General features: G+C 47.1%; 3 protein-coding genes, 1 long non-coding RNA gene and 1 other non-coding gene across 9 annotated transcripts; 3 read left to right on the plus strand and 2 right to left on the minus strand.

The window, feature by feature from the left end:
* Nucleotides 1-673: 673 nt before the first annotated feature.
* Nucleotides 674-16,921, minus strand: LOC4338949 (mediator of RNA polymerase II transcription subunit 13). 4 transcript variants are annotated; one of them, XM_015784197.3, is made up of 23 exons: nt 16,783-16,921; nt 15,550-15,608; nt 14,150-14,223; nt 13,910-14,049; nt 13,728-13,814; nt 13,552-13,639; nt 13,382-13,465; nt 12,760-12,837; nt 12,596-12,675; nt 11,687-11,765; nt 11,235-11,543; nt 11,075-11,161; nt 10,096-10,327; nt 8,995-9,201; nt 6,528-7,835; nt 6,172-6,433; nt 5,997-6,081; nt 5,821-5,908; nt 5,504-5,582; nt 4,279-4,574; nt 2,669-3,725; nt 2,208-2,585; nt 674-1,679 (listed from the first exon to the last, which is right to left on the minus strand). In XM_015784197.3, exons 2-23 carry the CDS (start codon nt 15,571-15,573, stop codon nt 1,063-1,065), a joined length of 5,739 nt encoding a protein of 1,912 aa, XP_015639683.1. In that variant the 5' UTR covers nt 15,574-15,608; nt 16,783-16,921; the 3' UTR covers nt 674-1,062. The 4 variants fall into 4 exon arrangements, with proteins under 4 accessions (XP_015639683.1, XP_015639681.1, XP_015639682.1 ...); XM_015784195.3 differs by having other exon boundaries at nt 15,550-15,656; XM_015784196.3 differs by having other exon boundaries at nt 16,577-16,921.
* Nucleotides 16,922-21,500: 4,579 nt separating this feature from the next.
* LOC4338950 (uncharacterized) lies at nt 21,501-23,670 on the minus strand. Of its 2 annotated transcripts, none has more exons than XM_015785092.3 (3): nt 22,339-23,670; nt 22,030-22,226; nt 21,501-21,901 (listed from the first exon to the last, which is right to left on the minus strand). In XM_015785092.3, the coding sequence occupies exons 1-3, from the start codon at nt 23,565-23,567 to the stop codon at nt 21,867-21,869; spliced, it is 1,461 nt and encodes a 486-aa protein (XP_015640578.1). In that variant the 5' UTR covers nt 23,568-23,670; the 3' UTR covers nt 21,501-21,866. The 2 variants fall into 2 exon arrangements, with proteins under 2 accessions (XP_015640578.1, XP_066166622.1); XM_066310525.1 differs by having other exon boundaries at nt 21,501-21,910.
* Nucleotides 23,671-34,877: 11,207 nt separating this feature from the next.
* LOC112939064 (uncharacterized) lies at nt 34,878-36,213 on the plus strand. Its single transcript, XR_010741230.1, has 3 exons — nt 34,878-35,312; nt 35,427-35,884; nt 35,963-36,213. It is a non-coding gene; the product is annotated as an uncharacterized protein (transcript).
* A 23,094-nt stretch (nt 36,214-59,307) lies between these two features.
* Nucleotides 59,308-60,852, plus strand: LOC136356460 (uncharacterized). Its single transcript, XR_010741285.1, has 2 exons — nt 59,308-59,916; nt 60,123-60,852. It is a non-coding gene; the product is annotated as an uncharacterized lncRNA (long non-coding RNA).
* Nucleotides 60,853-63,056: 2,204 nt separating this feature from the next.
* Nucleotides 63,057-66,911, plus strand: LOC4338951 (glycerol-3-phosphate 2-O-acyltransferase 6). The gene is made up of 2 exons (XM_015783466.3): nt 63,057-63,859; nt 65,724-66,911. Exons 1-2 carry the CDS (start codon nt 63,251-63,253, stop codon nt 66,573-66,575), a joined length of 1,461 nt encoding a protein of 486 aa, XP_015638952.1. The 5' UTR covers nt 63,057-63,250; the 3' UTR covers nt 66,576-66,911.
* Nucleotides 66,912-69,543: the final 2,632 nt, after the last annotated feature.

Consider the following 69,543-nt stretch of genomic DNA (forward strand, 5'->3'; position numbering starts at 1 on the left):
TCCCTTCTTGGTGCATTAGCCGGGATCATGGTGTCACATGGGGGATTAATACTCGACGGGTTCTTAATTGCTCCCTCAGGTTATTTTAAACGGCGCAGGCTCCAATTCCAAAGTGAAGGTACTTTCCCCGGGATTTTACATTGGAAGAGCCATACATGATTTTACATTTTGTACCCAGCTTGAGACCATCTTCCAGGTATGAAAACCCTCGCGATGATCTCTTCAGCCTCGCATGGGACATTGCCATACCATGTGGAGCAATACTGCTGTCGGTTCTTCTGTTCTTTCAGCAGCGGCTTGGAGGCGATTTCTTCCTTTGTTCGAAGAAATTATAGTAGGTTCAGCCAGAGGTGTCCTGTTTTTCTTTGCATTTGTATGTATACGTGGCATCGTGTCCGTGTGTATGCTGCTTCCATTAAATCGGGGGGAAAAAAGGTTGGTCCAAACTAAGCCCTATCCCAGCTCTAGCGTAAGCGTAAGCTTCTTGCTTACTCCCTCTGATTCTAAAATCTAAATAGCCACTTTAAATTTATGCATGAGGACTAATAAAGTAATATTGCAAACAATTTTGTTATCTTTCATTTATACTATACTGCAAAAGATGGTTCACAATCACAAATAGCATTCATTTGAGAAAAATAAGTGCTCTAATAACTTACATTTTAGAAAAAGGTTGAGAAGCATAAGACAACTTACAATTAGATATGGAGGGTTTAAATACAGCGTCATCGATCTGTACCAATTGATTTTCTTGGAACCAATGGTTAAGCCAACCCATCAATAACAAATACCACCAAATTATAAACCAGTTAGCTCTACAATATTACAACTTGGTCCTGGCCCTGGGAGAGGTGTCGATGCGCACGTAATTACATCCTCAGCCCAAGAAATTAGCATTCTCTTCAATCCACTAACAAGGCAAAATCGGGCTAGAGAGCTCGTCAATGTGACCCTCATCTACCTGCCTAATATACATACAGACAACGGTTTCAGCATCATCTAAGCCCTTATTTTTCCTGTGGTGAAAGCTACATGAGAATTAGTTGTCCTCTCTAGTAGTCTCTAAGCTACATCTCCTTTCTCTGTCGATTGGGAGAGATGCCGATCAGCGTAATGCAGAAGTCTCCTCAAGCGAAGGACCATATCACAGTGGGACGGCAGGGCGCTTCGTCTCTCCATGTACACCGGGCTCACTGTCATCCATGAAAGGGAGTGGAGCTCGGCAGCCACTGCTTCCAACACGTTGTGCATCTCCGTCTCATGATCACGACCTGCTGCTTCCTGAGTAAAGTTCCTCGTCTGCTTGCCAGAACCTCGGCTCATCTTCTCTTGAACAGCAGCAATGCTGCCTCCATAGTGATCAATGATGCTAACCGAGAGGACGGAGGGTCTGTCCTCATTGGCAAGGCGTGCGGAGTCCTTTCTTACCGGTGGGACGGCTTTGGAGACTACATAGCCCATTGCTAGGGGAATCGCTGTCCCTTTGCTGTGCAGTAAGTGTGCAAGAGGTGGAGACTCTGATGTAAGGCATGTTGGAAGCTGTAATGTTGCTGGCGAAAGGTATCGCATGCTTGGTGAGGGAACTAGGAGATATGATGCTGACATTGACCCAATAGACTTCACTGGAGTAAACCCTTCCAAGTAACTAGAAGGACCACTGCTTGTTTGATTCCCTTCACCTGTAAAAAAGAGCATTTTAACCGAACATGAAAGGGATTGATAGGAAACAAAACTCAAAAAATAGCTGCTAATTTGATTCAGGTTGTTTTTGCTCATATATGTGTTTTTAGTAGGATGAACCAAAAGAAAAGGTACTACCCCAGTTTCTCTTTTGTTTCATGTTTTGGACATCGACACAGTCTCCAATTTACATATGTTATCATTGCTTTCTAATATATATTTATATAACTTATAAAAAATATAACCATATGAAAGTTTTTCATGAGAAATCTACTAATATCATTTTCACATATCAATTCTTAACATTTTTAATCTATTGATGATTTAAGAGTTCAAGGTTTCACGGTATGCATTCTAGGACGTCATTCTCTTGAGAACGGAGGTAGCACTATGATCATAAGTCATAGATGATAAGGTCATGACGTAAGTAACTACTACTGTTGTAAGAAGCAGCATTAAATAAGCACTACATTAAACAGCCACAAACTTGTAGATGAATATATAAGGATGTTACAAGCACTACTTACCAGGAGTAGGTCTGGTCAACAGATCCGCTTGGCATGTGAGATGCAGCGAATGATCTTGGGAAATTGCAACCAAACTGATGCTGCGAACCAAATGCAATGAACCCTTTGAACTGTCCATTCCAGCTTGTTCCACTAGGATCTGCTTTTTGTTGCCTGATTGCCCAAGTGCACCTTTCATGAAGCTAGATTTTGCATGAGGGCTGTACAAAGGGCTAGGTGAGGATGGCATATTTCTGTCTTGCATTAAGCCCATATCTTGTTGCTGGAGTGCTGGCCCATTAGAATTAGATGGAATACCCTCAGGTATAGATCGGCGTAATTGCACAGGCCACTTCTTGACTTCATTACCACCAAATGAGTAAATTGCTTTTTGCCATTCTGCATAAAAAAATATATACCATAATGACACGATATAGTCAAGAAATAAAAACTACAGAATTTATGGTAGAAGTGTTAAGTACCCTGGATTTCAAGTTCAAGGAAACCTCCAATACGGGTTATTATTACATCTCTCGGTCTTGTATTGCTAGACTCAGGTGCAGATGACATTATTTGGCAACCGTGCTGCAGAATTTGGATGAAAAGGCTTTGGAGAACTTTCGTGTCTTGGCGACTACTAATACCACCAAAAGGAAATATTAAACTGTCCAACAACTCTCCCTTAGAATCTGTCCAGATACATACTAACCATCGCCAGTCCTCAGTCCAGCCATAACAGCAATGAAGACTTGCAGCATTGTCGTTATCAGATCCTTCCAGTAAAGCACTTGCACTTGCTCCACTATCAGAGCCACCACCTGAAATTGAGCTGTAAATTCCACTGCCACTAGCATCAACACCAGATTTTGAAGATTCCATTCCACTACTGTAATCGACAGATCCAGGCTCTGCTAGTATGAAAAGTGGCTCAAAGGCATACTTCCTGTCATCTTGAACACATACATCTGGGATCTTATTTGGGTCCATGAATCCTCCAGCACGACCAGGCCATGAGTTGTCCCATGTTACTGATGACCTCATGGATGCATCAAACTCTGTTTCTCTAGAGAGAGTTGATCCAGACATTCGAGGAACTAAACATTCTTTCCAAAGGGTAGGACCAGGAGATGTAGCATGCATCATGGTGGACTGAGACCTGCCCATGTACGCAGGTGACTGAAACATGTCACTTGTGCTAATGGCCTTTGGAATTCGGCGAGCCTTGTTGTACACAGTGAATGCCATGTCCTTCAAAACAGCAAGCTCATTGTTTGGCTTATGGAGTCTCAATAAAGTTTCAACAGTAACAATCTGCAAGACAAGCTTAGGTATACTGAAACCAGAGAGCATCACAACATTAGATGCTGATGATTCATCAACAGAAGCATTGCAGTTTAGGGCTTTGGCAACCTGAGAATATAGGAATGATTTCCTTTCTCTCTCTGGGGATAACATTACCGACCCAAGAGCAACAGAACATTCTACCAGTGTCTCTAGGACAGCAGAAGGTTCGGGAAATGGACAGACTACATAAATTACCTGCATGGATAATAAGTGTTATCATATTGCTACTGTTGGCCTGTTTTCCAGCACAATTTACAAAGAACAAACAATTTGTGTTAAAATAATGTGTTCTATATAATGGTGTGTTGAAACAGTGTTTTCCAGCACAATTTGAAAAGAACAAAGAATGAAAATAGTACAAGTACAATGTCTAGAAAATAGCCTAGAAGAACAAATTATATACGAAATAAAGGTGGTACTAAATTGTTATATTACAATTGAATAACTACATGTCAAACAGTTATCTATGCTTTTCATTTGAAAATTCTTCTGTACAGTTTTAATGTTGGGGCTTTCTACGTATCCCCTACTGTTCTCATGAAAAAAATTGAAGGAAAGGAAGCAAGTGAATCTTCTGAAATTCAATGCTTAGGGCAGATGGACTAAAGAGAAAACAAATAAGAATAAACAGTGAGGTTATCTGTGCAAAGTGCAAAGACATTACAGGAGAGAGATGCTGCTTTTGTTTTGTTAAATTATTTCAATCGAACAGATGTGAAAGGGACAAAATGCAAAAAAAAGGCCTTACAGTGCAAGGTCCACTAGTGCTTTCTTTCTGATTTGCCAAGATGCTTGAATTTAGTTTTATGTCCTTTATCACCCTTGTCAGAGATGTCACAAAGCTTTTCACAGTCCAGTTTCTTGAAAGAGCTTGAAGATATTCGCTTGTTGAACTGATGGAACTTGAGTGGCCGTTTCCAATCTTCACTTGATCAGGACACTCGGTGAGAACGAGCCCTGAAGACAAATATTTTCCAGGGGATAGTTCCATTTGCCCTCCACTGTTTTGTGGAGAGTGAGTTCCCAGTTTGCAAACTTCATAAACTGTAGGAAAGAACAATCAATAAGTGCAATAAACAATAACGAAAACACTTCCAGCACAATGGATTGATTACAAGATTAACAAAATATGGCAAGCAACTTCAGTACCAAAAGATCATGGTAACATTAAACCTATATACTGTCACCAACAATGACTAGATTAAAATGTTCAAAGTCACAGACATGATTTTGATGTCAAATATGTCATCTTAGAAGCACAGAAAAGATCAACTGTAAAAATGTCATGTTAAATTTACGTATCATCTAAGCTTATGGTTAATTAGCAATTTTGTCTCTTAATTTCATATGAAGCACCCAGGATATTATTTGGCACTCGGTAGTCAATATTGAGGAAGAAATATACTGTTCTTCGGTCAAAGAAAATATTGAGGGAGAAATGGTAAATTAGAAACAGTTAACAGCATTACAGCAGTTAGCATTACTGCCGAAAGGTGTCAATTTGGTTAGCTTCTCCCTCCGTTCTTCATCTGTTATCACAGAATACGTACCATCCCATTAGTTGAATATGTTGAATGGTAATTCAACCTAAAGTGTTGAGTTTTCATTCCCTAACCAAGCAATGTCAGACTGCCTCCCACCATTATTACTATGACAAGCTCAATCACATTTGGACTGTGTGTCACACTTGTTCAAGAGCTTCACGAAATTGGGAATCCCATTTGCCAAAATTAGCTGGTTTTCTTTCGTTCTTCTTTTGGTTTGTAAATATACAAGTATATTCTAAGCATTCGGCACAACCAAATGTGTAACTATATTATATCAAACTGTCCAAAATAAATAGATTTTCATTTTTCAGAAGCCAGTGGAAACTGCAATTAGCTGACCATGGTCCGTAATCCTGAATGTGTGTTCCAATAACAGTTGTACATTCATAGGTGGTAACAAAAGCAAGAGGAAGAGGAAGAACTTACTTGTTCCAAGCTGCAGGAAAAAATCAGTGGCCGCAGAAGTAAGCATTTCAATATCAGGGCACAGAGCATAATAAGTAACCTAAAAGAGCACACACATAAGAGATATATAAGTCGATAATGATTAATTAATTAAATATAATGAAACCTTTATCGATTCTAGCAACATTTCGCTGTTATGGCTACAAAAACTATATGGATTATAGTTACTATGCACTGATGTAAAGTAATTATGGATGAGAGGCGATACTTTAAACAATTAATAGATCCAAAAGTATCAAACTTATGGATTATAAGCCACAAAATCCAATAATACTTACAGGCTTTGGTGAAGCATAAGGTTCCAGAGGAGCCTTCTCCCACAAGCTAAGACAATTAGCAGAGGTCTTTAACCAATCATCCTGGTAACTGCGGTTACAATACTTGAATCAGTAACTCACACAGACAATATGTTTAGTTAAGGCCAACAATAATCCAGGGAAAGAAATTAGGCTACCCGACAAGCAGAGAAGGCAAAGGGAGGACAGCAACGGTTGGTCTAACACGGTGATATCCCCTATGGTGCTCCAGCTCCGAAGTGCCTGCATAGACATTTGATCTCTCGGATGAATCATAATTTCTTGCTTGCTCTGAAATATTACTTTTGTGAAAGAAGTATCAAGTGGGAATACCTCGGTCATTAGATATAACATGACTTGATTGGGGTGGGCTCATTGAATCTCCACCTATGGATATACTGCTTGAGGACTCCCGGATATCACCAGTTGGGTGCTGAAAAGAGTATGCATCTCCCATAGATGCATACTCAGCTGCATTACTTCGACCCCTGCACCAATCAGTCACTAATAATGGACCGTCCATGTTGGCAAAGGCAGTTTTAAGAGCCGCTTTTATATCAGACTGTAACAAGCTAATCACAGATGAGTCTGAAACCTGTATCCAAAAGAAGAGATTGGGCATAAACTTTGGCATTAGGAGAAAATGTGAACGATATAATGATAGGAACATGAACAGAACCATGTTTTACCTCTGCAGAAAGTGGGTCAACTAAATCAACACCAGCACAATCCTTTGAATGGCACGTTCCTAATATTCCGCCGCAGCCAGCATGAACCATTGAAGGATCACAAGAGAATCCACGTCTCTTTTGTTCATCCAAGGAAAGCCAGAAAAAAGAGCCATCTCCATCATCCATATCAAGTGCGATATCAACAAACGAAGTAGATTGTTGAACTATCAGAGCCATGGCGCTGAGAAGATCCACAATAGGCTGTCTTTTTACAGGCAGACCTTGGCTTGTACCAGTATACGTTTTAGCAGAAAAAGACTCTAGATGTGTTGGCCCTTTAGGTGTCCCCACAGGCTTCCAAACTCCAACATTTTCTAATGATCTGTCATATACTTCATGATCAACATCAATAGATAGCCTAGCTGGTATATTTTCTTTCCTTTTTATGTCATATTTGGGGACAAGATCTAACTTGTTGCTGACATCTGTATGCACAAGACTGGATAATGCACTTTTTAGCTCAGCAGATGCTTTGCTACTCAAAGACAATAGTGTATGCCTTATTCTACACATGGCAGCCTGGAACTTGATACATTCCATTTCAGTTGCAAGAGCAGTCTTCATAGATAGTAGGAAGTATCCAGCATTAAACATGCTGTCACTCTTCCTTTGAGAAACCACAGAAGAATCAAGTGAAGTCTCACCAGAAATAGGTCTTGATGCTTCCTCCTTGCCTGATTGTATGTCAGTGTTTTTTAATCCTTTGTCACTTTCTTTTTTCCCAACTTGGACAACTGTGTATAAGTTTGATGAACCAATATCACGTGAAAGATTACCAGATGCTAGTCTAACAGACTTCTCAGGCTTGTCTTCTCCAGACTCCATTTGAGAACTTTGTGCAGCATCATATGAATAAACTCTTGAGTTAAAACTAGAACTCCCTGGTTTTATGGATCTGGGCTGGTAAGGATTTGTAAACAACGATGTTGGTGTCTCACCGGTGGAAATTTCAATAGCTGCATACTCGGGTGCATAAGTGAGCAATGCTTCAGCTCTGGTCAGATGACTAGATCTACCAGACGATAACACAACTGATTGGGAGCTTGTAGGCGACGCAATATCTTTCTGAGGCTCTTGAACCTTAGAAACAACATCATGAATAGGTGCTACAGTTTGGTGGTTAAATACCTCCAAAGATGAGAGACCAACTGGAGAAAATCTTTGTTCAGGTATATCCATAGCTGTCGACGGACTATCTGTGAATGTGGCATCCCCACAGTCAGGACCGGGGATCACCAGAGAATGTGATTCAGCAGTACCTGGAGGCTATATAAATTGTAGGTAGGTTAGAACATTGCAATTCTGAGCCACAATGGATGCAACAATCATGTTCTATTTCTGTTCAAGGAAAATGCAATTATTGTGCTCGAAATTGTTTAGATCTGCCGAGCAGAATTTCCTAATATTTTCTGTTCATGAATAGTTTGACAACTGTCTAAATTAGAAGGCAAACAACATGAGGTTGTGCAGTAGAAGAAAATTCCTCCACAGGCTTTAGGCGAAATCGCAAGCAACATGTTTCAAGGCATGTAAGCTGTGAGGAATTCTATAAATGGTCGTTCTTTGCAATTTATACACTTAAAAGGGCAGTAATGAAGCCACCTGTTATAATCTAGACTCTTAAAACAAGCAGTAGAGGCAGTTATAATCTAGACTCTTAAAACAAGCAGTAGTGGTTTTTTGAGTAAATTTCACAAAATCCCGGGTTTGGGAGCATGTGTAACGGAAAACCCCTTATATTGCGATTTGTTTCAAGGAACCCCATGTTTGGAGGCAAAATGTTTCAAGAAACACTACATTTAAACTTATATTGTCTATTTGGCTAATAGATTTATGCATAATAATTGCAAAAAATAGTATGTGATATTTTGTTAATTAAGTATATATGTATTATCCGCATTTTCAACATGTGTTAATTATCAAAAGTATAAACCATTTTGTGTTTATGTAACCGGTTAATCTGTCATCAACAGTGAGGACTGTGTTGAGTATGTGCAATCATTGAGTGCGAGAGTGATGAAGATAAATTAGACATGAGGAAGTGCATTTTGAGCCTACTTATATGTGAATATATATTAAAAATACCATATATAATCATGAAAATGAGTATTTTATATAAATCTGAGTTCCTCAAAACATTTTGCCCCAAAACATGGGTTCCTTGAAACAAATTATAATACTTCGTTATGCATGGTTTTGTGAAAATTGCCCATTTTTGTAAAAAAAAAAAAAAAAAAAGGTTACGCAGCAGCACAAAATGCAACAGTAGGAATTACAAAATATAATCTTAGTTAACAGAATTTGACTACTTCTATACTTGACAGAATATCTCAAAGTAGCATAGATTCACAGTATTATCATTAGTCCGAGTAAATCCTTGGTTGATTGGTAAACTACAGAAAGATCATGGGACATGACAGCATACCTCACCAAAGTCTAACTCCTCTTCTTGAAAGAAGTCACTAAAATCTCCAAACTCTGATATTAGTAAATTGATGTCCATCGCAACCCCCTCCTCATCCCAGCCCCAAGAACATCTACCTTGACCATTTACCCCTTGATTGTTATCCACGGATTCTTTACCAGCACGAGAAGAAACTTCTGGTATTTCAGAACGAGGCCGCTTGGATACCTGGTTTCACAGGTACAGAACATCAAGGTTACAGCAATGCCATTACGTTCATGTAACACGGGCACACGGCACAACAATAGCATGATCGTGTAATACCATTTTCATATTGTTGCACAAAAGTTAAGAATATAAAAGGTGCCAGATGCAGAAAATTCATTCACCAGAGTCTTCATCCACACTTGGCTTGCATGTGGGAAGAAAATATTTGATCTGATAGGTTTAGCATCAATGGGCAAATACATGGACATCCGTGTTTTAAGTGAACATAGGTCTGAGTGGATCGTATTTACTCACAAATTAGACACAAACACTTTTACACGTAAGAAGGTACATCTATAAGCTTCTATGAACTTCATAATGTGTCGTGTCATGTACAAAAGGTCTACTGGCATTTGGTTTATCTATTTCTATCCAGATTTTCATTTCATTTATCCACAATACCAAACCATTTGTTAATTATAGTGATACCATTTACAGGAAAGAAAAGAATATATTAAGTATGTCAGTCCTCTAATTAACATATTACATTAGATTAAAGCCTATTGGGAGATGGCACAAAAAAATGTTTGGGCATCACTAATAGCATACACCATTTCTGTAGACCATAAGAAGGATGTAGCAACACATGGTTGACATGTCTTATGCGTTTCCAAAATAAATATGTTATTTAAGCATACCCTATATTTGCATCTGTGCCTCATTAAAGATGAATCACCAATAAGATCGTAAGAAGGATGGAAGAGTATACATATTATTGTGTTAATAATAGCTTAACTAGTGATTAAAAAAGAAACAGTATTTTAATAGCAAAGTATAAAAAGGCTATAAGGCTATGTGTGAATTAAGGTTCACTTTTTGGGGGGAGGTAAATTAAGAAGGATTGTAACAAAGTACCATCTTGCTACCAGCAATGTTGGATGGCAGATCAGACTGATGGCATGCCATAGAGTCTGCATCAGCTGAAAGGTCACCACCTTCAGCAGCAACTGCATGTTCACTTCCATTGGAAGTGCTACTAACACTACTGATACTACTGGCCATGCTGCTGTAATTGCTGTTCTTCTGTCTCCTTAGTCTTAGAAAATTAGAGTTCACTCCAAGTCCACGAGATGATCCAAGGCAAGAGCTGATACCGAATCACAACACAAGATGGAAAAAAATCATGGACAAAACAAAATTAGCAATCAGGATATATTAAGAACATAAAGGATAGGCATTAATAAGTGCAACTTATCTTCTAGTTACAACACAATAGCATGGTCAATGAGTGCCATTATATTTTCATGACATTTTTTTTAGTATAATGAACCATGGGTAGTAAAAATATATTACGCTGTATATAGCTTTCATATGTGCTTGATAGACAGTGATCTTTGCATTGCACAATGGAACTACTCTAAATATAATAAGTTCATATTTGCAGTTCATTGGATATTTATTTTCATTTGGTATGCTGAAATAAGCACCAAGCTCTGGCCAAAAACATCGGATGTTGGTTCACATAAGTCATGTTCCTGCTCCAGCTGCAAACTCAACTTAAGAAAAATGAATGGTAAAGAGTCTGAATACTGATTCACTTGATCAGCTCTAGTTTTGGCTACAAACATTAGGACAAAGCAGAATATAACTTTAATAATCAGGTAAACATAGTTAGCCAAGAGCCAACGCAAGCTTCTTGTCTGCCCAAGTGTTCATAAAATTGCATGCTGATGCATGATGCTGACTTCAGACTGGTCGTTCAACACTAAGTATGCATGCTAAGCGAGCATGCAAAATGTGATTGGCTAAATGAAAAATCCCTGAGATACGTTCACCCTAGAAATCTAAAACTAATGTTGGCAATCAAGACAATCAGGAAGTATTCAAGACTCACCTGTTCCGAAAGTAAGAAGATGGAGAAAAGTTCCAGAATGGCCATCCCTCCCATGATGAATTTCCCACACAGGCCTGTGAACACATTCTGCAAGTAACATAATATGAAGCATGCTCTGTCCAAATATAACAAGATTATGAGAGAAGATCAGCGGTAGTACCTTTTACTAGAAAAGCGAACAAATGCCTGATGGACCATGGGTACCATAACAGCCTCGGGGGGGTATATAAATGTCCTTTCAAGAACTGGAACACTATCAGCAGATTCTAGCTTTTGATGTTCATCAGCACTTAACTGAGGGTCCTTCGCTGAATCTAATTCTTTTTTTATTTGATTATTTTCCGATTCAGGAACTTTGTCAGTTGTGGCAGCTGGAAAACCAAGGGCAACTTCAACATAGTAGCTTTGCCCTCTCAATTGGCACATGGTAGGTTGAGTAAAACCAGGTAAAGTAGCTGCCGATAATTTGCTGACATTGTTACAGAAATTTAACATGAACAGTCAGGATCAAAGTCTGCTTCTTTGTGTATGAATATTTATTCATGTCAAATGTTCACCAAAAGAACAAATATCATCTTAACGTATTGATTCGACATGTGGTTTATGAAATACCTTGAATATACTTGTCTCACAAGATCACTTGGACAACAACCAACAAGCCTACCCAGCATTCCACTAGGAGCAACTATTACTGCAATATTTGATATAACAAACCATGATATAACGGCAGAGCATAATTTACACATGAAAACAGCTGACAAAAGTAAAGTTAAATCTCGTGTGCTTGGTCTAAATGTAGAATGTTCATTGAATTCAGTTAAACTATCTCAAGAAATCTTCATATCCCAGTGGCCTGATTCAAGACAACACCAAGAACATAATGATCATAAGCCTGTACTTCTACCTACACACACTGAAGCTAACATTTTCGTAAACTTCATGGACGACCATATATGTTTTTCTTTTACTAGCTGAATGCCCTTGCGTTGCAACAGAATTAAAAGAAAAATTCATATCACTGTTTCAAATATTAATCCAAGAATTCATATTGATGTGGGAATTTGATATCTTCCCCTTAAATACTTTGTATAGAAGTTTTAACATAACACAGTAGATCAGTCGTTCATATCACTGTTTGATAGTCCCACGTGTCTGGAGATAGTGGTAGGTTAAGGAAGATTCACCATTCACCACCACCACTTGAGTACTTTAAAGGAGCATAGAAAAGACTACCATATATGTATATAGAACTTCGACCATCAAGCACTAACAAGTCTTACTATCATATACTACTATCCAATACAGATAGAAAAAGGGAAATTTTGAAAACAAAACACATACAAGTGGCAAATTTACCATATCTGCACTTTTTAAACCAGAAATTACTGATAGGATTTTGATCGATTGCACTTTTAGAATGTTCCTTACCGTATTAGATGGAAAAATATATATGTTTTACAAGCACTGCAATTTATCCATAAATAAATATGTAGACATAGAATTTTGGAAATCGAAGAGCACCTGGAAGACCTTCGCCAACAGAGCGAGGAGAATGTGTGAGAACTTTCTCTATATCATCACTGCAAAGATTCCTCATGTACCTGATAAAATAGACCATTGGCATATATAAATAAAATGAAGAAGAATGGAATAATAACAGGTCGCCATTAACATTGATGGCTTACCTTGCAGATATTATCACATGCACAAAGATTGCTTCCTCGGTGGCAGCAAAGACAAATTCTATTGTAGGCTGTGCTCGCCTATCACAGTGGCAATGAGAATACAAGAAATCAAGAAAAACTTGGTAAAATTGCCGTTGGCAGAAAAGAAAAAGGAAAGCTATGAGACTGTACTGCTGGCTAGTAATTCAAATGCTCTTACACAAGATATATAACCACATAATATACCTAAGAGTGTCATTACAATCCCATTATCATATAGAGGTAGCAACGGAAATGAGATATTATTGAAACCACTACAATGAAAAAAATATTACCTATTCAATTAAGCCAAAGCCCCATTGAACTGAACTATAGCTGTTTTGTTACTAGGTAAGCAGTAGTTTGTCGAAGCAAATAAACAATGGCAAGACTCCATTGCATCTTATACACTACCTATTGTACTGCACAACTTTCTGATTACGACACTAACAATAATGATGAACCATATCTCCCAAGTGCCAAAAAACAATGCATGGAATTTGGGCATACTATTTATCGTCAAGTAATTGGCAAACATCATATAGAACTAACTAATGAGGAATGAGAGAAAAACATGAAAACATGGCTATCTTAAATAACAAACCTAAAGCTGTTCTGATTTCTTGTAGGGGGGTAATATTTTGTAAAGACATCACCAAATCTTGCATAGGAAAGTCCTCGTAGTGTTCTGGACAAAAAAAAAACATCAAACTGGATAATCATATATCAACAAGACAGATTGCAATTTCCATACTATAAGAAAAAAAAGGGAACCTTTCTAAAGAATTTCTTAGGGCCTGACAGAGTGCAGCTGCAACCTCTTCCAAGTTGCCTGGGGCTACCCATAAACCATTTGAAACAACTGCAAAAAGGCATAAGCAACAGAAACCAGCAAATAAATAAGCACTGGACTAATATTTTATGTAATAAAAAATCCAACCACAATCAACCTCTTAATTTGGCTACAGCATGCTGAGCTATTTCAGGTACAGACGAGTGACGGCCAGGAAGAAACAACCAGAGCTTGATCTTCTCATCTGTCATTATGACCATTTTGATATGCAGTCAGCTTATGCCAAACTTAGGTGGAACAATATATAGGTGCATGAAGACAGCACACACAAACTATTACCAGGGTTATGCTCTCCTTGGGATGGATCCCATGGACCAACAAAGGAATTTGTCCAAGTACTTAAGAAACCTTCACTCTGTAAGTGAAGATGTGCTGACAGCACAATGTTGTTAAGAGCATCTTTCTGCTCAGCTTTTGAACTGAAAGAAGAACAGCAATCCAAACAAAGAATCAATGCATCAGAACATAAGTAAAGAGTGACAAAGGCAACTAGAAGACATCACAAAAGGCCAAGAACACCTTCTCTCAGAAGCTGTACTTGGATCTGGTTCAACAGGAAGAAACTGAAACCACGATACATTTTGGAGCTCCCCCTATAAAGGCCAAACATATAAATTAAGATTAAAAGACTATATATGATTCATGATTGTGGACAATCAAATTTTCTACACAATAAACAAAAAGAAAATGAAACACACAAATCCTATCTGAAAAATTGCAAAGTTAGCCCTACCTGACTCTGGCAGACCTACCCAAAAATCAAACTGTGGCATCCTAGTCGGTAACAACTCTCACCTGCGTTCAGTTCTGACATTTGGCAGATGTACTATCTAAAATCTCTAGCCAGGGGTTCCGTTATTTTATTTCCTTTTATGAGCTTTTTATTGCAAAAGAATTTATTTAAGGTATACCAGTGCAACAAACAGAAAGTTTGATAGGACACAAGGTGCCAGGGAAAACAATTTGTGAAGGATCTCGAGGCCTAAGCTGTAAATTTATCTGGCCATTATTCTTAAAGATCTCCATGATCCTTTTTTGCCATTACTTTTGTCACTGTATAATTGCGAAAGTTGAGGTATCATATTTATGCAAGCATATAGTACTCATGTCACAAATCCCATACATTACTATAGAAAGTGGCTACCCTCACACTAGCCAGGCAACAAGATTCTGTGTCTGGGGGGACTGAAACAGTATGAATGGGTCAATGGAATTTGGACCTTTTTGACACATGCAAGACCGATGGCATGGACTATTAGAGATTTCTTTAGAGAGTTGTTACACTTGGCAGTTACATTGTTGGCTGGACAGGATAAGATAAACCTTCCAAGGAGATACTTCTTATTGCTTCAGATGGAGAAAGATGCTCCTACAATCTAGAGCAAGTTGGAGTCACTGTGAAACTCATGAAATCAGCTGTCGAAATTGAGTGGATGTTGTTGGTTGACAGGTTGAGCAGCTTGTCCTGTTCTTTTTTAACTTTCTCAAGTTGTTTTCATTTAAAAAGGTTTATTGCTTTATTAGGGCTTTCCTTGATGCTGTCCCCTCAAAAAATGGATCAAACAACAAAATAGTTCAACCTTTTTCTATCAGAAATAGGTAAAAGTGACTACGATCAAATATGTCAACCTTCAAATATCCTATGCAAGAGTAAACATAGCACCGAGGGTCTCTAATTAGCATCCCAAAAACATCTGAAAAAATAATATGTACCAAAGAAATGAAATCAAAACAATTTTATCTACTGCCAAGACCAATATAGAACAAAACTCCCAATGACATTATAAGCAAGACTGGAAAGATTGCATTCGTGATGTGAATAAAATGGAGGAAGATACCGGATTCCCATGTTGTAAATAGAGGCCCAACATAAACTGAATAGAACATAAGGGGAAACAGGAGTGAGATATCTGACTTACAAGCTTGAAGATGTTTGTCCACATATTCTGTTGGTTTATGCGATTACCGGAGTTTCAGCCTGGAAAGTACAAGCCTATAAGATGAGGCATGCAACATGTACCTCTATCTGTGAAATGAGATATAATAAGTTTGGATTCCATCTGTATAACAAATGGAACTAAGGTTCTACATACATACAAGAAAGAGTAATATCAGATGTGTGTGACATGCAGATAGAGGGGGCCTATTACTCTAAATTTTGCACTCCAGATCTAATGAGCTGGAACAAGTCATATTGCAATATCATACGCTTAAGAAGCATGAGATGGGGCAAATGGTAAACAGTAAACACAAAATGGTTCAACGAGAAATGCAAATGTTCTTAATGGTCATGCAGTGGCTGAGAATTGTTTATTCCCAATGCACAAATTGCAAAGGGGATAAGATCTTCAGTTTTCATGCTTAGGTGTCATTGAAATAAGCAATTGCTTTCAATGGAAGATGTGACAAATGGCAGAGCCTCAATATCTTTGCTCCACATGAGCAATTACTAACACATGGAACAAGGTATATATTTCCAAACTCCCTACCTCTGCCTCGTGTGAGGTGTAACTTTCATGCATGATTTAAGCTTCCATGACCTACTGCATATAGAAACTACTTGATCTGGAAGCTACCTATTTAAGTCAAGCCCCTCCAAACACATCACAATGATAGAACGACCTTCCCTTTAGGCTTTAGCCTACTCACATAATCTACTGAAGTCCACCATCCTAATAACATCTGCGAACAAGCCAAATTCGCATTGCAACACAGCCACAGTCTTCCTCCCCAACCAAGCTGCAGAGAACCGGGTGCAAACAGCAGGGTGGGGCACGGGGATTCAGTTGAACCCCCAATTTTTTTGAAGCAAGCTGTTACTAGTACTATGGTTTTAATGCAAAGAGAGAAGTTCCCGGATCTAGAAGTGAAGCTAAGGTTAAAGCGAGCAGAAAAGGCGTGGGTAGAGAGAGCTATGAGAAAGAGGATGCGCGCGCGGGTGCTCACCGGCGAGCGAGGATGCGGCGGAAGCAGCAGGACGACGGACGCCGCTGCTCCGGGCCAGGCGGCGGGCAAGCTCGCGCCGCGAGGGGACGGGGAGATCGACGACTAGGGCAGCAACGAGTCGGAGACCCAACTACGCCGGCGTGGGTACCCTTTCTAGTGTAGCCCGGTCTAAATCGGCGGAGTCGGGAGGGCTTAGAGGGGCTCACCGGAGAAGCGGCTCGGTGGGCGGCGGAAGAGGTCGGCGACTTGCCGCCGGTTTGAACCGGAGAAGAAGGGGGCGGTGGTGGTCGGGTCAGTTCGCTCCGCCCTCGACCTGGAGTGCCCCCGCTCCCCCGTGGCCCCACCACCTCCTTGCTCACCGTGCGGTTCTGATAAAAAATAAAAGAAAAACAACCCATGGATCAACTTTCTAGTCAGCCTGCATCCAGCCCAAACCAAACCGCATTTTTGTAAGCCCAACCCAGTCCGATCCAACAAAAGACAACCACAACGATCCAAATCAACATCCAGCCCAATTAATCCAAACAGGCCCGCTCATTCGGCTCTTCCCAGAAGGCAAGAAGAACAAGCCGGCTACGCGAGTTGACGTTGTTGTCGCACGTGCGCACCGCGCCCGTGCAGTACAACGGCACGCGGATCGACGATTGCGGCAGCAATCTTGACGAGGGCGTGGCTGGAGGTGCAGGAGAAGTGCCTCACGAATGTGCTCTTCTTGCGGCTGGACTTCTCCGGCGTGGCATCCACCAAGATCCGGCAATCGTAATAGTATGGGTCGTTCATCGTGCCATGCAAATCCGGCTTGTTGTCGGCGTTGTTCAGCATGCGGCGCCGACCGCCGCCGGCGGGGGAAGAAGGTGAGGGGAACTCCGGCATCTTCCCCAAAGGCCTGCCGGTGCCTCTCCCGGTGCAGAGGATGGCGAGGTATGTCGACACAACGGAGGTGATGAGAGCCCCGCCGACTTGCCGGGGTAGGTGATCACCGCCTTGAAGCTCTACATTGAAGGTGACAAAGTTGCACTCAAGGTCAAGTAAGTGCAAGAGGACCCTGAGTGAGTTGAAAACTGCACGGTGTGTGCATCTTTTTGGTTTTATTGTACATTTGTACTAGTACAATACTATACAATAGTAGTCCAGGTATACTACCTATTGTATATATGTATAGTAAACTACAGATTAGAGCAGTACACAGCAAGCAATTAATTGTTTTGGTTTGTACTTATATTCTAGCAAAACTAGGAGCATATACAGTTGTTGAAATTGATTTCCTTAGGCATGCAGCTCAAAAAGTTATGTATGATTATTTCTCAGCTCTAGTATTGCCATGCAAGTGCAAGAGATGAGATCCTTTTTACCTGAAATGGTGAGAATGTGAGATGGTTTGGCAATTTGGCATCAGCAATCACCCTTGTTCCCAACAGCATCCATTGATCAGTTATATTACTGAACTGAAATAATAGTATCGTCGATCGTTATAGACATGTTTACCACACTAGGAACATAGGTGGCAAATTATCTCTATTTTTGGTTAACCATATAAAAAAACCAGTTGCATAAGTTGAGGATGTCCTGTGTTGTGGCTAAAATGTTAAAACCTCTCTATTGGGAAAATGACCGGCTGTGGTTCCACACGCCACCTCTTAGAAAGATAACCCCTTTTAACCACTTCATTCAACTGCCACAATATGCTTCCTTGGTGGTCAGTACCTCACTATTCACAATCCAACAGTAAGATAAGAAAATAATGCAATTTAAGGTGATACCTTCCCAATGAGTTTAGAAAGGCTTGGTTAATGAAGATTGAAGAATATGTGACGATGATAATGCATGTACATGCAAAATATACATACCTAGCATGCGCATGAGGGGTAGGGGAATGGGGACTATAAAATGTACCGAGTGCGATGTGGTGAGTTATTGCTTAATCTTCTCCGTATATTTTAGATCTGATGATCGATGATAACTTTTTATATTTGGACTATATATCGACCCAACCATCCAACGGACGACGGTGCTCACTTGTTGCCACCTCCTAATCCATTGTATCTAAAATGCTTGCTCCTCCACTTGTTCTTCCCCTTTTTTCCAACTTACATATCTCATTTTCCACATGCATGTTTTTCAAACTACTAAACGGTGTGTATGCTTTTCGAACACAACTTAAGTTCAGGTTCCCAACCTCACTCCCTCGTTTACCACACGCACGCTTCCCAAACTGCTAAACACTGCATGTTTTACAAAATTTCTATAGAAAAGTTGCTTAAAATCATATTAATATATTTTTGAAGTTTTTTTAAACTAATAGTTAATTAATGACGTACTAATCCATTGCTCCGTTTTTCATGTCGGAGATGAGGGTTCCCAACCCTCATCTAAGAACACAGCCTTAGAGCATCTCTAACATAGCGGCCATTTTTTACTCTCTAAATACCTATTTAGCCAGCCTAATAAAAATTTAGAGTCAAATTTGACTTCTATTCCAACAGACTCTCCATATTCCACTCTCTATTAACCAAATGGACCCCACATGTCATTCTCCTCCTCCTTCTTCTTCCTCCCCCTCTCTCCAATCCTTTGCTCGTGCTCCTGCTCGTGCCAGCGGGGTCGACGACGACGACGTTGCAGAGATGGTGGCGAAGGCGTCGAGCCGCCCCACCGCCGCTCCCTCCCTCCCTTGCCGCACTAGGAGCGCGACGACGGCGGCGCTGGGTGGGCAGATCGAGGACGACGGCGTGGGCGGGCAGATCAGGAGGAGAAGGAGCCGCTGTGGGGAAAGGGAGGCGGCGGCGCGGCGGCCGGCAACGGCGCGGACGGCGGCGGCGGTTGCGGCAGGCGATGACGTCGGCGCTAGGGGCTATGCGAGAGAGAACAACCGGCAAGGAGATGGGAGGAGAATGTGTGTGGGGCCCATAGTTGGCCAGGGATTTTTGGCTGGTGGAGACACTGTTGGAGGACGTTTTTTCGCTGAAATGGCTAAAATTTAGCTTAGAGAGTTATTTAGAGGGGTTGTTAGAGATGCTCTTAGGCGACTAACCTCTCTCTAAACCATGAGGGAACGAAGGAACCATGGACTGTACCCCCTTCCATTCCCATCAACCCATTCATGCCATTGTCACCTTCCTCTTGCCACTACATGATCCTATCTACTAATCAAAACTCACACCGTGGAATTTTCCTCTTGGACAGGCCACGAAGTTGCGAACCCTCGTTCGGCAAGGGAGCACGCACCTGATCAATCAGCTGGCGCGGAACGGCCGATCACATCACGGCTCCAATCCCGACGTGATCAAGAACAGCGTTCCCCGCGATAGGTTCAAGCGCAAAAGAACGTACAACCTTGGTCCATCAGCACAGGGCGCGAGCATGTGCCGGCCGCTGCAGCAGAACTCGCGCCGACTTGCATGATATGGTGATTACTATATTAGCTTGCTATATAGCCTAGGTCGCATCGCCACGTACGCCGTCCTGATCATCGCAGCCGTCCAAACGCTTCATCTCTCGAACGAACAGGTCATTCCAAACGCTTCATCTTTCGAACGAACAGGTCATTATAAGAGAGTTTGCTACAACACATATCAGAGATCGTAAGCAGCTTGCCTGCTTGGTTACCCCCCATGCCGATTTTGGACGCTCCCTCTTGGTGCATTAGCCGGGACATTATAACCTATCATACAATGCACTGTGGATTTTGTACTCTTTTCCGTGATCCGACGCCAGGAAAGGGAATACCTTCCAGTGATCAGGTCGGTAGAGGAGTGCGATAGCTAGCTATGTAACGTAAGGTTTCCTTGTCAACGCTGGCCGCTGTGCTTCCTCTTTGTAGGCTGTTGTGGCACATACGGTCAAAAGAAAGGGCGTTTCCTGTGATACCGACCGTGACACACGCAGCGCCCGTGAAAATCTGGTAAATATCATCTCAGGGAAACACTGGTTTTCGATTTTCCGCCGATAATAGGACGATGGAACTTCAGTGGTCCCCTTTTTAAGATGAAATGGTTGCACCGCTCCAAGGACTTTTGCCGGTGTCTTTCGTCTGAAATTCGTACAAATTTCGTATACCAGTCCCAGACGTTATGATGTATCGGATTGGTCACATGGGAAATGGGCAGGCCAACTCGCATCTTGGCACGAGAGGAAGAGAAACCAGCACATGATTCTGGTTTGTGCGAGAGAGAATATCCAATGGTCCTACTCTGCTCACTGGCTCACACTGCATATGGGCGCGTTGTACCATAGCCCAGCGTGTGTCCAAGTACTATGAGTGCTAAAATGACCAATGGGGATTTTGTCACTGGGTAAATGGTGTAATAAGTGGAAAACTTTGGGCTGGTTTGGTTTTAGGTCTAAATTAGGCTTACCAATATTTGACAATTTTAATAGCATTTAGTGTCTATTTGGTTTGAAGCTAAATTTTAGCATACCTAAGAAAATAGGCCATTTCAACAATGAACTTAGGCTATTTTAGCTTTAATCTAAACACAACTTTACCTTACCAAAATTAGTCATACCAAAACTTGCCAAAATTTAGCACTTATAAAATTTGGTAAGGCTTATTTAGACCATAAACCAAACCAACCATTTGTCACTGGTCTGGTAGACAAGGCCAAAAGGAGCACTCCTGCAAGGTAGAGTGGCTTGCACAGCCCATTTTGCAACTTTACTAGTCCACTGTATGAAATACCGCTTGTGGCTGGATCACATGAACATATGTGTATCGTGTGTATCAGTGTATGTATATGCTCGATGCGCAAAGACCGGCTAATTTAGAGCTTGAGATTGGTGCACAGACGACATTCCCACTTGACACTGGATGACCCTGTTGGTCTCGAACTCTCTCGATCTCAAAAACAGAGGCGAACGATTGCAAATTTTCCATGCCAAGTGGAAGTACCAACTGGAAGCAGAAATGCATTAGATCCGAGGAGGATTACACCGAGATTAACATGACCTCTTTATTCACTTAGTACTATTATTCTTTTTGCTCAATCTACATAATTACAGGACGCAAGTTGCTATACACCATCCATCCATCCACGCCACCGTACCCCTGCCGACAAGATCGTCGGGAAATGAGCTTGCATCCCCGTATCCGTCCTCTTCCTCATTCCCGGCGAAATGCTCCCGTCGCCGGATTTGTGGAACGGGAGAAGCGGCACCGCGCGCTCTCCCGTATCACACAACTCACAAGCTCACAACTCACTCCACTGCCCACGCACACCTCTACTCAACCTACCTAAGTAAACGGAAGGCATCATGCGTCAGCTCCACTCCGCCGCCCATGTCGTCGTGTGCTCTAGGCGTCTCGCCGCGTGGCCGCCCCCGCGCATGCTGCACGAACTGGACTTCTTTGAATAGAGATTCTTTTTTTTTTCCGCTTCCTAATTTTCTGTCTGATTTCGAGTGGCCATTGTTGTGCCGGTGGCCGCGTCAATCGAGGGGGAAACATGTGTCCTCACCTCCGGTGTTCCAGAGGAAATGCGCGTAGGCGGCGGCATGGTGCGCGTTGCCGGGGTCGGCCGCGATGGCCTCCTGGTAGGTGTCCTCCGCCGCCGCGAGGTCGTTCCTCGCCTTCCACAGGAACGTCGCGTACCGGCTCAGCGCCTCCGCGTCCGCCGGCTCCGCGCGCACCGCCCTCTCGAAGTACTGCTCCGCCCTGCGATTAACGGGAGGTTAGACAAAATGGATCACCGTGGCGCGGCTCGGATGAGATGAGCACGACGGTCAATTCGTCGAACAGGTGGTGGGCGTAGGGTGAGGGGGCCTACCGGTCGTGGTCGTTCTGCACGAGGTAGAGGAACTGCGCGAAGTTGGCCAGGATGAGCGGGTTATTGGGCTCCTCGGACACGGCGAGCTCGTACCGCTGCTCCGTCCGCGTGTACTCAGCGTGGCCCTCCGTCTCGATCTCCGCCTCCACCGGTGCGACGAGGTTGCCGAGCACGTCCGGGTCGCTCAGCTCCTCTGCACGCGCGTTCTCCTGCATGTTCGAGGCCTCCGCCACCATCCTTTCCCAGATGGCCTGCTCGTCCACGGCCATACCAGCTCCCGTTCCCGCCGGCGGCGCTGGTTGCTGCGGCGCGACACCGCTCAGCCGAGCTAGGGATTCGTCCCACCGGTCGTCGCCAGTGGCGCCCGCGACGGGCCGAACCTTCCCGCCACCGCCGCTGCTCCCGCCGACCGAGGCGGCACGCCCAATAGAGAACGTCTTGACCGAGGCCGCGTCGAACCGCGGGAGGGATGGGTCGGCGTGCTGGGTGTCGACCACCGCGACAGCCGCGGAGGTAGGTGGAGCGGGAGGGATGGCTGCGGCGGCGGCGACACTGTGACCCATGGAGTGGACGGTGAAGTTGGCGAGGAGGAGCATGAGGGAGACCATGAGAGCCGGGGTGCCGGCGAAGATGTGCTGGAAGAGCCAGACGAAGGAGGCGTGCATCTCGCCATGGACTCGCGCCAGGACGCTCTGCAGGTCGTCGCCCAGCATTGCCTCCCGCATCTGCTGCAGCGCGAAGCTCTGCAGCTCCCGCACGATGAGCACCATCGACGAGAAGGCGCGCCCCACCGAGTCGCCGGCGGAGCCCAGCAGCCGCTCGTCCCACCGCGTCTGCCGCGCCACCAGCTGCTGCTGCTGCTTCTTCCGCTTCAGCATCCGGAGCGACAGAGGCATCCCGGCGCTGCTCGCGCTGCGCTCCACGCTCGCCGGCCACCCGCAACCCGTGGGCTGCACACCCACCGCCGCCGCGAGCTCCTCGATCCGCCGCAAGAACTCCGCGTCCCCGCCCCCCACGCCATCCAAACTGGCGCTCAGGGCGCACCTCGCCGGCTGCCGCAACCCGCGGCGCCGCGCCATAACACCGGCGCCCCAATTAACCGGGGCGCGGGATCTCGCGAGCCCCGCACCGCCGAGGGCGGGACGCGAGGAGGATGTCGAGGGCGGCGAAGACGAGGCGGAGGAGCGCGCGCACGGGGATGGCGCGACGGCCGCGACCTGGAGGCCCATGGCTCTCTTCTGCTCCGCGTGTGGAGGGGCGCCTCTCCTTCCTTGCCTCCGCAGGGGAGGTGTGGAGATCGCGCGCGGCCGCAGAAGAGAGGAAGCCGCTGGCGAAGGAAAGGAAAAAGCGTTGGGGGGCTTTTAATTAAGGGGGGCGTCCCGCGTCCCGGTCAGCCTCCGCACGCTGGCGCTGGCTCGTGAGCGGTCTAGTGGTGTGCCACTGTGTAATGTAAAAGATTGTCTACCTTTACCGTATTGAAAGGCCATCACTCACCAGGGCAGAAGTATATACATTTTCTTACTTACCGCTACAATATGAAGGGTTTGTTCCATATTTAAAGTATTAAACGTAGACTAATAATAAAATAAATTATAGATTTCGCTGTAAACTGCGAGACGAATTTATTAAGCCTAATTAATTTATCATTAGCAAATGTTTTATGTAGCATTACATTGTCAAATTATAGCATAATTAGACTCAAAAGATTCGTCTCGCATTTTTCATGCAAATTGTGCAATTGATTTTTTTCGTCCACATTTAATTCTCCATGCATATGTCCAAACATTTGATGTGATGTTTTTTTGCTAAATTTTTTTAATCTAAATAAGGCCCAAATCAGGAATTTTACATCAAAACAATCTATACGAATTCCCACTTAATTGTGCATATATCTTTCCTACTTAACTGTGGACATATCTTTTTAGGGAGCGTGTAAATTTCCGATGACTTAAAATTCAGTCACTTTTCCCATCCTTTGATGGCAATCCAACAATTTTTATTGCTTCACCCTTTTATCTTGTAAAAGGTTGAACAATATATTTAAACATATAAAAATTACAAGGAGAGATTGAGGCGGCGGTCGGCATATGCTCGCCGGCGCGGTGAGGGACGGAGTGGTGATGTTGCTGTCCTCAACGGCGTGTCGACTTTTGACCATGAGGGTGGATCCTCTTCCTCATCATCGTCCCATCCATCTTGTGCCCGATCAATGTCGCTCGACTACCAGGTGGAACGGACATGCCTTTGGCACCATGGCCTACACTCATCATCGTCTTCTTCCATCTAGCAGGCTTTCTCTGACTCGTGGGGTTCACAGGGCGAAATCGCTAATAAGCGATTAAACACGCGTCTCTTCCCCCGCACGATGCGCCACGTGGTGCGCGCGGATGGTGGGGGGTGTGGAACGATGCGTGGGAGGGAGGAACACGCGCACGATTTTTTTTTTCTGTTTGGTTGTTTCCGGTTTTTTTTGTTGTTTCCGTTCAGCTTTTCTATGTTTTTTTTAAATTATTTTGGTTTTTCTGTTTCAGTTCTTTATACAACTTTATATTCGTATATATAGAAACTTTATATACGTATACAAACTTTGTATACTTGCATACATATATACAAAGTATGTACACACGTATACAAAGTTTGTGTTCATATATATATTTTTCTATACCTTTTTTTAATACATTTGTATACAAACTTTGTATATATATACAAAGTTGTATACACGTATATAAAGTTTATATACATATATAATTTTTATATACGTCAAAAGCAGTAGTTTGTAGGACTACAGTAGCAGTACACTAGAAGGGGGTGCGTCGAGGTCAAACTTGATATTTCACCCCATGTTGGCAGTCCCACTTGCCATGTTATATAGGCCGAGTTTAGTTATAAACTTTTTCTTTAAACTTCTAAGTTTTTCATCACATCAAAATTTTTTTACACACACAATCTTTCAACTTTTTCGTCATATCGTTCCAATTTCAACTAAACTTTCAATTTTAGCGTGAACATGGGGGTGATGAAAATCTAAATAATTTTTTATCCAGCGGAAAAAAAACATAGGAGCAATTATTAAAAGTGGCATTTGGAGAGTGGCAAATAGTTGGATCCCTCATGTGTAACTTGGTACCGTGAGGCATAGATTATAGTTTTCAAAATAATAGCTATATGGTCTTTTTTTTAAGAAAAAAAACATGAGAGAATATATGGCTGAGTTCGGGAAATGGAGCGACAGTTAGTTAATGATTTATTAAGCATTAGCTCAAATAAACTTAAAAAATAGATTAATATGATTTTTAACAATAACTTTTCTATATAACTTTTTTTGCAAAATACACGCCGTTTAATAGTTTAGAAAACGTACGCGCAGAAAACGAGAGATGTGAGTTGAGAAAAGTGGGGAAAGAACACAACCACAGTTTGCCTCTTGCCACATGTTTTTGATGTGCATTGGGCCAAAGCGATAAAATAATAACCCACAAATATTAAATCAAGCTTACTATAAGTCCAAACTGCACAAGATAAAATAAGCACCAAAATTTATAAAATGCAACCCGAACGTGAATAATCTATTGCCTGAGATCTAAGCTTGTTAAAAACAAATCCAATGCTTCTCTAAACAAATTCACTCCACACCTTTACAGAATGTATCATCCAGAAATTTATTACACCAATTGGTAAACCAACCGAAAAAAAACTCGAAATTCAACTGCTCCCATATTTCGATTACATGCTTGAGCAAGTGGGGTAAGTGGGTGAAAAGCTAGAAACAAAAATACTACTATGAGCCTGTTCAGATTGTAGGAAAATAAACCTTACTAAAATTTAGTAATACTAAAATTTTAGCAATATGACAATATTGCTAAAATTTTAGCAGGATTTCTTATGTATTAACTAAATTTGGCAACAAACTAAACGTAGCCATTTTTTGTAACTTTTTTAAAAAATAGTATGGTTGAAAATAGATCAAAGTGAACAGGCCTTATTTTTTTTTGGAAGACTCCACCTGCTATATAGTACTCACTCCGTTTTGAAATGTTTAATACCGTTAACTTTTTAGCACATGTTTGACCGTTCGTCTTATTCAAAAACTTTTGTGAAATATGTAAAATTATATGCCTACATCAAAATATATTTAACAATAAATCAAATGATAGGAAAAGAATTAATAATTACTTAAATTTTTTGAATAAGACGAACAGTTAAACATATGCTAAAAAGTTAATGGCGTCAAACATTTTGAAACGGAGGGAGTAGTATAAAAGAAAGCACCGCTCCTAGTGTACATGTATACAAATGCACCACTAGCAAGTCCTAGAGCCATGAATCCACTAACCTAATCATATGATTATGTGAACGTGATAGGCCGTTAAGAACTTGATAACAGCTAATAGTGGCTTACCGACCCCAAAGCCAGAAAGGCGGCCGTCAGGTGCATCGCACCCCTCCGGAGAGCGACCGCTGCGAGCCTTCACGCTCAAGCTGAACGCGAAAACTAAAATAAACCGAGCCAACCTGACGTACTAGTGCCGTCGTTTCGCGGGGGTCTCGCTACACGCCGAAGCGGTAAGAAAGCGAGGGGGAAAAATATCAAAATATCTCCGGCGAACGGACGGCCGCCGGAGACGGAGAGCGAGATACACCAGCAGATGACCACCAGGCTCCAACCTGGGGGCTTTGTACGGATCGGCCCGGACAACTCGCGCCGGGGAGGAGGAGGTCGACCTCTCTCCGCTCGTTGATCGGACGGCAGGGAGCGGACAGAGCGCGCTGATCGGACGGCGGGCAGCGTTGGAACGATGGGTCCTGGAGGGTTCCGTTCCACGCGCGGCACATGCGTAAAATGCGCACGCGCACCCGCAACTGTAGCCTCTACAGTGTGTAAGCTAGCTAGCGCGGTGGAGCCGTGCCTGTCAGGCGTGTCGTGTGCCGCCTCGGGACGCGGGAGAGTTAAAGGGGGTGGTGGGTGGTAGCCGGTAGGCCAAGCTGGATCCCGTTCGCTGGGAGGAGTAAAAATTGGAGTTTTGTTCTTCGTTTTCTCCTTCTGTTTCGTCTTGGCTGAATACGGTGTATATTTGACGCTGAGAACACAATTTCGTACTTACTGCAAGAAAGAGCAAAAATATCTTATCACGAGGAATGGAATCTTCCGAAGTTACTGAGTGAGTGAAGTGCATGGGTGGTCTTTAAACTTATCTAGGTGTATTATCTAGGTCACCACACTCTCAAAACACATTTTTGGTCTTTTAACTTGTTTCGGGTGCCATCACTAGTTCAAACAGTTCTTAACCCGCCCCCCATGCGCCAACGTGGCATGCCATGGTGGATTATCGGTGGTCCCACACGAGGGTAGAGACCAACTGACAGGTGGGGCCCACTAAAAAGTGGCGCATACGTGTTGGTGGGGTCATGTGGGTCCCACATGTCGGTATCTCTCTCTCCTTATTCTTTCCTCTCCCTTCTCGATTCCTCCTCTCCTTTGCTGTGCTATCTCGTTCCCCTCTCACATTTGCGCGCACCCGAGCGGGAGACGGCTGGCGCGCAACGGCGTGGGAGTGGCGGCGGTGGCGATGGAATGGGAGGCACGGTGACCGGGCGACGTCGGTGCGGCCGAGGCTATAGTGGCGCGGCAGCACGGCCGAGGCGATGGTTGAGCAGCGGCGCACACGCGGGGCCAGCGTGGCCGCACGCGGCGGCGACGGTTGGGGAGATGGAGCAGAGGGGGAGCGGTGGCGCGGGAAGGGTGCTGCCGTGGGGCGATGCCGACAGTGGGAAGGAGCAGAGGAGGAGCGGCGGCGGCCTGGATGGAAGTGGAGACGACGGCGGCATGGATCGCGGTGGTTACCCGGTTGGACGAAGACCAAGGCAGACAAGGGAGGAGCACGCGCGGGCCATCAACGACCTCCCCAACGAGCTCTACGACGTCGCCTGGGACATCGTGCTCATCGACGGGCCATCCGGATGGAACCTGACCTCACCGGGGCAGATGCCGTCGAGGCAGAGCTCGCCTGCGCGGTGGAGGAGATGGGGGAAAGGCCTCGACAGCGGGCTCGCCACGACTGACAGGGGAAGGGGAGGGCCTCGATGGCGGTGGCCCGGGTGGGAGCTAGCCGGCATGGCGGATATTAGGGAATGCGGAAGGCCTTAACAGGAGTGGCCTTAGCGCCGCCAAATCGTCGGGCGTCGTCGAGCTGAAGAGATGGGGGCAGCCTTTGCCACCCCTGTCCCTCGGTGGCGCCATCCTCCACCTCGCCCCTCTCCCTCGCCTGACTGGTGAAGCGTCGCCGCCGCCGTCTTCCAGGATTTCTCCTCCACCGGGCGGTTGTCCGGTGCTAGACCGCGGCCGTGGTTGCCTGCTTTGTCGAGCTCCCGATGGCCACCTCGTTGGACTTGTGCCCGGCGCCGGTGGCGGCGAGAGGTCGAGGGCTTGTGAGCAGGGGCAGCTCGCCAGGGATAACCAGGGACGAGCTACGGCGGCCAGCTCACCAGCAGCCATGGGATATCTCTTTGGCAGCGAGAAGGAAGAAGGAGAAGAAAAATAAAAGGATTTTTTAGTGGGCCCCACCTATCAGTTGGTCCCTACCCTCATGTGGGACCACCGATAATCCACAGTGGCATGCCACGTTGGCGCGTGAGGGCGGGTTAAGACCCGTTTAGACTAGTGATGACACACGAAACAAGTTGAAGGACCTCTCATGTACTTCACTCGAAGTTATTTGTGCAACTGCAAGTGCGCATCCTAAATAATCCTCAAAGGACTAAATGAGTACTACTTCCTCAATCTCAAAATAAGTGTAACAAATTAATTAGAGAACTGTTCAAAATAAATGTAGTCTCTATTTCAAAATTAGAGGACTGCATTTATTTTGAAACATGGAATCAGAACGACTTATTCTTTTTGGTTTCGTGAGAATTAAATTTCAAAATATATTATTCATTTAATTTTGTTTTACAAATATTCGAGATGTAATTTATTTAGCAGGAATATACTATCCTTCTCGCATAACCGGTACGTGAAAACGAAGTGGCACGATGATAGCCCCGATCTCGCGGGGCGAATACGTGTGCGGTCTCGCGGCAAAGTCGCGAGACCGAGCTGTCTCGCGCGGCCAACGAGGGATACCGCCGCACCAGCGCCAATCATTATCGGATAATGATCCTGATTAGCAATTAAGTAGTAATTAGCTAATCTGATTAGTGGTTAATTAATTATTATATAATTCACTAATAAATAATTAATCACTAATTAATTGCTAAGAATTCACCCTGCTGGTCTCGCATGATGGTTGTGCGAGATCAACGGTATATTTTTGCTAGCGAAGTTTTGTTCCGAATATTTGTGAATAAAATAGAATGAACAATATATTTTCAAATTTAATTTGGTTTCATGAGTCTTGATGTTTTGGTCACGGTTTTCAAAATATACCTTCGATCATGTACATTTGGAACACAAATAGGAAAAATATACAATTTTGCTAAAAAGCACATTTCAAAGCAAAGTATTATAAATGATAAGAAAACCAAAGAAAATGTCTATTTGGTTAGGTCACAAAAATTACACATGAGTTAGATGAGAAAAATAGAGAAATAATTTTTTCAAGAGGTGGAACTCTCGCTAACCTTGCTCCAAAATGTATATGTATCAAGCCATTCCAAAAGAATTTTGTATGATTTAGAAAGCTCCAATTATTTGTTTCAAGTGGCCAAATAGGAAAACTTGGTACATGATTGAAACTCTAAATGTCTCCACAAGTTCTTTTCAAATACAACGGATACCTAATTTATGCGCAACTTGAGAGTTGGGATACATTTTTTTTTTGTCCATATTGTGCTAGAACGAATCGCCAATTAACGGTGTGGTTTTTTTCCATGCTGGCGACCCTACTTACAGTATTGTACGGTGAAACGACATGGGACGTTGATGTACTTGTCGACTGAGGTCCCGTAGGTGGAGCTTGAAATTATAAGGTTTGTTTGAAGTATTTTTAGTAGCCGTGTTTTCCTTAAAAATCTTCAGCTTCTCTAAATAGTATAGATTTTTATTTAGATTCTAAGAATTTATAGTTATAAAATCTATAAAATAAAATAGAAGTCAGAAATAAACTGAAAAACTCAGTTTTTTTTATGAAGATTCTCATAAACTGATCATCAATCAATTATTTCTTAGAATATTAAGCTTTTTCTCAAATATGGCCTGAATCACCTTGTGAGTTAGCTGCCGATAACAATTTAACAAAATAGAATTCTTAATTTTTATTTCTAATTTATTCTCTATATTCTGTAGTTACTGATTTTCTTAAATCTAGATATATATGAAGCTAAATTAGTTAAAGAGTTGGGAGATGACATCTACTAGCAGCTGGAGTAGTATCTAAACATGTAGGCGCAGTAACGGTTCAGCCGTTCAAGGTAGCTGCAAGCCTGCAATCAAAAAAGATAACTGTGGAGGATTTGTAGTGTTCGGCGGCCTCTCTCCGCCGTCCAATATTTTTGTCAGTGCCCCACACAATGATCAATGATGTGAAGGAAGTCTGGATGGACGAACGAGAGCAATTGATCAGTCATGATGTTGACGACTAATTAGCAAAATTTCATTTGACGTATATGTAACCAATACAGTATTAGATTCGTGACTACAGTAATCAATAAAGTTTTGGGTGGTACTCCATGCATGTTGCATATCAACCTTACTGGTGCGATTTACGGCTAGCATTCCATGCATGACAACCGTTTCAGAATATCACTACTACTTATTTTTGGAAGGACGCGATTACAAAGCTAGTGGTAGCTGTATTGTCTAAACCAGCTACCACTCCATTTATAAGAGACCCTACCCATCTATTATATGCTTCAACTAAAAATTTCTCTTAAACTACTTATCCGATCTACGATCCGATTACACCATTGTGTTCGTAACAATTAAATCTTTATAACAAGATCTCACATGATTATATTTTGATAAAAAAATATAAATTACTTTTATGATATATCTAAATTACTTTTAGATTTCACTAAATTACTTCTTAGACATATAAAAGTAAATTCAATAAAGCCTAAAAGTAATTTACATATATTATAGAAGTAACTTATAACAAAAAGAGAGTAATTTTAATGCATGCCATTTTTCACTGGATGTGACTACACAACTAGTGGTAGCTGGTTTGTACTCCATCTAATGTCTCCTTTCAACTTGAAAAATGTAATAGTATGTATCTTTTTTTTAATCTTTTTAATAGCTTATATCTTTAAAAAAAGATACACTACTAGGCAAATGCCTGGTAGTATTCATTTCAAAAAAAACTTATATCTTTTAAATCACATATTACTTCTAATGTCATGATAAAGTTACTTCCGTTTTGTTTTAAGTTACTTTTATAATATATGTAAATTACTTTTAGACTTTATTAAATTTACTTTTATATGTCTAAGAAGTAATTTAGTCATATCTAAAAGTAACTTATATATATATATATATATATATATATATATATATATATATATATATATATATATATATATATATATATATATATATATATATATATATGATAAAAGTAACTTACGTATATAATAAAAGTAATTTATAAATATAAATATTTTTTCGTCGTAATATACTCATGTAAGATCTTGTTGTGAAGATTTAATTGTAACGAACGTAATGGTGTAATCGAATTAAAAATCGGATAAATAATTTGAGAGAAAACTTTATTTGAAGAGGAAAAATACATGCATGTCTATTGAGAAATAAGGCACAAAGTATGTTGATCCTTCTCGTTGTGCCATGAGAGCACAGCCACGCGGATGGACGATAGGCGCAATCGGAGGGGTGTGAGACACGTCGCTTGATACGACTAAAACGAGAAACCTCTCAGTTTAGATTCTATGTTTTTGGAACTAAACAGGGCCTTAGTTTACTACTTAGTTTGTTGACGAGAATGTTTTACGAGTAGAAAGTTGGACGTGCCAACGAGTACGACTAGCAAAGTTAGTTTGTCTACGTACAATCAATGTAAAAGCTGTGTAGTACTTCATTCGTTTCATATTATATAAGATTTTCTAGTATTGCCCATATACATATATATATACATGTTAATGAATATATATATATATATGCGTATATATATATATATGTGTATATATATATATGTGTATGTATATATATGTATATGTGTATATGTATATGTATATATATGTATATGTATATATGTATATGTATATATATATGTATATATATATATATATGTATATATATATGTGTATATATATATATATGTATATGTGTATATATATATATGTATATGTATGTATGTATGTATATGTGTATATGTATATATGTATATGTGTATATGTATATATGTATATATGTATATATGTATATGTATATATGTATATATGTATATATATATATATATGTATATATATATAGGAAGGCTATTATGTACTCCCGGGAGTACATACTCCCTACCCTCGTACCGTTGATTACCTTTGAGATTTGTACCTGATAACGGGTTAGCAGTGAAGGGGACGTGCGGTATCTACCCATTAGTGGATCGTGGATGGCATTTTGTTTTAAAAATTGAATTAATTGACTGCTCGTGTATAACTAATCCATCGGTCTGTACGCAGGTAGTGGGCGGTGAGGAATGGTATTTAAATCATCAAACCACATACTGCTTCATTTGTTCAGGGCTGCAGGAACTTGGTTTGGACCTCCGTAGTCCATCTCGAGGATACGCCGCCGCGCGGCGGTGCTGATTTAGGATGGATAAACAAGTGAAGAACCACAGACCTTCTGATGGTACGGATGGATCAAGGTATGTTGTTCTGTTTCAGTGATTTATTTCAGTATGTGCCGCTGGTTTTTTTTCTCTGAATTTCGCCGTGTGAACTTGAGCAATTCTAAATCATCAATTCAGGGAAATTCTTATGGACGAGCGCAACCCTACCATGGACATAGTAGATGGTATTAGTCAATCTGTCCATGATTCACAACCGGATGGTGGTCAGTCAAGGTTGGATCGTAGCTTCCGTGAATTTAAAACTCTGTAAATGGTAGCCAGATACTGACACATCTTGATTGTGTTATGAAGCCGTGTAGCAATGGAGGAGGACGTGCCGTCGCGGGTTGGATCACATGATTCAGGGCATGGAATTCCAGAGACAAGGTATGTGCATGGCTAGGTGTCAGCTGAGCATTCACTTTAAAGCAGTATATACTACATAGAAATGTTCAGTATGTGTCACATGAGAAAGTTCAGTATATGCTATCTTCTAGGAAAGTTCAGTATGTATCACATAGAAAAGTTCAGTGTGTGCTATATTGCAGAGGAGTTCAGTATGTTGCACAGAAAATTCAGAACATACTATATGCTGTCGTATAACAAAGTTCAGTACATAGCCTCCCATAGAAAAATTCAGTATATATGTGAAAAATTCAGTAAATACTAGTGCGTATCAAAGTTCAGACTACGAATCACTATGGAAAGATTTAGTATACGTGTGGAAAATGCAGTATATGCTATCGTCTAGAAAAATTCAGTACGTAACCCATAGAAAAATTCAGTACATACTATCATTCAACATAAATCAGAAAGAACCCCTCCATTTTAAAAAATGAGTATATACAATCATCTAACAAAGTTCAGAACAAAGCTCCCCATATTTTTTTGTTAGTAGTACAACATATATTTTTTTAAAATTTGCAGTAAGTACTGATTATAAATTAGGTTGTTTTTTGTAAACTACATTTTCAGTTAGTAGTAGTATATGCTATTTTTAAATATAGTGTCTCCAATACAGAAATTTGGTCCCTTCACTGGATTGGACAGAAGGAAACCCATATGAAAAAGAAGGAGCTGGGATACCGATGGAAAGGTTTGTATCAACATGTTACGGATTTTTACGATTTTTTTTGAGCCAGGATATTGGTGGTATTTTCTGAAAACTGATTGTACATTTTCTTTTCAGAATGGTGGTAGATAATGTTGATAGCAGTGCTGTCATACCTCCTGAGTATGCTGATCCTCAAATTCTTACTCCGATGCTGGGACAAAGATTTAAGACTGAGAGGGATGCCTATAATTTTTATAATGTTTATGCTGTTAGTAAAGGATTTGGGATACGACTGGACAAAGATCGCATGAATACTAAAAAGCAGAGAACAATGCGGCAAATATGTTGTTCTCACCAGGTACATACATTATGTAACAATATCTTAGTAGCAGAAATTTACCTAAATAAAGACTTGACGTACTATGTGTTAATTTCGAAATCTTTTATGCAGGGGAGGAACCCAAAAACCAAGAAGCCTTCCGTTCGAATTGGGTGCCCAGCAATGATGAAGATAAATATGTCTGGAGCTGGTAGTGGCTGGTCAGTAACAAAGGTTGTTTCTGCGCACAACCATCCTATGAAAAAAAGTGTAGGAGTTACTAAGAATTATCAGTCGCACAATCAAATAGATGAGGGGACTCGTGGTATTATTGAAGAGATGGTAGACAGTAGTATGAGTCTTACAAATATGTATGGTATGTTGTCTGGGATGCATGGCGGACCTTCCATGGTTCCATTCACGAGAAAAGCTATGGATAGGGTTGCTTATGCAATTAGGCGGGATGAGAGCAGCGATGACATGCAAAAAACACTTGATGTCTTGAAGGATTTGCAAAAAAGGAGCAAGAATTTCTTTTATAGTATACAAGTTGACGAGGCTTGCCGTGTGAAGAACATATTTTGGTCTCATGCTGTGTCCAGATTGAACTTTGAGCATTTTGGTGATGTCATCACATTTGATACTACCTACAAAACAAACAAGTATAATATGCCCTTTGCACCATTTGTTGGTGTAAACAATCACTTTCAGAGCACCTTCTTTGGTTGTGCCCTGCTTAGAGAAGAGACTGAAGAATCATTTACATGGTTATTCAATACATTCAAAGAGTGCATGAATGGGAAGGTTCCTATTGGAATATTAACAGGTATGTGAGTATTTGGCCGAATTTATAATTTGGAATGAATTCGTTATACTTTACTTATTTTAAGTATATGATGGGTTATTCATTGGATGCTAATTATTGTCCTTTATTTTGCAGACAATTGTCCTTCCATGGCAGCTGCCATTAGAACAGTATTTCCCAATACAATCCATCGTGTGTGCAAGTGGCATGTACTGAAGAAAGCAAAGGAATTTATGGGGAACATATACTCCAAGCGTCATACATTCAAGAAAGCATTTCATAAGGTTCTTACGCAGACACTAACAGAGGAGGAGTTTGTTGCGGCTTGGCACAAACTGATTAGAGATTATAAACTGGAAAAAAGTGTTTACTTGCGTCACATATGGGACATAAGGCGTAAATGGGCATTTGTATATTTTTCCCATAGGTTCTTTGCTGGGATGACTACTACACAGAGAAGTGAGTCTGCAAACCATGTGTTTAAGATGTTTGTGTCACCCTCTAGCTCTATGAATGGCTTTGTTAAGAGGTACGACCGGTTTTTCAATGAGAAGCTGCAAAAAGAGGACTCGGAGGAATTCCAAACCAGTAATGTAAGTATCCACTGTGATAGGTTTGTTGACCTCTTTTTATGGATATGTGTAATCAACATTTGGTGTCGCTTGGTGCAGGACAAGGTTGAAATTAAAACAAGGTCACCGATAGAGATTCACGCATCCCAAGTATATACTAGGGCTGTTTTCCAATTGTTCTCTGAGGAGTTAATCGATAGTCTATCTTACATGGTGAAACCTGGGGAGGACGAAAGCACCGTGCAAGTTGTACGGATGAACTCGCAAGAATCATTCCTTAGGAAGGAATATCAGGTGTCTTGTGATTTGGAAAGAGAGGAATTTTCATGCGTTTGCAAGATGTTTGAGCATAAGGGGATTCTGTGCAGCCACATCTTAAGGGTATTTGTTTCTTCTACTGTCTAAACATTTATTTTCATTGGGTCGTACTATATGTTCGGTAGTGTTTGGCTTTTTGAAGTAATGCATTGGTTTGTCCCTTTAGGTACTTGTTCAGTATGGTTTGTCAAGAATTCCAGAGAGGTATATACTGAAAAGATGGACGAAGGATGCTCGGGATACTATACCACCTCATCTACATGGGTACAAAGATGATGTCGATGCTTCACAATCGAGGAGTTACAGACATGTAATGCTGAATAGGAAGACTGTGGAGGTGGCTAAGATTGCTAACAAAGATGTGCAGACATTTAAGATGGCAATGACAGTCATGAATAAGCTTTTGGAGGACATGAAAAATCAGTTATCTTTGGATGATGGTGACAATAGTAGAGAAGCTCCGAAGCGAGCAGCTAGGCATAAATCAAGGTCTACTGTATTGACTGAAGATGGAAACGAAGATGTTGGTGGAGGTGATGAGGACAGTGAGTATGACGTGCCAAGTGAGGACGAGGGTGGAAATTTGACTGCTGATATACTTCCACCGTTGAAAAAGAGAAGCAGAGGAAGACCTAAGGTGAATAGGTATAAATCGGGTGGTGAGGTTGCCAGCCTGAAAAGAAGAAAAGAAGTAGGGATTGAGAAGAAGAACACAACCAATGAGTGTGAGTCCGTTGAAGAAGAAAACCAAGTCATTGATCATGAGGATGAAGTGCCCTTTCCTCGTAGGTTTTGCCACACATGCCACGAAGCTGGTCATAATTCGCGGACTTGTGGCCGGACATCTACGTACAAGAGAAAACTTTAGAATATGGTTCCCTGTAGTTTAGTTGGGACTCCTCTGATTGTTAGAAGTTGTTTTGTTTTAAGTACGTGAACAAATTTTTGAGAGGCGTGTGTTTTTTCATCCTATGAGCAATTTATTAAGATTATGTAACCTGTGGATTGGTCAGTATATACGAACTTAAGTAAAGTATGCTTCTAGTAGTAAATTGTGTCTTTTTTGGGTAGTGTATTTGCACCGGTTAAAAATGGATGTCTGCTGTAATTAGTTTCATTTGGATGATGGTGCTTTCTCTATAAAGAGAGAAAGAGATATAGTATACTGGTATTTATGACGATCATTGTTTGCAAAAGGAGTGTGATTTGGTGTGGATATGAGTTGTTTTTTTAGGTATGGAGATAGAAATTAGCTGTGCAATGTATTGAATCCTCCCGTTCACTGAAATGGACATAATGATCGATAGCAATTGACTCGTTATCACGCAGTCAATGACATAATTTACGCAGAGTCACCGCATATATTGAATCCTCCCATTGAAAATGATAAATGGAGGCATAGTGAATAATTTCCATAGCACAGTTCGTGCAACTGTCATTGCAACCCAGACTATACTTTGTCCATGCATAGCAATGTTTTCATGATTCTGTCAAGATAGGACAGAAGTGTATTTCGAAGATTACATGAAAATGTTCTGGTAAAGCTAGAAGTAGAAAAATGCTAAACTAATTGTCTTTAATTTGTCGAAGACGGTCCACCACATATTCTGGTAGTATTGCCTCGTTATCACGCAGAGTCAAAAGGTGGATCAAAAATTGCCTCCGGAGGTAGTACGGGTCCTGCGAAAGTTAGAGTATTTTCTTTATAGCTTTATGAGGACATATTTATGGTGGAGTGCGGTGTGTGCGGATATGAAAGCATTATGTACCTCTGTAATAGGGTTCAGAAGACGACGACCATCGTAGTTCACCATAAAGTTGAATACGTAAAAGCCACAGTCAACCCTGTATGTTTTTGAGAAAGTAGTGTCAGTACAAGCTTTGGGTTGGTTGTATTTCGTTTGTTTTAGGAGTCACTCACCCGTTCTGCTGCTCTGGTATATTTTCAACTGTCTCAAAGTCCCAATTAAGTATGTCCATGTTCCACCCTGGAGATGCAAGACGCATGCATTCCATTACACACTGTGACACCATGATCTTTATCTTGTCATGCCTGGTGAAACGTGATTCCCCTAGTGGATCTTCTGTGTTTAGTGAATCAAGCACCGATAACTTCTTGCTCTCCATGTTAAATACGTACAGCACGTAATGATTGAATAGGTGAACAGGAATCAGTATCTGCAAAGTTTAGGTTTTTCAGTGGGACTACTTCTGTACTATTGTTTACAAGAGTTTCTACAATCTACGAACTGCAAATTTGTACTCACCAGGTGGCTTTCTGAAACATCATATACTACCTCTGGGCCCGAGAAGTGTGCAAGTTGATGGCTAGCTTCCCAAAATTCCTCACCAGCTAGCGCGTACATCTGACAATACAAAAAGAATCATTGAATTTATATTTTTATTGATGAAAGAAATATATTGTTTATTGCATGCAATGTTACCCCAAAATCTTGGTTAATGAAATGCCTCCAACCAAGGTAGTTTGTGTTGTGAAATCTCTCAACTTCTTGTTGGAACATTATTCGAATTGCAAGGTTGAGAGAATCTGAATCCATTTGGCTCCCAATCTTTATAGTTTCTTGGATGTTTCGTAGCGTCAATGATATTCTGAAAGGATGGGAGCTCTGCAGCCATGTTTTTCTGAAATAAACCATGGATAAAAATGAATGTCAGATTTGGTGGGGTGAGATGCTTAATTATTCTGGAAGAAGAATGATACTTACTCTAATGATGCATCGTCAGAAATAGACATTATATAGGAATACAGGTCGTCAGCAATCCTGGATTCCAGCCTCTCCGTTGAGCATTGCTTTGACATGAAAGGTGACATGAGCTTCCTGTTTGGTTTGACTACACGCTTTGACTTGTGCTTCAGCAAGTGAGATGGTGGGTTTTCAACGGTGTATTTGCGCTTCTTCTGCCCGTCGCTACCGAATTCTTCAATTAGCATAATGGAACATTGATTAGTCATGCGAGTTCCCGACGTAGGCGATACTGAAGAATTTGGCCTTTTTTTCGAATCTGAAAACATTCGCATGATCAGGAGTAAACACATTGTTGGTTGGAATTTTTAATCTTTTGGTACACCAACCTGGAGCTCCATTAGATTTTGGAGGAGTACACTGCAAGCCTCCAATTTTGTGATCATATTGTTGGGTATCTGATACATGAAGAGCGTCCGAAAATTTGTTAGAGTGTCAAGTAGTACGAGTTTTATTTTTAAAATGGTGTATGTACTCAACGTTACCTGTTGGTTGATCCAATTGACTAGCATCTTTTGTAGCATGTGTGGAGTAGTTTGTGGGTGTGTGGTATCCCATGGCAGTTGTGTCTCCCCATGGATGGAGAGGCCCTTGTATATCCTCAATGGTATCAATAACTTTCGTTACTGCTGCCCTTATCGCTATCTTAACTACCGCTGTAATATTAGTCTTGAAAGCTCTCTTGAATAGGTTAGATGCGTGAATAGCAGTTTGCATGGTGCTTATGTCGACGAAATCTGATATGGTAGGCAAAATCTCATCGATGCGGTCGAATCCATCCTGAACGTAAGATTTCAACTCCTCGTATGCCTGTTTTATGTTATCATATATACCACATGTTAGTTTAAAATCCCTTGATCATGTGAAAATTACAACTTAATGAAGAAACAATCAAGTAACATAGCATACGGATGGTTGACATACCTGTGACCCGACAGTTCCACGTACGTCTAACGAAGAGAAGTGTGATTCCAGGAATTTTATTAAATTTTTACCGCCATCAATGGCTCTAGATGGGATCTTCGAACCGGAGCATAAGTTTAGGGGAGATAGCTCTGGTACATGGGGGTTGTTTTCTCTTGGTTCCTTCATCAACTGAACAGCATGTATATCGGAAATTAGCTAAATTTTGCAGCCAGAAATAGGCATATTACAGCCAGGGTATCGTACATACCTGGAGTTTCCCATAACGAGGGAAGGGGAATCCTGGGTTATGTTTACTAACTACATCTTGTTGAATCATCCTAGCAATTTGATCATCCTCAAACTGAGAAATGTGACATGTTTTAACACATGTGATCCCAACCTTCCGGAACTGGAGATTTCTCAAATATTTTACCTGCAAAAATGATTCACAATGACAATATGTGTGTTGATTGTATGCTGCATTAACAAGTCAGTTTTAAATGCTAACCATTAGAAAGATGATACACCCGTTAATGGATAGTTGAGCCTTATTCGGAAAGCAGGTGGGCATTGATTCTGCTGCTTTCTTCACCTCATCTACAACGAATTGGGACCAGTTGTACTGTTTTATATTGTCAACATCAGAAACAGCCATAATATACCTAGGAGATATGAAGTTTGCGCAGGATTGCGGTGCCAAAAGCTTCGTTGTGACATAAAGCACAAAAGCTGCCATGAAAACCCTCTTTTCATCTATTGTCATGGGATAACCATACTGCTTCTTTAGGATTCTCTCTAAGAGTGATATTTTCAGGTGTGAAAAGTTTGGTATCTCAAATATTTCGCACAATATTTGTTTCTTCCCATCCAATTCATCTTGAGAGCAAGGGATAATAGGTTGACCTGAGCATGGCAAGCCAAAAACTGCATTCACATCATTAGGACCGAATGGCAACTCCTGGTTGACATCTTTAACAATAGCGCATGATTTCGGATCAACTTTGCTCAGTAGCCATGCACCAAACTGCCTGTTTACCTTAGTAAGCTTGATATCCAAAAGTCCATCAAACCCAACTTCACCAATCAACTCCTTCTTCCTATCATCGAATTCTTTAATGATATTCACTACGCATTTGGGCTGACACCTGCAGTTGATACCAAAGGTAGTGTTGTCTTTCTTCTGTCTATTTAAAACTCTGCTTTGCCGATACCTGGATACCACCCGTGCAGCAGTCTTATTTAGGCTGCCCCTTGTGCCAGAAACCTTCAAAGCCTGCAGATAATTAGTTTTTCATTTCATAAATAGACAATACTACATGGACCAGTGTATTTAAAAATTCAACATATACTTCTATTTTTTTTAAAAAAACAGCATACACTCATATATGTATGGAAAGATGAATTACAAAATACTGCGTAGCAAATTCTACCTATGTGTACCCTCTTAATTAAAAAAAAATCATGTGCACTGAAAGAAAAGTCAGTATATGCAAAGTTTGGAGAATATTACTGTATGTAAAAAATCAGCATATACCTCTCTATGTAAAAGTGCAGTATATACTTCTTCGTAACAAGGTCCAGTATGTAAACCACTATGGAAAAGCCTCTGTATATATGTGGAAAAATGCAGTATATGCTATCTTCTAGAAAAGTTCAGTATGTACCACATACAAAATTCAGTACATACTATATGCTGTCGTATAACAAAGCTCAGTACAAAGCCTCCCATAGAAAAATTCAGTATATCTGTGAAAAATTCAGTAAATACTGGTGCGTATCAAAGTTCAGTCTATGAATCACTGTGGAAAGATTCAGTATAGATGTGGAAAATGCAGTATATGCTATCGTCCAACAAAGTAGAAAATAAAGCTCCCCACGTAAAAATTCAGTATATACTATTGCCTAACAGAGAGTTCAGTAAGAACCCTGCCACACCAAAAATCAATACTTAATACCGTCTAGCAGATTCCAAAAAGTTTCCCTCCAAAGAAAAAATGAGTATATACCGTTGAAAATTCAGTACGTATTACCATCTACATTTTTCTTTATGGGGGTGGGGGCTAAAACAGCATTAACTTCATCCTCCCAAAAAACCATCATATGCACTAAAAGGGGAAAAATTAGCATCTGAAACTGAGAGAGTACATGAACCGAACTACACCTAATCCCTCTCTACAGGCATACATGTATTCAATTTCAGGTGGCATACCTTGGACTGTGGTGACAAACTAATTTTCCTGTGACCCTGCGGCAAAGAAGAAAATTTTAGGCAACGTGTCTTGATCTTGCCGTACAAAAATAAACGAATACTAACCTGCTGCTTTGGATGAAATCCACTGCTATGGCCCATCGATTTTGCCATTGTTGCCCCGCTCCTGCATTCAGCCGACTCTAGATCGATTACTTCTGCTTCAGGAACACATGCTGTTGAGAGAGGATCCATCGCTGGAGGAAGGGGAGGAGTCATCACTGGAGGAAGGAACGAACTGCTATCTCTGTACCGCCGCCAGCCACACAGTCGCCGCTGAATCGCTGGTCCGTCGCCGCGCTGCCCCCCAAAACCCCGAAAGTTGAATCGCTGGTCCGTCGTCGCGCAGGTCCGTCGCCGCGCCGCCCCCCAAAACCCCAATTTTCGGGATAATCTGTTTGGCCTGTTGGGAGCAAACCCCAAATTACGGGATAAGCAGTCCGGTCTTTTAATTAGAAAAACTAATCGGATCCACCGAGCCAAACCCGTTATGATGAGGGAGGGAGTACATATCTGATCGATCAGATGAACGGTGGATGGGAGAGGGAGTACGTACTCCCTAGGAGTATAGAACCATTTTCCTATATATATATATATAATATATGTATATATATATATATGTATATATACATATATATATATATATATATATATATATATATATATATATATATGTGTATATATATATATATGTGTATATATATATATATGTGTATATACATATACATATATATATATATATATACACATATATATATATATACACATATATACACATATATATATATATACACATATATATATATATATATATATATATATATATATATATATATATATATATATATATATATATATATATATATATATATATATATATATATATATATATATATATATATATATATATATATATATATATATATATATATATATATATATATATATATATATATATATATATATATAGAACTACTATACGGCGCTACAGGCGCCACGTATTAGATGGTGCCTGACACAATTAACACCCCTGCCCCATCCCCCACGCATATTCAATTTAAACAGACCACATAGTTAATTTTTAACTCATCGACCTACCACCCCGCCACCCCCACGTGAACTCGATTTGGTGCAAGCTACACAGTTAACTGTTAACTCAACCACCCACCCCTACGCGCAAGTTAAATTTTAACTCAGCGACTCACAACCCAACCCTTCCCCCACAAGCACTCGATCTAGTGCATACCACACAGTTAAATTTTAACTCAGCTACCCACAACCCACGCGTACTCGATCTAGTGCATACCACACAGTTAAATTTTAACTCGACATACTGACTCTATCTTGTATATATATTACGGATTCCCATCTTAGAAATCGTCTACCCATTCTTTCCTCTTCCTCCCCACATTTTACGGATCAGCAACGACTTGTGGTTCCTTGTGCAGAGAGGAGGAACGGCGATGGCGATTAGGGGATGAGGAGTGGCGGCGAGGCAGTTCCGATGATGGCTTGGCGACGAGGAGGACCGGTGGCAGTTTGGGGATGAGGAGGACCGGCGTCAAGGAGGAGCGGCGGATCCGGTGGCGTTGAGGTGCGTGGACGGGCGCGATAGTGGTGCGGTATCGACGGGTGACTGTGGGCGGGAGGCGATGCGGCGGTGGATCCGGCTGCCGCTCTGCACCCCATGCACGCGGATCCGGCTACAGCGGCGCGGATCCAGCGCGGTTGTGGGCGGCGCGTCCGCGGATCCGGCGCCCCCTTCCTCCCGCGTGGATCCTGCACGGGTGAAGACTATGGGCAGGAGGCAAGATGGCGGCAACCTTCGCGGTGGTGAGCTTGTCCTCCGGCATCCATGGAGCAGCGGCGGGCATCCATGGAGACGGCGGCACCGAGCATGCCTCTCTCCGAGTTTTCCATTTTCATCTTCTTCACCGGCGGAAGGAGCGGCCACCGCCCGTTGTTTCCGTTCTCAATCTGGAAACCACCGAGAGCCACCTTTATTTCCATTCGACAGATCCAGAAGGAGAAGAAAGCTGCCAGGATCAACAACACAATCAATCAATTATTTTCCTGATTTTGGTTGGACGTTGTCCTGTTATTTGATCTCACCGATGTGTTATTGCATTATTTGTGTGTAATTAGTTTCTAATACATGTGATTCCTATATGATTAGATGCATCCGGACATCTTGCAAAAAAATTGCAATCTACGTATCAGTATATTGACAATTAAAAAAATACTATATGTAATGTTTGGAGTAAAATATTTACTATTTATAATTTGTCAGTAAAAGTAACTAAATGATCTACGATAGTTGAATCTGACCATACCTAAAAGAAATAGAAATTCCGTTCCTGTGGAGAGAAAACTAAATTTAGGTGTACAAGCATTATTTTCGGATCAAGGACTCTGTTCATTATCCACCAGGACCACCACAACAGGATGTATCGCATGAAATGATTTCGCAGCTTATGGAATTAACGCCAAATCAATGCACGCTATGATTTCGCAGTTTCTGGACCGGCGGATCCGGCGACATGGAGTTGAGTTCTATCCGGTGAATTAATCATTAGTTAATTTCCATCGATGTAATTTCCAGGGAGATGTGCATCAAAACAATAAAATTCTAATAATAAAGTGTGAATTACGTCACACATCGCCATCACCGCCTAATGTCTCAAAGTTTTTCATCTACTCGTACCAGTTTACAATAAGTTAAAATTTAACTCATATTCCTTGTCATCAGAAACAACACACATCCATAAAAAAAGAATCTACCAATAAATTTTTAACTACCACCAACTGTAATTTTAAGTTAATGACAGCTCATTCATACAGCTAGAACATAGGTAAAATTTTAACTCAACAACGAAATCACCGCAGCGCATCATCCAACATAGTATTAGTTAAAATTTAACTTCACATTTGGTTTTGTTTGGTACGGTGGGAGAGGGTTCATTGCTTCACGTTGCGCCACGTTTTTCGCAAGTTACTTTTTAACTCCATAGTCCACAGTCCGTTGGTTTGGTTTAGTGGGCAGTGTTTTCATTTGCGCCACAATTTCTGCCAGTTAAATTTTAACTACCCAGTACCTTGGATAGATTTGGTGGGCTGACATCGCCTCGTTGTGTGTGGCGCCATTTTGTTCCGTGGCGCCAGTGCCTGTGTGTGGTGCTGGGTAGCGCCACTGTATATATACATATACATACATATATATATATATATACACACATACATACATACATACATACATACATACATACATACATACATACATACATACATACATACATACATACATACATACATACATACATACTGACGGAGCGTGGGGCTCCTCACCGGGAGACCGCGCAGGCCCCCCTTTGCCGGTTCGGCCGGGGGCGCTAAGTGAGGTTCTTCGCCCTCAATCTGAGGAACGTCAGCGAGAGAGGAAATGCACAAGACACGGGCGACGTAGACAGGTTCGGGCCGCTGAGAAGCGTAACACCCTACTCCTGTGTTCTGGTGGATCTGTGCGTGAAGGAATACAGAGAGCCGGAGAGCGAGAGAGAGTTTTTTTGCTCTAGAACCCCTTTTTCCCCAGGCCTGGGCCTCCTTTTTATCTGGTAAGGGGTCACCACATGGGCCTCTAGCTGCCTAAGAAGGGAAACATGCTTTTTTACAATGAGGGCTAGTCTACAGCCGGAAGTGACCTCTGACAAGCAGAGCACACGCCTCCTGCCCCGCTCGCCTGCTTTCCCGGTGGACGCCCATTTCAACCTTCATTTAATGGCCAGCGACTTCCTTGCCATGCTTGCGCTGAAGCCTGGAATGGATCTGACCGGGACTGACATACCAACTCCAGGAGTTAGCACGCCGGCTCCGGCTAGGGACGAGAGCCAGGAAGCTCTCATCATTCCGACGGGACGGGGCGAGGCGTGTGACAGGCCGCCTGTTGCCACCTAACCCGCGATCTGACCGGTCTGTGACCGGTCACACACCGCGATCGGTCACGGACCGGATAAGCGTGCGCTGCGCCGCATTAAATGCGGCGTGGCGCGCTCGTCCAACCTGCTATAAATGCGGTTAGGTGAGCCCCGCTGTGCTCACCTAACCCACACACGTGGCGCCGAAACCACAGGGGGTCGGGGCGCCCCAGCCCTCGGGGCCGAAACGGGAGCGGTCCGACCCCTCGGGGAGACAGAGGGAGGGGTGGCCACGTCATCCTCGGGCCCAACCCCCCCGAGGGGGTCAGGCCACGTGGGTGACCGCGGCTACCCAAGCCTCTAGTCACGATACCCCCGGCCCCATGTCACCGACAGTAGCCCCCGGCGTTACGCCAGGGCGATCGCCCCCCTCGAGGGAAGCGCTCGGGCGTGACGCCACTCCTTAGGCCCGGTGACAGGTGGGGCCGGTCCCTACAGGCGGGCAGAAACCCAGCGGTCGCAAATCGCGCGCATCGGCAAGGGAAAACCGACCGACAATAATGAGCGGCCTCTTTAAGACCGCTACATTACTCGAGCAGCGCGCGAATCGGGACGAGCCGGTTCGTTTCGCCTGGAGACATGATGATGGCGCTTTTCACGGTTGGCGACCGTAGTTAATGCGCGCACAATCTGCCCCATCTCAACCGCCACGGCCGCACATTTGCCGCGTGCGCCGCAAACGGGCGAGTGGGGTTAGTGGAGGCGTGGGCGCGAGAAACGAGGAGCCGGGCATAGCGTTGGCAAGGGTGTAAAGACGCCGAGGAAGGGATTCGTTTCTTTCCTCTCGCCACTCTTCCCCTTGCCTTCGCCACTTGTGCTCTAACTCTTCGTTTCCTGTGCCCTACCCTTGCCGCACTCGCTCGCCCTCAAGCTCCTCCTCCGCCGGCGTCATGGCACGGGGCTCCGCACCGCTCGATGGTAGCGTGCTGCCGCCTTCCCGCATCGTGAGCGAGAGGCAGGCCGGGCTGCCGCGCCGATTCATGCCGGAATCTGCCACCGGCCGGGAGGTGGTCGCGCTGGGCGAGGGACGCCCGGCGCCACACTACCCGGGGCGGTCCGTCTTCTTCCTTTCTTTCGCAATGGCGGGGCTGGTCCCGCCATTCTCTATTTTTTTCATGGATATTCTGGAGTTTTATGATCTCCAGATGGCGCACCTCACCCCCAACGCGATAATGACGTTGGCCATCTTCGCGCACCTGTGCGAGATGTTTATCGGGGTGCGCCCATCTCTCCGGCTGTTCCGGTGGTTCTTCACCGTACAGCCGGTGTCGCCGCCGACGGTAGTCGGTGGCTGCTACTTCCAGCCGCGGGGGCAGGTGCTGAACCGCTACATTCCCTGCGTCCTCCGCAAAAAGTGGGACGACTGGAAGAGCGATTGGTTCTACACCCCCCTCGCCGACGAAGCGCGCCTCCGACTTCCGAGCCAGCCCCCGGCGCAGGCCTCTAGCTGGCGGGCGGCGGTAGATCTGGGAGACGGCTACGACGCCGTTCTTGACCGCCTGGCGGGTCTGCGATCCCAGGGGCTCACGGGGGCCATGGTGTTCGGCGACTACCTTCGTCGCTGGATCGCGCCGCTCCAGCGGCGCGCCCGGGGCGCCTGGGAGTACACCGGGCCCGAGGACTACATGAGGACCCACCAGGGGCGCAAATGGGACTGGGACCCTGAGGACTTCAGGATGGTGGTCCAACGGGTGCTGAATCTCAGCTCCGTGGAGGCACCCTCATCCCCTAAGGGGTCCTCCCCCTCTGCTGCGATCCAGAGCGCGCCAAGATCCTGGCCATCATGCAGGTGGTCGGGGCGTCGGGGGAGCGGGCCCCCCGAGGCCACGATGGCGCGGGCGGGAGCCGCAGGGGGGAACAATCTACCCCGGGAGGGGGTCGTGCTTCTGGGCCCCGCGACGGGGGCCCGGGGGGCAGCCGCCCTGCCGACGCCCGGGGGAAGAGGAAGCAGGAGGGTACCCCTCCCCCATCTCCTCCCCGAGGGGGCGGGGCGGTGCGTGCCAGCAGCAGGCGCCCGGAGGGTGCCGTGCCGACGCCGCAGCCCGAGGGGGAGCGAAAGAAGAAACGGCTCCGCAAGATGGGGGGGATCGTGCCATGCCGGGGGAACCTCATCTCGCCCCCGAGGTGGTCGTTTAGCCGACCTCCCCGCAGGTTCGTCCCCGCGCCCACCGCGGCCGTATTTATTCTCCCATCTCCCAAGGCGAGTTTTCACTCACCCGTTTCTTTTTGTCTTCTGGTTTTTCTTCTGCCTCAGCGAGATCCCGTCGCGCCCCCCCGCCATTCCAAGTCCGGCCGGTCTGAGGCCGAGGAGACGGCGACCGCGGAGGCCCGGAGGCGGGAAGCTGACCGGCGAGAAGCCGCGGACCGCCTCCGGGAAGCCGAGGAGGCTGCCCAGGAGGCCGTCCGGGTTCGCCAGGCTGAGGAGGCCGCTCGGGAGGAGGCCAGACTCCGCCGGGCCGGGGAGTCCGTCCGGGAGGCAGAGGCGGCGCGCGCACGCCAGGCGGCCTGCCAAACCCCCGACCCGACTCCGCCCGAGGCGACGATGACTTCCGAGGCCACCCACGACGAGGCCGCGGGCGCGCCGCTCGGGCCCGACCCCTCGGGCGACGCTTGGGACGAGCCCCCGAGTCCGGCACGTCGATCGGCGGGCCGAGCCGCGCGGCACCCACACCGAGGGGGCTCTCCCCTCTGCCTTCCGCTGCCCCACTGAGCGCGGAGCCCCTCCTGCAGGCCTTGGCCGCCGTGAACAGCATGGTGCTGGACGGGTTAAGTGCCCAGATGGAGGCCCTGCAGGCGGAGCGGGCGGAGCTCGACGCGGCGTGGGCGCGCGTCGAGGAGGGGCGGCGCTCGGTGGAGGCCATGGTGGAGGCGGGCCGCAAGGCACACCGCCGGCACGTCTCACAGCTCGAGGCCCGTCGTAGGGACCTGGCGGAGATCGCCAGGGAGGTGGAGGAGGAGCGGGAGACTGCCCTCATCGCCACCGCCGTGCTCGACGAGGCGCGGGACGACCTCCGCCTCCAATACGGGAGCCGGGCGGCGGAGCTAGAGGAGAAGCTCGACGCCGCCCGGGGAGTCCTTGACGCCGCCGCTGCCCGGGAACGGCGGGCGGCGGAGAACGAGGCGGCGTCGCGGCAGCGCGAAGAGGCCCTTGAGGCTCGCGCCACGGCGCTGGAGGAGCGCGCCCGCGCCCTGGACGCGAAGGAGAGAGACATGGCGGACCGCGAGGCCGCCGTCGCCACCCGGGAGGCAACACTGGTGGCGCACGAGGCCGCCTGCGCCGAAGAGGAGTCCGCACTCCGCGTCCGCGAGGACGCGCTCACCGAGCGGGGGCGAGCTCTCGAGGAGGCCGAGGCCGCGGCGCAGCGGCTGGCGGACAGCCTGTTCCTCCGCGAGGCAGCGCGGGAGGAGCAGGCGCGCCGCAATCTGGAAGGCGCCCGCGCCGAGAGGGCCGCACTGGATCAGCGGGCCGCTGAGCTCGAGGCGCGGGCGAAGGAGCTGGACGCGAGAGCGCACAGCGGCGGGGCGGCCGCGGGCCACGGCGACCTAGCCGCCCGCCTCGCAGCCGCCGAACACACCATCACCGAGCTGCAGGGCGCGCTGGACTCGTCCGCCGGGGAGGTCGAGGCCCTCCGCTTGGCGAGCGAGGTTGGGCCCGGCATGCTTCGGGACGCCGTCTCCCGTCTAGACCGCGCCGGGCGTCAGGCGGGCCTCTGGGGCGGGCGGTACGCGAAGTACGCCGCCAACCAGGGGGGCCTCGCCCAGCGCCTCTCAGAGTTGGCCGGGGCCCTCGAGCGGCTCCCCGAGGAGCTCGAGGAGACGATCAAGTCATCCACGAGGGACCTCGCCCGGGGGGCGGTGGAGCTCGTACTGGCAAGCTACCAGGCCAGGGACCCTGACTTCTCCCCGTGGGCAGCGCCGGAAGAGTTCCCTCCCGGAACCGAGGACGGCGCGCGCGCGCAGGTCCGGGACGCCGCCGACCACATCGTCCACAGCTTCGAGGGTACGGCCCCTCGGCTCGCGTTCGCGCTCGACTCCGACGAGGAGGGCGGTGACGACGGTGCGGACGACAGCGACGACGAGGCCGACGACCCGGGCGCGTCGGAGTGAGCCCCCAGGCCCCCGCCAATCTTAATAACTTTTCCTTCTTCTTCCGAGGCCTTCGGGCCCCCTTCTTGTATAGACTGATTTAATCTGCAATCAAGTAAAGAGGAAATTTCTGCGTCAGTTCTGTTTGTTGTGTGTATGAGACGAGGATGGTCTGTGCCGCGGTCCTTCTGTGTCTTGGCTTGAACAAGGGCTCGTGCCTAGGTCCCAGCCTCAAACGGCGCGGGTCGGGGCTAGTGCCTGGGGAGATCCTCGTGTCGAGACTGGCCAGGCCGGGAGCGTGGTGACCGAGGGTTATGGATGACCCGATTGTGGGCCTTTGCCGATTCCCCCCCGGAGTTCACCACGCCCCGGGGCACGGCTCGGTTCTGGGCCCCGTTTGGCGATTTTAGCCGGCCCGGGCCACCGAGGGCAGGGTCGAGCACGAGCGTGCTAATTCAAGCCAAGATTCTTCAAAAGGAAACGATGGCACAGACACAGTCCTCAGGAAATCGAAAATGCTTTTATTGAAATACGGAAGAGAAAAAAGGTAAGTATATGCATGTGGTAGCCCCCGGCCAACCCTGCATGCCCGGGGGGGTGCGGGGTTGGCCCGAGCCCGAGACATGACACCCGACCCCCACTAGGGGTAGAAGCGACGAAGGTGTTCGATGTTCCACGGGTTAGGCAGCTCTGTGCCGTCGCCCGTGGCCAGCCGAACGGAGCCCGGCCGGGGGACGCCGATCACTCGATACGGACCCTCCCACATTGGTGAGAGCTTGCTCAGTCCAGCACGCGTTTGGACGCGGCGTAGGACGAGGTCGTTGACGCAGAGTGATCGGGCCCGGACGTGGCGCTGATGGTAGCGCCGCAGGCTCTGCTGGTAGCGCGCGGCTCGGAGGGCCGCGCGCCGCCTTCGCTCTTCCAAATAGTCGAGGTCGTCTCGGCGAAGCTGATCTTGATCAGCCTCGCAATACATGGTGACCCGAGGGGACCTCAGGGTGAGCTCAGATGGGAGGACCGCCTCCGCGCCGTAGACGAGGAAGAAAGGCGTTTCCCCGGTTGCTCGGCTTGGCGTGGTTCGGTTCGCCCAGAGCACCGCTGGCAGCTCCTCGATCCACGAGTCGCCGTGCTTCTTGAGGATGTTGAAGGTCTTGGTTTTGAGGCCCTTGAGGATTTCCGCGTTGGCGCGCTCCACTTGGCCATTGCTTCTGGGGTGGGCGGGGGAGGCGAAGCAGAGCTTAATGCCCATGTCTTCGCAGTAGTCACCGAAGAGCTCACTAGTGAACTGGGTGCCGTTATCCGTAATGATACGGTTAGGCACCCCAAACCGAGCAGTGATGCCCCTGATGAATTTAAGTGCGGAGTGCTTATCGATCTTGATGACCGGATAAGCCTCGGGCCACTTAGTGAACTTGTCGACAGCGACATACAGATACTCGAACCCGCCCGGGGCCCGCTTGAACGGACCCAGGATATCGAGCCCCCAGACAGCAAACGGCCACGAAAGAGGTATGGTCTGCAGGGCCTAGGCCGGCTGATGGGTTTGCCTGGCGTGGAACTGGCACGCCCTGCACCGTCGGACCAGGTCGACCGCATCGTTGAGAGCCGTCGGCCAATAGAAACCCTGGCGAAAGGCCTTGCCAACCAAGGTGCGTGAGGCGGAGTGGGCTCCGCACTCGCCTTCATGGACATCGGCGAGAAGCTCGACGCCTTGTTCCCGAGGAATGCACTTCAGGAAGACTCCGTTAGCCGCGCGCTGATAGAGGGTCCCTTCCACCAGCACGTAGCGCTTGGAGATGCGCCGGACGCGTTCACTCCCTTCGCGGTCCTCGGGTAGAGTCTTATCTACGAGGTACGCCTGGATCTCAGTGATCCAAGCAATCAATCTAGCGGAGCTGGGAGCGCTCCCCTCGGGTCCCGAGGCCTGGACTCCGACGGGCCTCGGGGGCCGTTCAGGCGCGTCCGTCTCCCCTAGGGGGTCGGGTCGTGCCGACGGCTGGGCAAGCCTTTCTTCAAAGGCGCCCGGTGGGGTCTGGGCTCGCGAGGAAGCGAGCCTTGAGAGTTCGTCGGCGACCGCGTTATCCCGTTTGGGCACGTGCCTAAGCTCTATCCCGTCGAAATGGCGCTCCATACGCCGCACCTGGCGCACGTAAGCGTCCATCTGTTGGTCAGAGCACTGGTACTCCTTACAGACCTGGTTAACGACCAACTGGGAGTCGCCTAACACCAGGAGGCGGCGGATCCCCAGTCCAGCTGCCACTCTGAGTCCCGCAAGGAGTCCCTCGTACTCCGCCATATTGTTGGTCGCCCGAAAGTCGAGGCGGACCAGGTATCTGAGGACGTCTCCGCTCGGCGAGGTCAACGTGACCCCCACACCGGCGCCCTGAAGAGACAGGGAGCCGTCGAACTGCATCACCCAGTAGGCGGTGCGAGGCAGCTGCGAGGGGCCCGAGCTGGCCTCGGGGGCGGAGACGGGCTCGGGAGCTGCGGTCCACTCCGCCACAAAGTCGGCGAGGGCCTGGCTCTTGATCGCGTGGCGTGGTTCAAAGCGCAAATCGAATTCAGAGAGTTCGATTGCCCATCTCACCACCCGTCCAATACCCTCTCGGTTATGCAAGATTTGGCCGAGGGGGTAAGACGTAACCACCGTGACCCGATGCGCCTGGAAATAATGGTGCAACTTCCTCGAAGCCATCAGAATAGCGTAAAGCATCTTCTGGGCCTAAGGGTATCGGGTCTTGGCGTCCCGGAGGGCCTCGCTAACGAAGTAGATGGGCCGCTGCAACTTTCGGCGGGGCCGATCCTCTTCGCCAGGGGCCGCATCTCCAGGGCGCTCTTCGTCCGAGAGGCCACGCGGGGCGCACTCGGCTTCTGTGCCGACGACCTCGGGGTCAGAGGGCGACAGGCGCGGCCTTCCCGCAGTGGCCCCGGGGCCATCCTGGGGGTCGGGGGCGCCTGGCACCGTCGGACAAGCAAGCGGAGGGCCAGCTCTGGCCGTCGGGGGCCTTGGGCCGCCGTTCGGCTCGGGGGCCTCTCCTCCCTGCTCTCTCCCGGGTCGAGTCGACGCAGGGTGGGGATGCGCGGAGTGAGGGTTGTCCTCGTCGCGCTCCACGACCAACGCCGCGCTGACCACCTGCGGGGTTGCCGCTAGGTAGAGTAGCAACGGCTCATCTGGCTCCGGGGCGACCAGGACTGGGGGAGAACTGAGGTACGCCTTCAACTGAGTGAAGGCCCGCTCAGCCTCCTCCGTCCAGGTAAACGGCCCGGAGCGTTTGAGGAGCTTAAATAGGGGCAGTGCCTTCTCTCCCAGCCTAGATATGAACCGACTTAGGGCGGCCATGCAGCCGGTGACGCACTGCACATCCCTAAGCTTGCTGGGGGGCGCATCCGCTCTATAGCTCGTATCTTCTCGGGGTTGGCCTCGATGCCTCGGGCAGAGACCAAGAACCCGAGAAGCTTGCCCGCAGGCACGCCGAACACGCACTTATCGAGGTTCAACTTTATGCGGGCGGAGCGGAGACTTTCGAAAGTTTCCGCTAGATCCGAGAGTAAGGTCTCTTGGTTGCGCGTCTTCACAACCAAGTCATCAACATAGGCCTCAACATTGCGTCCTATCTGGCTACCCAAAGAAATTCGAGTAGTACGTTGAAAAGTAGGACCTGCATTCTTTAACCCGAAAGGCATTGTCGTGTAACAATAAGTTCCTATGGGGGTAATGAATGCAGTTTTTTCCTCATCCTCCCTAGCCATGCGAATCTGATGATAACCAGAGTATGCATCTAGAAAACACAAAAGGTCGCACCCCGCGGTGGAGTCGACAATCTGATCTATGCGTGGCAGGGGGTAAGGGTCCTTAGGACATGCCTTGTTAAGGTCGGTGTAGTCGATGCACATCCGAAGCTTGCCGTTCGCCTTGGGAACGACGACCGGGTTCGCCAGCCACTCCGGATGGATGACCTCACGGATGAATCCGGCCTCCAGAAGTCGCGCCACCTCCTCGCGGATGAAGGCTTGACGTTCCGGGGCCTGCCGCCGCACTTTCTGCCGGACCGGCCTTGCGCCCGGCCGCACGGCGAGACGGTGCTCAATCACCTCCCTGGGGACCCCGGGCATGTCCGCCGGTCTCCAGGCGAAGACGTCGGTGTTTGCCCGCAGGAAGGAGACGAGCGCGTCTTCCTATTTGTCGTCCAGAAGACCACCGATTCGTGTGGTCTTGGACGGGCCGTCGCCCAGGGCAACCTCCTTGACCGGGACCTCATCGCACGTGACCATCCGCTGCCTTGGGGCGGCCGGGACGGAGGTGGCGAGCCTCTCGTCGCCACCCGCGGGCTTGGACGCCGCGGCGAGGTGGTCCGCGCGCTGCTCCATACAAGCAAGCGCGACTTTGAGGTCGCCATGGACGGTGATGGGGCCACCGGGGCCCGGCATCTTCATATGGAGATAGGCGTAGTGGACCGCCGCCATGAACTTCACCAACGCGGGCCTCCCCAGGACCGCGTTGTAGGGCAGACTGAGGTCCGCCACATCGAAGTCCACCCGCTCCGTGCGGAAGTTGGCGGAACCACCGAAGGTGACCGGGAGGTCGATATGACCCAGCGGCCAGGTGTGCCCCGGCGTCACACCGATGATCGGCTGGGACGGCCGGAGCACCATCCCCGGGGCCTTGATGGCGTCAAAGGCTGCGGGGGAAAGGATGTTGAGGGCTGCACCCCCGTCTATGAGGACACGCCCCAACTTCACATTGCAAACGGTGGGGGAAACCACCATCGCGATCTGTCCTCCCCGGGCAACGCACGGCGGGTGGTCGGTCTGGTCGAAGGTGAGGGCAACCTCCGACCACCGCGCCCGCCGCGTCGCCTCATGGGTAGGGGCCGCGGCCAGAAGCTCTCGCTTCATGGCCTTGAGGCTCCGGCGAGAAGCGTGAGCGCACGCTCCCCCATCGACGGTGGCGACGGTGGCCTCAGGCTCCTGGAACCCCAGGTCATCGTCGCCATCGTCGATGTCCTCGGCGGTGGCCTTCTGCTTGGCCTCACCTCGCCGGTTGCCGGCGGGAGCCGCCGGGGTCTTGCCCTCACGGCGCTCCTGCCTCTTCTCCTCCTCCCACTTCCTCGTCCGCTCAGCCAAACTTTTGACCGCGCGGCAGTCCGCGAGGTCGTGGAGGGAGGTGTTGTGCACGGTACACCACTTGCCGGTTGGGCGCTCCCTGCTGGGAGCGCCGGCCTCCTTCTTTTTGTCGCTCGCAGGCCTCCCCTTTCGAGGGGCCCGCGAAGCGCCCTCGACGGCGAGGACATGACCCTCGTCGTCGGAACGGGCCGACCCCTTCTTCCTCGTCCTGTCCCGCCGCCCTGACCGAGCGATGGACTCGGGGGGGCCGGAGCTGCCACACCAGAACCGGAGGAGTTCCAGGTCCAGGCCTCCTCCTTGCGAGCCACACGGTCCGCGAGCTCAAAAAGCTGCGCGGTGGTCTGGGGCTCCTTGGAGGCGATCTTCTCGAGCATGCGGTTGTGCCGCACGCCCCCCCTGAACGCGTAGATCACCGCGTGTGCGGGAATGCAGGGTTTGGTGTTGCGGACTTGACAGAACCGCTGAATGTACAAGCGAAGAGACTCATCGTCCCTTCGCTGTACCGCATGCAAGTCCGCTTCTTCGCCTGGGCGCAGATATATGCCCTGGAAGTTCGTGGTGAACTGCTGGCACAAATCCTCCCAAGAGTGGACCGACGCGGGTGGCAAGTTCATTAGCCAACCCCGCGCCTGACCCTTTAGGGCCATAGGGAAGAAATTCGCCATGACCCTGTCGTCACCCCCGGCGGCCTCGATCCTGGTCGTGTAGATCTGGAGAAACTCGGCGGGGTTGACGCTTCCGTCGTATTTTTCGGTGATGGTGGGCCGGAACCTTGGGGGCCAACGAACGTTCCGAAGGGTCACCACAAAGGCTCGACAGCCGGCACCGCCAACCGGGGACACGGGGGGCCGGCCCCCGTGCCCGGACCGAAGTGGCGCTCCGGACGAGGAAGCGCCCTCCGTTGCGTGGGCAGCGCGACGAGCGTCGCGCCGGCGCTCGATATCGAGGCGGGCATCCGGCCCCCCACGCACATCTTCTTGGGTCGGAGGCGTTGACGAGGGAATGGCGGACGAACGGCGGGTAACGGCCGCCGCTCGCCGCGCCCTCCGCCTCGACGACATGGAGCTGGCGGCGGCTGCGCCAGAGGCCTCGGTGGCGGAGGACCGCCCGCCGGCGCCTAGGCGCTGCTGCGCCGTCATGACCAAGTCGGCCACGTCATCCAGCCAACGTCGGGCTGGAGTCTCTGGATCGGGGACGACGGGCGGGTGACGCAGGAGCGCGCCCTGGGGCGTGCCGCCATCGCCGTAGACGAGGCGGCGACGCGCCCCGTCTCACCGTCCTCCCCCTTCGCCCGCGGGCGGCGAAGTCGCGGATCCTTCGACCTCCCCGAGCGCCCCCCCCCCCGCCCAAGATTTCGGCGAGAGGGGGACGGTGGGGTGCGAGCCCGACGGCGCGGGTTCTGCTCCCCGTCGTCACCGCTAGCGTTCGGAGAGAGGCTGTGCGCCACTGCCCGTTCGGCCATTGGGCTGAGCGGGAGAAGCTTGGCGCACACGAAAGAGGACGAGGGCTTAGAAAGACACGCACGCCCCCTACCTGGCGCGCCAGATGACGGAGCGTGGGGCTCCTCACCGGGAGACCGCGCAGGCCCCCCTTTGCCGGTTCGGCCGGGGGCGCTAAGTGAGGTTCTTCGCCCTCGATCTGAGGAACGTCAGCGAGAGAGGAAATGCACAAGACACGGGCGACGTAGACAGGTTCGGGCCGCTGAGAAGCGTAACACCCTACTCCTGTGTTCTGGTGGATCTGTGCGTGAAGGAATACAGAGAGCCGGAGAGCGAGACAGAGTTTTTTGCTCTAGAACCCCTTTTTCCCCCCAGGCCTGGGCCTCCTTTTTATCTGGTAAGGGGTCACCACATGGGCCTCTAGCTGCCTAAGAGGGGAAACATGCTTTTTACAATGAGGGTTAGTCTACAGCCGGAAGTGACCTCTGACAAGCAGAGCACACGCCTCCTGCCCCGCTCGCCTGCTTTCCCGGTGGACGCCCATTTCAACCTTCATTTAATGGCCAGCGACTTCCTTGCCATGCTTGCGCTGAAGCCTGGAATGGATCTGACCGGGACTGACATACCAACTCCAGGAGTTAGCACGCCGGCTCCGGCTAGGGACGAGAGCCAGGAAGCTCTCATCATTCCGACGGGACGGGGCAAGGCGTGTGACAGGCCGCCTGTTGCCACCTAACCCGCGATCTGACCGGTCTATGACCGGTCACACACCGCGATCGGTCACGGACCGGATAAGCGTGCGCTGCGCCGCATTAAATGTGGCGTGGCGCGCTCGTCCAACCTGCTATAAATGCGGTTAGGTGAGCCCCGCTGTGCTCACCTAACCCACACACGTGGCGCCGAAACCACAGGGGTCGGGGCGCCCCAGCCCTCGGGGCCGAAACGGGAGCGGTCCGACCCCTCGGGGAGACAGAGGGAGGGGTGGCCACGTCATCCTCGGGCCCGACCCCCCCGAGGGGGTCAGGCCACGTGGGTGACCGCGGCTACCCAAGCCTCTCTAGTCACGATACCCCCGGCCCCATGTCACCGACACATACATACATATATACATACATACATACATATATATATATACATATATATACATACATACATACATAGATATATATATATATATACATATGTATATATATACATATATACATATTCATATTCATATATGTATCTAGATTTATTAACATCTATTTAAATGTGGATAATCCTAGAAAGTCTTCTAATATGAAATGGAGGGAGTACTAACTTAAAAACCACACCAAATGGTGCAGCGTAAATTTAATTGGGCAGAACTGAATTGATCAACGGGACAGCTAAAATGGTGCAAAAACCACACTAAACAGACCCCGAATGGTTCGAGATTCTCATTTTTCGGCGATTTGAATGGACAATATACTAGGAGTATTTCAGACTCCAGCGGCCAGCGATAAGTTCTGCCTCGACTATCTTTAAATCGCGTGTCACGATACCATATGTAATTTACTCGCAGTAAATTGCAATTGCATGTGCAGTTAGTTCATTTTAGAAAACAAGTCAAGACTCATGGAGTGAGTTCCCCAAAAGAAGAGACACATGAAGTGATGGTGGACCATTGTGGAGAGGGTTGTTCAGATTGTACGCTTAAACGTAAACCGTCAGTTGTTTGTGTTTATATGGGAATATCCAAAATGACGCGCTCAGTGTCAGCTCATAATCCCAGGTACTACGTACTACAAAGGGACAGAGAGCGACGGTGCAACCGATGGTGCAGCAGGAGCATGTGCAGATTTACTGATACCACAGTAGTAAGGCAAACTTTTCCCTCAACCCTGGCACTTCATTCATTCATCTGTGGATCAAATCTCTCACAATCTTGTCTGCAGTATCAAAAGGAGGATGCTAGGGCCCCCGTGCAGAACACAGTAAAATCTTGCCTATGAAATCCCCCTCTCCTCGGGTTGGTTTAGTCTGTGGTCTAAATAGGTTTTACCAAATTTTGTCAATGCTAAATTTTGGTAAGTTTTGGCATGACTAATTTTAGTAAAGCAAAGCTGTGTTTGGATTAAAGCCAAAATAGGCTAAGTTTACTATTGAAATGACCTATTTTCTTAGGCATACCAAAATTTGGCTTCAAACCAAATAAATACTAAGCACTATTTAAATTGCTAAATATTAGTAAGTCTAATTTAGATTTCAAATCAAACCAGCCCCTCGTCTCCTCGTGTTGGCCTTGGCATCTCCAGGGGGACCAGGCGAGAGTCGAGGCGCCAACGATCCGACGACAGCCGTCCTTATCCCCTGCTCTGCTCTGCTCCCCGATCCGTCGAGAGAACTCCGTCGCCAGCTTCCACCTGCTGCGCCGCGCCCCGGTTTTCCACCCCCGCCTTATCCTCCCCGCACATTTCTTACCGTCCGCGTACGCAACGTGACGCGCGCCTCACCGTAGCCGTAACATCTCGCCGCTATCCGTTCCGCGCGCGCGGGCGATCGGGCCGGCCGCTGCCCATCACACGAGCGAGCCGCGAGAGGTGTGGCGCATCAGCGCGCAGCTTTCGCGTCCTCCCGGGCTGATCCGGCCCATGCTCGCGGCTGCGTACATATTCGCCTTTAACATTGACACGCCCGTACCATATGCCAATATACATCTGACATCGCGTGTGTAATTCTGCCTTGTAAAGAGGAGGTCGAGTTCTTTTAGTCTTTTGAATCTTGAAGCTAACTGGAGTAGCTTGGGCATGTTTGGTTGCTGCCCTGAGAAGAAATTGCTTGCCTGAGTATAACGTGAGGCTGTTTGGTTGTCTCCCTGAGACTCAAGATTCCACGCCTGGCCTGATGTCCTCCCGCACGTCGTTAGCCTGAGCCAGGCGACCAAAATAGGTCGTCTGAGCTCCAGGCGAGTCCACTTACCACCGTAATCTTCTTCTATGTGGAGAGAACGATAGGATTTCAACAGCTACACGCGTGCCCCCGCCACCGCCGCCGCCGCCATCGTCACGCGGAGCTGCTGCAGTTGTTGTCTCCATCGCCGTCATGTGAATCAGTCACCTCCACCCTTGCTGGATTCACCGAGGAAGAGGCTGACTCGCTGGATCCCTCTGCATCCTGCTGCTTCGCTTTGTTGTACTTGTATCCGCCGTTCGCGTGAAGCACGGGAAGGAAACAGGTACTGCAGCCATTCCAGATCTGATACCGTGAAGGCTTTCATGGTTTGTTTGATTGAATCAATTGGCAACCAGCTGAAAGAAATTGTTGCAGATTTTGCTAGATGCGTGGATTTAGGGATTTTTTTCCTTGTGTTTTTTTCTAATTATAATTAGTACCTGACTTAGCGGTTCTCATCCAGATCCTAATCATGTTTCTTCCTCTCAGGCAAAGGTAGACAACCAAACAAGTAAAATGTCAGGCTGCATGACCAGGCCATCTTCATCAGCTTCTTCTATGCCTGATAGTCATGCAATTTTCTCAGGCACGGTACTCAGGGTATCAACCAAACAGGCCATTAATTAGTGTGCTAGCTTGCTTACGAAACGCACTACAAGGATCGCAGCTCATGCGCGCTCGGATGAGCTCGCTTCTTTTTTCCTTGGCGTGCCTGTTGCATGACGTGATGGGAGAAGGGGAGTCAAGGAGGAGGGCGTACAAGTTGTCGAGCACATGTTCTTATACGTGTGTCGCGCGTGCGCCGCGTTATCCAGAGCTACTCTACGCAACGGATCAGGAGAGAAGCGAACAGATAGATAGCGAGCTGCTCGTAGCACTGTGCGTTCCTTTTCCACCTCAGCTGTTGTTTGGCTGTTCCACGTTCCTGATCGGCCTGCCGTGTCAGCGTTAGCATGTCAATCCTGCTTGTGTGGCACTGGCAGTGGCAAGTCGCCCAAGCAGGACAACATACGTATTCATATCTTCTCAAATTTGGGATGTCGTCGTCATTGCAAAAGATCCAAGTGGTCGATGTATATGCAAGGCAGAGCAACCGAGCTTCCGAAGAAAGTTCGTGCCCTATCTTGTCTTTATAGGGTGCTCTCTTCCTTTTCGCTATGTCAAGCTCGATTGAAATATTTGGATAGTGTATATCCCTACGTGGAGTGAGCACCGCTAAGCTTTCCCCACCTTTTCTTGAAGCTATGAAGCACTAGGTACTCTAGTTTCGTGACGTCCTTGCCATCAATCTACCATGAAAGGTTAGAACAACCGCGGTACAAAACCATCAAATTTGTTCGATTCGATGAGAATTTTGGATTCCGACACATCGACGCTAAGGTTTGTGGGTTGGATACAGAGCAAAGTGAGACGGGCGGGCGGGGAATTGATTAAAGTTTCTCTCTGATCACAGTCTCGATGAGACCCTTGCCGCGTGAATCGTGATTGCACCGTTGCACCAAGAGATGAAGAGATGCAGGCATGCAGCCGACCGAGCGCGATGGCCCACTAATCTTTCAAATCCACAAAGAATAAGTTTACTTCGTGACCCTCAAAAGTGACCGAAATCTAATTCGTGACCCTAAACCACAAAACCGGATATCTCGACCCCCCAACTCTTAAAACCGGAGCAATTTGACTCCCTGCACGGTTTTGGATGGCAGTTTTGCTGACGTGGCGTCTACGTGGCGGTATTGACTCGGTCTTCTTTCCACGTGGCGTTGACGTGGCGCTCAGGAGGCATTAGAAATAAAAAAATGTGGGACCCATTTCTCATCCACCAAAAGTGTGGGTGGGACCCACTGACACGTGGGGCCCACATAAATCATCATCCCCCTCTCTATTTCTCTTCCCTTCGGCAAGTGGCGGCCGTGTGACGGCTGAAGGGGGCCAGCGGCGCGCGGGATCCGCCGGCGGCGGCGGCGGGAGGGCAGGCGGGCAAGGGCGGGTGGAGGCGTAGGAGGGGACCCTGGTGACGATGTTGTCGGCGTTGCGGGCGTAAGAGGGGCAGCGGGCTGGCGAAATCTCGGGGGGCGCCGCCTCTCCTCCCTCCCTCGCCCGCCGCCGTCGCCGCTCCGGCCCTCGCTAGCCACCGACGCCGCTCCAGCCCTTGTCTGTCGTCGCCGCCGCCGCACCGGCCTCGCCCGCCACTCCAGCGCAGCAAAGGGGGAGGGGAGAGAGAGAGAGAGAGAAGGGAAGGACCGGAGATGGACGGAGAGCGGCAGAGGCAGGCTCGGCCCCTTCCGTCCCAGCGACGGCGGCGTCGAGCGACGAGATCCCGACGATTTCTCTTCCCCTTCGGCAGGCGGCGGCGGCGGCAGCGGCAGGCACAGCTGCTAGTACTCTAGCTCCCGTCCGTCGTCGTCGATGGCCGCTGCATCTACCGCCCTCGCCGGTCCTCGCCCGCCCACTCGCCGATGGTCGCCGTCGCCGTCCCCACTGCCCGCCGATGGTTGCCGCCGCCATCTAGCACGAGCCCGTCGATGGCCGCCGCATCTACCGCCCTTGCCGTCCCCACCACCGCTCCAGCTCCTGCCCGGTGATACCGCCGCCATCCCCATTGCCGCTCCGGTTGTGAAGAGAGGCTGGGGGAGAGAATGAGAGAAGGGAGAGAGAGGGAGGAGGAAGAAGGGGATGAGAGAGGATGACATGTGGGTCCCACTTGTCAATGGGTCCCCATGTCAGTGAGCCCCGCATGTCATCCTCTGTGTGAATGATAAATGAATTATTTTTTTAAATTCTAATGCCACCTAAGCGCCACGTCAACGTCGCGTGTAAAGGAGACACGTTCAATACAGCCACGTAGACGCCACGTCAGCAAAACCGCCATCCAAAACCGTCCAGGGAGTCAAATTACACTGGTTTTAAGAGTTTGGGGGTCAAGATATCCGGTTTTGTGGTTTAGGGCCACGGATTAGATTTCGATCACTTTTGAGGGTCACGAAGTGAACTTATTCCAATCCACAACACGTTAGCACCTCATCGGCCCAATCTTGAAAGCTCGTACGATGCGGCGGGCAATCATCGAGCGAACGCCCGTGGGCCGTTGGCCGTTGACTGCGAAAGGGAGCATATGGAGAGGTCCAGGCGAAAATACGCCATGGACAGCCCACGGGCGTTCGCTCGATGATGATACACCGTACCTCTTTGATCCCGAACTGATTTAGGATTCTTTTTTTATTGACACCAACTGATTTAGGATTCTAGAGAGTAGAGTACAATAATTTGCTTGTTTTCTTTCTGAGGACAAAATGCTCCAGAGCCCAGAGGTCAATTGAATACGTGTGTAGTAACCTTATTTGTGCTTCACCTTGAATGAAACTGTACGTCAAATCCCCTCAGAGAAAATGAACTTCATTGGCGTTTGAGAAAACAACATGTTAATTAAGTTTGATCACGACAAAGCACGCACATCCTCGCTGTCTAATTTAATGTTCAACCGATCGAGGCACACACACACTGCTAGTTTGCATGTACCCGTATAGATCGGTCCATTTCTGCTAGTATACTCCTTTCGTACGCACACCCCTGCATTCTGCTAGCTGCTCCGTGTCTCCCTCGTTGCATGGTAAGCTAGCATGTCGCCGTTCAAGCCGATCGAGCAGTGCTCGACGGAGGGGCGGTCGCAGCAGACGGTGGCCTCCGACCTCGACGGCACGCTGCTCCTGTCCCGCAGCGCCTTCCCGTACTACCTCCTCGTCGCGCTCGAGGCCGGCGGCCCCCTCCGCGCGGTCGCGCTGCTCATGTCCGTGCCCTTCGTCTACCTCACGTACGTCACCATCTCCGAGTCCCTCGCCGTGCGCGCGCTGCTGTACATCGCCGTGGCGGGTCTCGAGGTGAGGGACGTCGAGTCGGTGGCGCGGTCGGTGCTGCCCAGGTTCTACGCCGGCGACGTCCACCCGGAGGGGTGGCGGGTGTTCAGCTCGTTCGGCAGGAGGTGCGTCGTGACGGCGAGCCCCAGGGTGATGGTGGAGCCGTTCGCGAGGGCGTTCCTCGGCGCGGACAGGGTCATCGGCACGGAGCTGGAGGTCGGCGAGGACGGCAGGGCCACCGGCTTCGTCGCCAAGCCCGGCGTGCTCATCCGCGAGCACAAGAGGAACGCGGTGGTGAGGGAGTTCGGCGACGCGCTGCCGGACGTCGGCATGGGGGACAGGGAGAGCGACTTCGACTTCATGGCCATCTGCAAGGTACGGACAAAGAATATTGCCTATTCCCTTAACTACTTACTACTACCTCAGTTCCAAAAATAGTTTGCTTTTACACATGGACAACTGCCTGTCTAAATGTAGAAAAATGAGTTCTTTTTTAAAAAGTAGAGGTAGGATTGTACTAGCACACATGTTCATATTACGTGTGTCCTAGTATTTGGTACAGTACATTTATAACGGCAAGTAGCTTATAGTGCAACCTGCAGGCAGCATATCTGCATATGGAATTTTGCGATGTGGCCGCACAATTATGTACTTAGTATTTTTTTTTTGAAAAGAGATGTACTTAGTATTTCGCATACAATTTTGCTATATATTTGACAACAAATTTTACCACAAAAATTTGACAGATGTAATTACAGTACAATCGTAGTGTAATTACACTGTAACTTGCATGTAATTACACTGTAACTATAGTGTAACTTGTATGTAATTTTCAAAAATATCTCCGTAATATGTTATTTCGATAAAATGAGGTTGTGGGAATAAATTCTTTCATATATATGTGTGCTATGATTTGTTTTCTTCCTCACCAAAACAAATCTTGTAATAGATCTAACGATTCAAAATTATGTGAAACTTATATATAAGTTACACTGTAGTTACATGCAAGTTACAGTGTAATTACATATAAGTTACAGTGTAATTACACTACCACTGTACTATAATTACATCTGTCAAATTTTTAGGAGAAAATTTGTCGACAAATGTATAGGTGGTCCCTTTGGCATATATAAGTAGGTTAACTGCAACAGTACAAACAATATATTATTAATTCCTTGTACTATGTAATACACTGAATAGTACAACGAGTATGCATTTTGTTCGTTGCCATTTATGCTGAGGATAATTGTAGTATGGCATTAATCGATCTGGACCAATCTCTCCACGTTAGGTGTCTGCATTCACCGGTGAGATGATCAGTCGAGAGGTAGTTGTGCCATTGATATCGTCCACTGCTTTCTCGTTATCCTTTCTCTGTAGGTGACTCTGAATCTAGCTCTTTTCACGGATTGCATCAACTGATATACGTCGTATTCTTCCCAAGTTCCCTGCATTCATGTCTTAAATATGCTAACTGGACAATTAATGGCTCATAGCAGGGCAGCTGCCTGTCAGTGATCACTCCAGCTTGGTTGGATGGTTGAGTTAGCCTGTCTGTTTCATGATATCTGGTACAGGTCCCACTCAATACCGTTCGGTAGGAATTTATACTTGTGATGTACTTATGTCCTCAAATAAGGCCAGGGAGAATATGAACGTAAGCAAATTTGTGATTGCTAGACAGACATGAAAAACCAAAGTCTAGCCATGCATGATCTACAGATTTCCTTGTTTCTTCCCTCCAACTTTGGGAAGTTTGCACTGAATTAATACGGTTTTGCTTCATGGTAGGCCATTATATTTGCAAGTAATGGTCCTACTAGTATAACTGGATCCCAAATTTCCGATGGAGCATCACAATCACGATCATATGTCAAGATCGATATTATGCTGTTTGGGGCAACCGGGCAAACATAGCACCGGGTAAACTTTGGTTCAACTTACAGTTAATCAGTAGTTAACCATGCTGATATGATAATAAGCTGATTAGTCCGTGTAAGTTAATTAATTAACCTACCGGGCATGCATGCAAGTTTTGGATGGATTTACATAATGGATAAGCTGGTACTCTGTTTGTAAATTCTAATCTACTAGCGTCCTTAATTTTTTTACTTCTCCATTTAACCAGCGACCCATGCATTATTCTGTATTTCCGTTGCATACTTGCATCTTCATGCACGTGAACTATGCATGACATGATGCATCTTGATCAACGTGGCACGTGCACGCATGCATGCAGGACGCGTACGTCGTGACCACCTCGCGGAAGCACCGGCCGGTGCCGGAGAGCCAGCTGCTGAGAACCGTCGTCCTCCACGACGGCCGCCTCGCCCAGCGCCCGACGGCGATCAACACGCTGCTCGTCTTCCTCTGGATGCCGGTCGGCTTCGCGCTCGCGCTCCTCCGCGCGTGCCTCAGCCTGCTCCTCCCCGAGCGCGTCCTCTCCTACGCCTACAAGCTCACGGGCGTCGGGCTCGTGGTGCGCGGCCGCCCGCCGCCGCCGGACGGGAGCCCCGGCGTGCTCTTCGTGTGCAACCACCGCACCGTGCTCGACCAGGTCGCCGTCGCCGCCGCGCTGGGCCGCAAGGTGATCTGCGTCACGTACAGCGTCCCTCGGAAAACGTACGGCATGAGCTCCAGGCTCCCGGAGGCGCTCACGGCCTCGCCGGTCAAGGCCGCCGTCGCGCTGTGCAGGGAGCGCGACAGGGACGCGGACCGTGTCCGGCGGCTGCTGGAGGAGGGCGTCGACATCGTCGCCTTCCCCGAGGGCACCACCTGCCGAGGGGCGTTCCTGCTGCGGTTCAGCTCGCTGTTCGCCGAGCTCACCGACCGCATCGTGCCGGTGGCCATCGCCACCAGGGAGACCATGTTCCACGGCTCCACGGCGCGCGGGTTTAAGGGCATGGACCCTTACTTCTTCTTCATGAACCCGCGGCCGGCGTACGAGGTCACGTTCCTGAGCCAGCTGCCGAGTGAGCTCACCTCCGGCGGCGGCGGCAAGTCGCCGGTCGAGGTGGCCAACTACGTGCAGAAGGCGCTCGCCGGGCAGCTGGGGTCCGAGCACATCGGCATCACGCGCAAGGAGAAGTAGCGAATGCTTGCCGGCACCGACGGCCGTGTGGAGTCGAATGAGGACTAGAACCAGAAGCCACACGCCCACTATTATTGGTTCCAATATATATGGCCAGGAGCCTCGTTTCTTCGTTATTTCTGTCACATAACAAGCTTCAAGTGCTTATACGAGAACTGAAGATGCAACATAGTAGAACTCATGTTGTTCGTTGTGGACTTGTGGTATAACGACTTTGATCATTTCTTTGTCCTTTTATTTTTACAAAAATCCAAGAAATATAGTCATATAAGTTTCATACTGATGTAAATTCTTTTGCTATATAATAGATTTGGCTATGTTTTTTTTTCTTTGAAAGGATGGCAAAAGCTTAGCCTCGTATATTAATAGAAAGGAAACAAAGTATACATGAGTATATACAGGGTTAGTCTAAAGAAAACGACATGCCCACAAAAGAAAAACACTAAATGATATCTTCCAAAATTGTAGGATCGAATCAAAAGAACTAAGCCAACCAGAGGGGGGTGAATGGTTGATATACCCAAAAACCGAAAACTTTTAGCGGAAATAAAAGTTACCCTCAATTTCGATGAGATCGGTCTGACCAGAGTAGATTAGCCGGTCTGACCGGTGTTGAATCTCCGGTCTGACCTCCGAGATCTGCTCCTGACGCCTGTCACCGACCCTGGTCTGACCGCCGTGTACCCGCCGGTCTAACCGCCGCGATGCCGCCTGTCACACCCCAATCTGATACCGCCGTACAACGGCACCTGACAGGAGCGTGTCGTAGGGAAAACGGCGTGAACCGCTTCCTACGAAACCGCGATCTCGGTACCTGTCCCAGGACATAGTGCTGGTACCCACGGTGACAAATATGAATCATAGCAATCCTTAAAATAAATAGAGGACTTATTTACCTTAACTTAGGTTGCAGCTCAGACAGCCCGAGAATACAACCGACGACACGGACAAGGCGAACACCAACAACAACAGCAGCAGCGGAACCAACGGTCTAACACCCAACACCACAGGCGACGGCTGGGAACCAGAACGAAACCCTAATCTTCACTTCACTTTATCTTCTCTTCAGGGCGGAGGAACTATATATATATATATATATATATATATATATATATATATATATATATATATATATATATATATATATATATATATATATATGTAGAGCAAGGGTGAGTACTTTCGTACTCAGCAAGTCACGGGAACTTAGGTGTTTAATGCAAGCTTGGAAGAGAGGCAAGGTTGTTTTGCAAATCTTTTATCTGAAGACATTTTGAAATCACTAAGTGATTTATTTCTTTCTAAGTTTGGGCCGAAAAGAGACTTGCGTCTCTATTCGACTTTAAGAGATGTTTTTCAACAGCTCATTTAGTAATGTACCGACCTCCCGGGTCAGATCATTACTTCTCGGCTCCCAGAGCCATTCCACTTGATTAATCGGCTCCCAGAGCCTTTTTCATTTTCTCGGACTCCCAAAGTCCAGCTGCCCAGTAGCACAACAATCCGCTTCCACTCGGGAAGCCTAGTCTATGATGCCCGCAGACATCTCGAATCACACAGATTCGTTTCTGACCACTCAGGTCGTCCATCTGCCACATAGGCTGATTCTGGTTACGATTCCCACACCACAACAACTTTTCACAAAGCACAGGCAAACAAATCTACGCAACGGGAACCACCTCACATCCGCCCATGACCGTGGGCACGGCTGTTCGAACAGTTAGTTAACCTCTGCAGAGGGGTACACTTTACCCACAAGATACGAACTTATTCCGAACACCCGTCGGTATCGGAGGTTCGCAACAAAGCCTTTCCCAAGCCGACCCAGGGTTACCTCATGCCACATAGAAGGATCAAATCCTCACATAAACATAGGCCATTTTAGGCGTTCACAAATCAAACTCCAACCACCTCGATCGGTAATTCAGCAAGCTTCTCGTTCTTGCATTACCAGGAACCCGGTTTGGCTCCAACCGACCCCCCCGGCGTTCCCAACTATTGGCATGCGAGGTCTCCCTGAACCGACTAGTTACTTAGCCAGGGTGTCCCATTCCACCTTGTGGTTGCACTTTGATTATGTTCGATGAGTTTCCCACAGGAATCGGTCCTTATATGCGAATACGGGACAGTGCCACATAGGCACAACCCCCGCATCGCGAGTTTTCACAATTCATTTTATTTTCAAACACACCGACACCACATGTCGGGTTTTGAAGGCTTCACAAACCCATTTCCCAAGTTTTCGACAAACAACGGTGTATGTGGGATATTTGGTATACGCGCTCAGAGAGCACGAATACCGAGGTACCACAAGGGTGGAGCGACAAGGAATCAGGGTAGTACGACCTACGGAAATTAGTGCGACTGCTGGGTAGGTCCGTCGGTTTGTCACGCAAACCGAGGCCAAGCAAGTTAAGTGTGTGATTCTACTAATGCAAGTTGAAAACAAAATAATAATGAATTTCCAATTATAGGAGCAAATGATCAAAGGGTGACTTGCCTTGCTCAAGGTCTTCACGAAGCTTCACGAATCTTCGAGAAATCCCACGATCGACAAAAATCCGGTAACCGCAACTATACGCAATCAATCAAAACCTAAACAAAAGACCAAGAAAAGGATCCTATTTAGACTAAATAATAGTGCCATTAAATAGATCTCGATTTTACGGGAATACTGGAAGTGGAACGGGGTTAATCGGAATTACGGATCGGGAGATATGAATTTTGGGAGTTTAATTGGAATTTCTGGACAAGGAAATGATTTGTCGAAATTTTTTTTTGAATGCGGGCAATGATTTATAAATTTTATGGAAAAGAATATTCTCAAGAATATTCTTTTATCACTCATTGACACGTGGGACCAACATATGGTGAGAGAGGTGAATTGGGAGGGAGCAGATATGGACTTTTGGTCACTGCGTTTGGGAAGGGAGCCAAGATGGACTTTAGCTTTTGGGTGGGGGTACTG

Source organism: Oryza sativa, chromosome 5, assembly GCF_034140825.1.
Source record: "Oryza sativa Japonica Group chromosome 5, ASM3414082v1".
Classification (NCBI taxonomy): domain Eukaryota; kingdom Viridiplantae; phylum Streptophyta; class Magnoliopsida; order Poales; family Poaceae; genus Oryza; species Oryza sativa.

Excerpts from the sequence above, each read along its gene's own strand:
- LOC4338949 (XM_015784197.3), bottom strand. The coding sequence starts at position 15,573 with ATGTGGACAAACATCTTCAAGCTT. Across the intron at positions 13,815-13,909 it reads CCAAGGAGAGCATAACCCTG|ATGAGAAGATCAAGCTCTGG; the intron begins GTAATAGTTTGT and ends TCATAATGACAG. Across the intron at positions 11,162-11,234 it reads GTTCGCTTTTCTAGTAAAAG|AATGTGTTCACAGGCCTGTG; the intron begins GTACTACCGCTG and ends TGTTACTTGCAG.
- LOC4338951 (XM_015783466.3), top strand. The coding sequence starts at position 63,251 with ATGTCGCCGTTCAAGCCGATCGAGCAGTGCTCGACGGAGGGGCGGTCG. Across the intron at positions 63,860-65,723 it reads ACTTCATGGCCATCTGCAAG|GACGCGTACGTCGTGACCAC; the intron begins GTACGGACAAAG and ends GCATGCATGCAG.
- LOC4338950 (XM_066310525.1), bottom strand. The coding sequence starts at position 23,567 with ATGGGCCTCCAGGTCGCGGCCGTCGCGCCATCCCCGTGCGCGCGCTCC. Across the intron at positions 22,227-22,338 it reads GTGCAGAACGACCACGACCG|GGCGGAGCAGTACTTCGAGA; the intron begins GTAGGCCCCCTC and ends CGTTAATCGCAG. Across the intron at positions 21,911-22,029 it reads TTTCCTCTGGAACACCGGAG|TTCGTGCAGCATGCGCGGGG; the intron begins GTGAGGACACAT and ends AAAGAAGTCCAG.